Source organism: Pinus tabuliformis, chromosome X (assembly GCF_031772625.1).
Source record: "Pinus tabuliformis cultivar Carrire ecotype Pingquan chromosome X, CPIR1, whole genome shotgun sequence".
NCBI lineage: Eukaryota > Viridiplantae > Streptophyta > Pinopsida > Pinales > Pinaceae > Pinus > Pinus tabuliformis.
In genome coordinates this window covers 1582283223-1582355311 of record NC_142308.1, presented here as the reverse complement: position 1 = coordinate 1582355311, position 72089 = coordinate 1582283223, and the positions used below count along the sequence as shown (strand labels likewise).

At 38.4% G+C, this 72089-nt stretch overlaps 1 protein-coding gene across 1 annotated transcript; it reads right to left on the bottom strand.

The window, feature by feature from the left end:
* Positions 1-25684: 25684 nt before the first annotated feature.
* LOC149146064 (E3 ubiquitin-protein ligase UPL1-like) lies at positions 25685-45265 on the bottom strand. Its single transcript, XM_089446557.1, is given in 17 exon segments — positions 25685-26242; positions 26349-26455; positions 26688-26827; positions 26925-27150; positions 27272-27352; positions 27454-27600; positions 27798-28857; positions 29011-29363; positions 29462-29754; positions 29845-30046; positions 30283-30612; positions 30777-33044; positions 33046-38775; positions 40756-40962; positions 41071-41166; positions 44589-44739; positions 44894-45265. Coding segments are annotated over 16 exon segments (11376 nt in total). The 5' UTR covers positions 44622-44739; positions 44894-45265; the 3' UTR covers positions 25685-26139.
* Between the last annotated feature and the right edge of the window lie 26824 nt (positions 45266-72089).

Genomic DNA, 72089 nt, shown 5'->3' with positions numbered 1-72089 from the left:
CACATACCGGCAGTCATGAAACATCATTAATATGAGAATCGTCTCAATACTTATCAAATATTGAACAACAATACACTATAAGCATTCTTATCATGAATTAATTTCATTTACTTATATAAACAATGAATGCTAACTATGAATTAAGATTATTCAACATCCCTCTAGGATCTAGGCTATCTCACCAATACTATTAGTGTCATGTTTTCATCAAGATACCAATTACTTTTCGATAATCATTTCCACTTCTTTCAACTAGGAATTTGGTCATTTACAGTGTAGGTATACTCATTTTAAGTACATCACTACATTTTAAATGAGCCTCATCATCCTGAGCCCTAATCTCTTGTCATGTATTTTTCATTCCTCAATGAAATTTTAATGAAAGTCATTATTAAGATATTAACAGTTGTACAATCATTCTTTAAATCTTCAATATCAAGTTAAAAAACCCATGGTCACTATACATATTTTGCTTATCCAAATGGCACACATACACGAGGTCATACTTATTTAAGTCGTATGTTACGCTTAATCCACCTACATGAGGGCTTGCTATCCCCTAGTGATTTATCCATCACTTGCACAATTGTTATTTCATATTAAAAGATTTGTTCATCTCGTAAAGTTCCCACTTGATCTCTTTTATCATATATTCACCCATGTTCAAGTTGGAATAGGGATACTTCCACCTTAATTTTCACTCGTTAAATCTTTATTTTAGAATTTGAAATGCTTGGAACCACTACCACCATTATCATCCATGAATAATTTGGTATGCTCAATGTGTTTTGCAATAACTTCTTTCAATACTAACGACACACACTAGTAAGTTGTCCAACTACACCCTTTATTAGTTGATTCTCACTTCTTCTGCCAATTTATGCGTAATAATTCTTAAAGTCTCATTATAGAATTTCCAATAGTATTTATTCTCATTAGTTTACATAGTGCCTTTCTTTTTCCAAGAGTTAAAGAAGTGCTCAGAACTTCCTACCTTGACACTTCTAAATTTATAGGTCGTCACTTTGACCCTTACAAATCATGTTGATCAATCCACTCATCATATCTTTAAGAGAATTTTCTTCTCAGTTGAATCACCCCTCACTTCCTCATATTGAATATTCATAGATATAATTTATTTTTCCCCTAGTCTCTTACCTAATATTCCATGTCTACTAGCTTCAACAATGGAAACTTCTTCACTTTGTTCAGTTTTAGAAATATATTATCAAATTGGCTTCAATTTCTCACCTCGAGTCATTGTGGTTTATTTCTCTTCTCTATTATATGCACAAATTGTTGAAATTGAGAATGTTGTTACTACTTCCCAGTTAAGAATGTTGTTCCTATCCATCGTCATCCTATAGGAATGCATGGGTTAATTACCTCCTTAACCCAACACCATCACACTTTCTTTTTTTAGTTCCTTGAATTTTATCAATATCATGATCAATTAACTTCATCCATGGATTGGAAATATTTTCTTCTTATTAGGTATCATCTTCATTTAGACTTCATAGTGATCCTTATCATGTTTTTATATGAAATATTTTTGTAACTCTATGTCAATTTTCCACCATGTGACCCAAAATCTTTCTATTATGCTCTCAGATAGGCTAGTTCCTCTTGTTGATTACTTACACTCATTTGTGAAACTTTTGCTCACTCATTTTTTTAATGTTTATCTATTACTCTTTTATGTTCATCTCCTCATTCTACATTGATCATAGTTATGAAGCTACCTTTTGTTAGCTTCATTATAAAACTTACAAGTTCCTTCATTGCCTTTATTCCCTAGGGTAACTTTATCAAATCTACATTTCTAGTATTGGGAATCAACTTAGAAACTTTATTCCCTTTCTTAAAAAAATTCTCTTAATATTCCATCATCTCATTCTAATAATATATTTATTTTCCTTCCAACTTCATTGCCTACCATCTTACATTATTTTTCCTTCTAGTTTCAACTTCATTCGACGTGTATTTTTAATGAATTGTACCATTATTCTCTAAATTTGACCTCTTATAATTTCTTCACATCTTGCATTAATAAATAATGTTTTCAACAAGTTGAGCATATTATATGATTACATATTACTTCATATTTAATGGCCTTGTCTTAATGTCAATAGTTAGGATTTGATTACCATACTTTCATTTTTCAAGAGAATACATCCTTGGAGTAAAGCCAACCAATAAGTTATCCATTATTTCCAGCATTCACCATGAATCTAGAATTTCAATTGCTTCATCCTCTCTAACCCACTAATTCACATCATTATTATCGGGTTGTTATCAACTTATCTTCCAATGATTGTGTAAGTAATCAAATATGGTCTTCAATCATTGCATCAACTTTTGAATATTATTAAAAACAACTTCATCAAACAAAATGTCTTTCAAGCCATTGTCATAGTCATACACTAGGCTGAGGAGGAAAGTTATCAATAAGCCCTTGAAACATATTTGTCCCAACTTAAACAAATGTTATATTATTGGAGAACATACTCCATAAGACTAGGTTAATTTCAATATCCATTTTTTTATATGAATTTATTATATATATATGGTGCACCGACATAAACTACAATAATATCAAACAAAAAAATTCAACATATTAGCTATTACTCTTCCAAAAAATTGTAAAATATCAAAATAAATATTTATTTCATTATTTATCAATATTATTAATTCCTTATTCTCACAAAAATTTAAAATTTGCTTTATATTTTTTAAACTTATTTTAAGAACTCAACATAATATTTAAAACACACAACTTTACAAGTAAACTAAAATACTAGATTACAAAAATATATTTTTAAAACTATAACATGTAAATTTTAAATAAATAAAAAAGTTTTACTCATTTGTTTAGTTGAGTAAATAACTAAAAGTATACCTATTGAAGTGCCTATAATTGATGTTATTTGAAGCATCACAAAACAAATACTACAACCATGAAAGTAACTTTATCTATATGGATTACTTTTAAATCTTTTTATATGGATGAAATTGTGATTAAATTTCTTTCAATTTACTTTCACATTCAAATCTTATCATTGAAATTGTCATATATATAAATAAATAAACAATTATATATATATATATATATTATATATATTTTGTTGTGTGTCATATTACTCTACTTTATTTCTATTGAACTATTGTGAATTGAATATGAAACTCATTAGACAAATCAAGTTTAAAATATGCAATTAATTAGACAAATCATGTGATCAATAAGTAACAGACAACTATTCAACTAATTAACATAGCATTTTCGACAGACATGAGTAGAGATGACTTACCTATGGCGATGATATTCTTTACTTGTGAGATTTCAGAGATGAACACTATTTGAATCCTGCTTATTATTTTTATTATTATTATTATTATTATTAGGATTAGGGGATATTACGGAGAAACACAATGAATTAGGTGAGAATAAGAAACAAAGATAACAAATCAATGATGATGATTGTGCAATTTATCAAGATATTTAAGAATATGTTGAAAAAATCTAAGAAAGATGTTACTTTTCTTGACATGTAGGAAGTGAGACACTTTCTAAAATATATGGTTATGACCATTATAAAAAACATATTGATCTTATTTTGCATTCATCATTATAATGTCATATTATTTCTTAATGTCATATTTTGCATAATATACTTTAAAACTTATTAATAATGCTGCATAAAAATCCATGATTAACCTCTAAATCCTCTAGATCCAAATGAACCCCCTAACACTCTAACCCCATTCCCCTAAGCCCTTAACCCCTAAACCCTTAAACATTAATAACCCCTTATCCCTAAGCCCATTAAGTAATTAACCCCTAACTTGACCTAACCCCTTAATTGAACCTAATGAAAATAATCAAATAATATTTCTGGTCTACATCAAGATGACAATATAGTTCAAACACTTCCTAAAAGAACATTATAAAATACATTTACAATAGAAAGGTAATACAATTTACAATAAAAGTACATACAATCTGAAATACAATATACATATAAACATTTATAAAATCAATCTACAATACAAAGACATATAATAAATAACTTACAAATGGATAATATTCATGTTCACCTTTAGTGTGTCCATAGTCTCTACAATGCTTTTTAGCTGATTTTATTAGAATTCTCTTTGGCCTCAAGCCCTTGTAATTTCTATAAGGGCGATAACATTTTCGATCCTCACTGGAAGCCCTTAATGTCAATCCCTACATGTATCTTTGGTTTCCTTATGGAATGTTATGTGACATTTTTTGTCACCAAACTTTTAGTGATGATTTATTTTATAATCATATAATATTATATTAATATTAATATATTGTAGACATTAATATTAATATATATTAATAATATTATATCTTATTATAATATTAATGTTATATTTATTTTTCCCCGATGGGGGTGTCGAATACTTGTAACTCTACACCACGTGAGGTATGACAAGCAGCATATGGTATGAGCGAATGAGGGCAGGAATTAAGCCCTTCCATTACACTAGGTTAATTACTCTGCATTCAAATGTTTGAACCATCACCCCTTGCCTGTGTATGAAGGAATAGTACAGTCTTGGGGATTCATGGCCTCGGCGTTATGGTGGTTAAGAAGCAATGAGCATGCAGCAATTTGGGTGTTATTTAGCTCTTTGAGGGAAAGAAACTTGCATGTGTTTTCATTTCTTTGGGTCGTGTGGGTCTAGTGGTGATCATCTATTTATCGCTCCTCCTGCGGACTTAATAAGGTAACATCGCTTTCCCTTCTGTTATCGGTGAAACTTTTGTAGGTTTTAACCCTGTATAGAAATTATCTGCAAACAAATTCTTAAAAAATAAAAAATATACAATGGTGAGAAACACAAAATAAATACACGGATATTTTCCCCTGAATCCCAAAATCGAGACTACTAGATTGATTTTTCATTATATTCCTTTCAAGGTTACAATACATATATATACATGTCGAAGCATTCATAAACCCCAATCCATTAACCTTGGATTAGAACATAATTGTAGTTCCCTTGCCCGGATCTACAAAATACCATGGGCAAAAAACCATCATGCCCAAAACCATGTAAAAAACCCATGCACAAAACCATAGGTAGGTTCGCCAACCTAATATAGGGTCCAAAAAAAATGTTCCTGTGGCATTGCCCAGACCCCGTGCAAGGGGGCTACCACCCCCCTGGAAACCCACCGCTCATGTGACTAGTCATGGAAAGAATATAACACACGCCCAACATTATCCCACTTGTTTTCTTTCCCACACATGGGGTCACAGGAGATCTTAGTCATTGGTTCATCCCTACAACACCCATTGTTTATCTACACCAAGAAAACTTCTCAGTGCTCACAGAGTTTGTCAATGCATCTACATCATTCTTCAAAATGTCCACCTTTACTAGCAACACTTTTTTGTCCTCAACCATATCCCTCACAAAGTGATATTGAACATCAATGTGCTTTGTCTTTGAATGATAAGCAAGGTTCTTTGCCAAGAAAATTGCACTTTGGTTGTCACAGTCTATCCTTATAGATTTTTTGTACTAACCCAATACTTGAACACAATATATGAAATCAAACTGCTTCATTGCTTGCATGAGTGGTTGCCATGTATTCTGCTTTTGTAGTTGAAAGTGCCACTATAGATTATATCTTGCTCATCCAAATGACTCCACCTCCAAATAGGTTAAACATATACCCACTTGTAGATCTTATCTGATCTAGATCTCCAACCCAGTCTGCAGCAACAAAACCATGGATGTCCAAAACTCTATCCAATCCTGGTCTTCCTTGGTAGCACAAACCATAATCACTAGTGCCACGCAAATACGTGAAAACCTACTTCACTGTTGTCTAATGCTCCTTCTCTGGTTTTGACATAAACCTACTCAATACTCCCACTACATGTGCAATGTCTGGTCTGGTACAGACCATTGCATACATTAGGCTACCAACTGCATACTTTCGTATGGAACACGGGACATGTCCTCTTCCTCTTCTTATGTCTTGGGACACTATTCGGTAGATAAATTTACACCTATAAGAATAGGAACCTTCACGGGTTTATTATCCTGCATATTAAACCTTTGCAGTATTATCTCGACATACTTCCTCTGGTTTAACCAAATCTTCCTCTTTGCCCGATCTCATTTAATTTCCATGCCCAAAATATAGTTTACAGCACCAAGTTCCTTCATGTCGAATTTGGAGTACAATTGGGTCTTCAAATCCTGAATAATTTCTTTGTCATTTCCAATCAGCAACATATCATCCACATACAAGACTAGATAAATAACACCGGCACCAATTAATTTAAAATACACACAGTGATCTGCTTTTCTTCTGGTGAATCCAAGTCCCCGTATATGTATCAAATTTCTGCTACCACATCCTTGGTGACTATTTTAACTCATACAGAGACTTTTTTAACTTGCATACGAGTTATTTCTTTCCCTTTACCACAAAGCCTTCAGGTTGTTTCATGTAGATGTCTTCTTCCATATCCTCGTGAAGAAATATTGTCTTCACATCCATCTGTTCTATCTCAAAATCAAAAGCAGCAACAATAGATAAAAGTAATCTAATAAAAGCTACCTTAATAACAGGAGAAAAAATATCACCAAAATAAATTCCCGACACCTGGGAATAACCTTTTTCTACTAACCGGTCTTTGTATGTCTCCACCTTGCCTTTTGCATTCATCTTCTTCTTAAACACCCATTTTCTTCCAATGAGTTTCCTTCCAACTAGAAACTCCACCAGATCCCAAGCCTCATTTTTGTCCAAAGATTCCATTTCATCAACCATGGCTTCTTTCCAGAGTTTGCCATCTTCTGAATCTATTGCCTCCCTAACATCTCTGGGATTATAATCAGTAATAGATAAAGCAAAATTTGAACAGAAAGTAGATGGGCTATACCTTTATGGTTGCCTTTTTTTCTCGAATTAATCTTCCCACAACTGGAGTTTGTGGCTCTTCATCTTTCGATTCTTGTTATGTTGTAGAGTCTGATTCTTCCTCCTTTTGCTCAAACTCTATCTTCTTTGGTTCCTTTGGTAGGAATTCATGTTTAATAACATATTTCACCTCTCTAAACACCACATCTTGGTTGTATACAACCTTCCTTGTTTTTGGGTTCCAAATCTTATAACATTTTAAACTATCCTTATATCCAATAAAGATGTACCTTTCATATTTACTATCCAACTTGGTTATTTTCTCCTTTGGAACATATACATATGCATCACAGCCAAATACCCTCAGATGTGAAAGAGAGGGTTTCTTACCAGTCCATACCTCATGTGGAGTCTTAACCTCCAACATTGATGAAGGTGATTTATTACCCAAGTAACATGCAGTCTCCACCGCCTCTGCCCATAATTCTTGTCCTAACCCGACACCACTAAGCATGCTTCTTGCATTTTCCATCAACATCTTGTTCATTCTTTCTGCAAATCCATTTTGTTGAGGTGTGTATGGAGTAGCTTTTTTTCGTGCTATAACACATTTATTACAGAACTCTTCAAATTCCTTCTTGCAGAACTCTCCACCATTATCTGTCCTTAGCACCTTTATCTTCTTCTCTGTCTGATTTTCCATCAAAGACTTAAATTATTTAAACATGTCAAAGACTTCATATTTCTTTCTGAGGAAATATATCCATGTATTCTTTGAGAATCCATCTATAAATGATACACAGTACACATACTTACCCAGTGATGGAACCGACACGAGTCTAAACACATCATTGTGCACAAGCTCTAATATCCATTTCACCCTCTTAACACCAGAGGGGAAACTCACCCAATTTTGCTTCCCATATACACAATGTTCATAGAAATCAAAATCCAGAGAAATAATTGACATACCTTCTACCATACCATTACCATGTAGTATTCAAAGGCCCTTATCTCCAATATGTCTAAGCCTTTGATGCCATAGCATGGTCTTTTCTCCAGAGACCACTAGATTTTATGCTCCACTTTCAAGAACCACAGAACTATTGCACCCATCAATAACAGTGCTACCCAGAAGCTTGTACAAAGTTCCAATCCGAACTCCCTGCATCAATACCATTACTCCTCGAACCAACTTGCAAGTATCTTTCTCGAACACTATTTTTACACCGGCATCATCCATCTTTCTTATAGAAATCAGATTTATGGCCAATGAAGGAATATGCATAACAATCATAAGTGTTCTAATCCTTCCACCTTGCAACTTCAACTTAACTTTTCCACATCCAACAATTCTAGCCTTCCTATCATCCCCTAAGAAGACATCACCACCATCATACTTTTCATACTCATAGAACCACTCCCTCTGGGGAGTGAAGTGAAAGGATGCACCTGAATCAATCAACAATGCCTCATGACATGTGTACTTGAAGAAGAATATTAGTACACATCCCCACCTTTATATGAGGTGGTTTTTTCCTCTCCAGAAGGAGCAACATCAGGTCCCTTTCCTTTCTTAGGAGCTTTATATCTACAGTACTTTTTGTAGTGCCCTTCTTTTCCGCATTTCCAACATACTTTTACAGGTTTTCCTAGAGATTTATATCTCCCTCTAGATTTAGATCTCCCACTCAAGGACTTATTTTTGTTTATGTTTTAGGACCGTCCTCATACATATAAGGCATCTCCATTCTAACTCTCCATGTTTTTCCGTCTCATCTCCTCCGACAATAAGGATGAGACTATTTCATCTAACTTCAAGATAGTTGTATTGCTACTTATAGCAACAATGAGACTATCCCATGAATCTAGTAGAGAACATAGCAAAATGATGCACTTATCTTCATCTGAAACTTTTATATCAACAGATAACAACTGGCTTACCACAGTATTAAATGTGCTCATATGCTCTGTCACCGAGTCTCCATCCTTCATCCTTAGGCTATACAGCATTTTCCATAGGAACAATTTGTTCACTAGAGACTTAGATTAGAAAAAAGTCCCTAACTTGACCCACAAATCCTTCATCGTAGCTTCCCTTGATACATTCAACAATACTGAATCTGGTATACACAACCGTATTGTGCTCTTTCCCTTCTAATCCAACTTCTCCCAGCCTTCTGTTGACATTGTTGTTGGTTTAGTACCCATATCTACCGCGATCCACTGATCTTTATCCACCAGCAAATCTTCCATCTTGAGCTTCCACAACTCAAAACTCTAACCATTAAATTTATCGATCTCTATATCTCCACTACTCACCATATTCTCTCACCGCAAGAATCAATCCCACAGATCTCCCACTGAACATGGTCTACCACAAGCCCAAGCAAAACCCCTCAACAGCAAAGGCGTCCCCTTGCAGCCAAAACAGCTCTGATACCAAATGTAGGTTTTAACCCTGTACAAAATAACCTGCAAATGAATTCTTTAAAAACATAAAATATACAATGGGGAGAAACACAAAACAAATACATAGATATTTTCCCCTGGATCCCAAAACTGGGACTACCAGATTGATTTTTCATCAAATTTATTTCAATGTTAAAATATATATATATACATGTCGAAGCATTCATAAACCTCAATCCATTAACCTTGGATTAAAACATAACCGTAGTTCCCTTGATCATATCTACAATATACCATGGGCAGAAAACCATCATGTCCAAAACCATGTGCAAAACCCATGCACAAAACCATAGGTAGGTCCGCCCACCTATTATAGGGTCCCAAAAAAAAATCTCGGGGCGCTGCCCCTGAACCCCCCTACTACTCCCGACGCAACAAACAAGGGGGGCTATTGCCTCCCGCGTGTGCGGTTGGTCGTGGAAAGAATATAACACACACCCAACAACTTTCCTTTCCATTCCTTAGTTGGAGGGTGTGTTGGTTGAAGAAATGACTAGTTTTAGGTCTTGGAGTCTTGGGTCTAGGTGGATTCTTGTCTTGGCACTCTAGATGGTGGTACCTTGTTTCTTTGTGGAAGGTGTTTGTTGTTATTGTCAGTGGTGCCATGGTTTCCAGTGGTGGAGGTTTTTCTCGGGTCGAGGCTTTGGTGTTTGCTTTGTTTCGGCTTTCTGGGGTGGGCATTCCCTAGCTTTTCCTTCCTGGGGTTGTTGGACAAAGAATTCACTTCCGGGAAGCCCAGTGGCTATGTCATCGATTAGGTTTATGGGATTCTGAATGTCTTGTATCTCTTGTGCATCGTAGAGAGGTGTTCCTGTAGCCTTTCCAGGCGAAGAGTTGTCTAGAAGGGCTTGTCTGGATTAGTGATTGTATCGTCGTGAAATTGGTTCGAGGCTACCAACGGAGATGGGCTACCCTTCTTTCTCAAATTGTGGTTTGGAGTGTCAAGTTTATATTGGCATTCGGTTGGTTGGTGGAGTTTGTATTCTATAGTGGTGTGGTCTTTGGTCTGTTCAAGTGGTTCTCTGTGTTGAATTAGGACTGTATCGGGAGTCTGGGTCATGGCACGGCCATAAGTATGAAGTTGAGTCTGTGTTCCTCGCATGCTCTTGTCCAAGCGAAGATGAAAGTGTCCTGGATTAGGGAGGGGTCAATTGTGCATGATGGAGTCTGAGGTGGCAGTGCAAGAGTTGAAGTGGACAGCAGCAGCCAGGGTGCTATAATTGTGTGTCATTGCGAGCGGGGGTCATAGAGTCCATGGGGGAATTGATCTTCAGTTGATCCTGAGGATGGCAGGGGTAGCAGGACCCTGGCTCAAGGTGGTCGTGGAGAAAGAAGTAGGCGCAGGGGAGCAGGATGTGGTCGTGGTTCGAGTGCACGTGGGTGGAGCAGCAGAACGGGAAGTGCAGGGTCAAATGGATGAGCTTTAGTTGGGAAAACCAAGGGATCAACGGTACATCAGGTGACGCTCCAATATATCATGTACATGCTCGAATCTCATGATAAGGTCCGGAGGGAAGAACACAAGGAAGTGATGACCAAGATGGAGCAAATCCACTACTTTCAATGTCACTTTCGTGAACGAATTGTGGTTATTTGGCGTGGCCAAAATCTGATGACTGAGAAGACCGAAAAGTTGGAAGCTTCGCTTGCTCACTTTGAGAATTATGTTAACTGTCTTTACCGTCCTCCTCCTCCTCCAAGAATAGAGCCATATAATATTGCTTCAATCACTTCAGATGACTAATTATGATAACTCGTGTATTTTTAGTGCTTTTTGGTTTTTGGTATGTAAGGCCTATACAGTTGTGGATCTCTTTGTTGAGTATTTTTCTTTTTGCTTGTAGCATGGTAGTAGCATTGGCCAACAAACCTGGTCGGGGTGAGACCACATGCATTTTGACATCTTTGTATATGCCTTTTGAGTAATGGAAGAACTTTGACTTACAAAAAAAAATGTTATATTTATTTTAATTAGTTAAATTTATCAGCGTAAAGTTGTTAGTGAAAAAATCCACTAAGAGTGGAATTAAACGTTATGCAACGGTTATTTTCCATTTGTCAGAAATTGGAAAAAACGTTTTCATATTGGATATAGCGTTGGATATCCAACAGTAAAAAATTCCCTTCAAATATTTGACAACATGAGGGATTATTGGAAACCGTCGGAAAATCAACCTGATAGGGCAATCCGTCGAATATTACCATAATCAATCAACCACTTCTGATCATTGATTATGGTAACTGTGCCTTTTTAGTGCTTTATGTTTTTTGGTATGTAAGGCCTATATGGCTATGGATCTCTTCGGTGGGTATTTTGTTTTCTGTTTGTAGCATGGTAGTAGCTCAACAAACCTAGTCGAGGTGATACCACATGCAATTTGGCATCTTTGTATATGCCTTTTGAGTAATGGAAAAAATTTACAAAAAAATTTGTTATATTTATTTTAATCAATTAAATTTATCAATGTAAAGCAGTCTCATATCATACGTTGTCAGTGAAAAAAACCATTAATGGTGGAATTAAATGTTATGCAACAGTTATTTTCCATTTGTCATAAATTGGAAAACACATTTTCATATTGGATACAGCGTTAGATATCCAACAGTAAAAGAACTCCCTTCGAATATTCGACGACATGAGGGATTATAGGAAACCATCGGAAATCAACATGATAGGACAATCCGTCAACTATTACCATAATCAATCAATTACTTCTGATCACTGATTATGATAATTGTGTCTTTTTATTGCTTTCTATTTTTTGGTATGTAAGACATATGCGACTATAGATCTCTTCGTTGGGTATTTTTCTTTTTTTTGTAGCATGGTAGTAACATTGGTAAACAAACCTAGTCGAGGTGAGACCACATGCATTTTTACAACTTTGTATATGCCTTTTGAGTAATGGAAAAACTTTGCAAAAAAAATTGTTATAATTATTTTAATTAGTTAAATTTATCAATGTAACGCAGTCTCATATCATACGTTGTTAGTGAAAAAATCGATTAATGGCGGAATTGAACGTTATGCAATGATTATTTCCAATTTGCCGGAAATTGGACAACACATTTTCATATTGGATATAGCCTCGGATATTCGACGATAAAAGAATTTTCGTCGAATATTTGACAACAGGAGGGATTATAAGAAACCTATAGGTTTTAACCCCATACAGAAATTACCTGCATATGAATTCTAAAACCATAAAATAAACAATGGCGAGAGCATAACACATAAAACAAATATACACAGATATTTTCCCCTGGATCCCAAAATCGAGACTACTAGATTGATTTTTCATTGTGTTCCTTTCAATGTTCTAATATATATATATATATATATATATATATATATATATATATATATATGTCGAAGCATCCATAAACCCCAATCCATTAACACTAGATTAGAACATAATCGTAGTTCCCTTAACCAGATCTACAAAATACCATGGACCGAAAACCATCGCGCCCAAAACCATGTGTGAAATCCATGAACAAAACCATAGGTAGGTCCACCCGCCTAATATAGAGTCCAAAAAAAATTTCCCTGGGGCACTGCGCTGGACCCGTAGAGGGGGGCTACCACCCCCCATCTAACCCCCTGGTTAAACTACTGGGCTAGTCATGGAAAAAATATAACACAACCCAACAAAACCGTCGAATAATGAACGAGATAGGGCAATCTGTCAAATATTCGACCATTAAAGAACTCGCGTCAGATATTTGATGAGCATCAAGATTTTAGAAAAAAAAAAACCAAATTACATTTAACTTCTAACACTTTTTCCAATTTTATCCATTTCACTAAGTTGCATCATCAGAATTTCCGCCCAAATGTAGTAGTGTAGGAAAAATCCCCAACTTCCCCTTATAATTTTTCCCTCAATTGTCAGGATTTGTGTTGGTGCTCTCTTCTTTGGATTTAATAATATATTAAATTAAAATGAATATTTACATCAAAATGAACCTGCCAAAGTATCCATGATGGTCATACAACATTATCAGTGTTAATTACAAATTACAAAATTTCGGTATGTGAAAGGGGTGTTACCAACACTTTCAGTGACTAGACTGTGAACAAATATCTTATCACAAATACAAACATTTCACAAAAAAAAAAAAAATCTAGAAAATAGAGCCAACAACCTTAAGCTAATGGCAAGGAAGACCAATGGAAAATAGTAGGTTGAAAATTGGGGTCTGATGTTAACAATGGGTCAAAGTATCAAGCCATGGCAAGAAAGACTCCAACCTATTTAGTTGGAAAAATCAAGGCAAAGGTAAGGGTTCCTCCGTAAACCTTATAAGCACAAACCCTCATAGAGGTGGCTCCACAATTCACGACATCGCAAGATCTTGAGAATTTTTGTTCCTCAATGGATCTACCCTCAGTCCAAATTTTTGAAATATCTCATCCTAGAGCTGAAATTCGAAAGAAATATTCTCACAAAAAGTCAATGGTGTAGCTCCATGAAACAATAGAGACAGGAAAGGTCAATATCACAAGTAACAATGAAAAATCCCAAACCCCCATCTGTGTGGAAGAAGTAAAAATTTATAAATATGTTGAAGAAACATTCGTAGAACCCAATATCAAGAAATTAGAGACTATTGACCCTATTGAGGAAGAGTCGACTGGCAAGGGTTCATAAGAAATATTATCATGAAAATAAGGATATTATGTTGGTGTCTCAACAAACTGTTGATAAAATGATTAGTTCTAGGGTTAAAGGTCCCAAATTACCCAGGAATATCATACCTTCCAAAGGAGGTAGTTCCAAACTTTAAAATAAATAATCATTCTAGCCTCTTGGAATTTCATGGGTTTAGGTAGTGCCCCAAATGCTATAGCAGACAAAGACCTTATCAAATTAGAAAATTCTGCAATACTCCTACTCCAAGTCATAAAATCCTACAATACTCCTACTCCAAGTCATTAGAAGCAACCAAATTATGAAAATAGCATTGGAAATTGTGTGAAGAAAGCACTAAAGAATTGAGAGGTACATTAGGGATAGTATGCACCCTTTGGAACACATAGGTTGTAAATATGGAGTTCTCTTTCTAGACCCAAAATTGGATCTCTCATTAAGATTAGTAATATTGAATGCATCAAGATAGTATGTAGGTGATTTCAAAGTCATCTTTCATAACTCAAAAAAAGGTGGGGAATCACAATTAGAGACATATTTAGAGAAAATTTAGAGGATATGATTAATGAATGGGACTTATCGGACACCAAACCTATAAAAGGAAATTATACTTGGCCCAACAAGAGATTTGGCCCAAGTAATATAACTAGTAGAATTGACCACAAGCCCAATTCTTTTCATTTCTAAAACTTACCAAATTATGATCCTCTTCCTTTTCGATTCAACCCTCTTTGTTTCAATTCTTAAGAAGTGATTGATTGAGTTAAATCAAATTAGAATACTTGGATCCCTGGCACCTGCCCTTTGTACATTTAGAGCAAAAGTTGGAAGTTGAGTAAACTCGACGCTCTAGGATTGGGCCAAAAATTTCTTATCTCTTCATCCATTGAAAAACAAAATGTCAGATCAAGTTTGTGGACATGCAAAGGAAAATGGAAGAAGAGATAACTCAACTTATGTAGCAACAAGAGGCCACTTTGCAAAGGCAATTTCAACAAGCCATGAAGGAAGAGGAACAATGGCACCTTAATTCACGCAATCAATGGATTAAAGTATGGGATCAAAACACTAGCTTCTTCCACAAGCAAGATAGGGCTTGGTTCTTCAAGAACAATGTGAAAGAGGTTGTCCTAGAAGATTCTACCAAAATTTATGAATTTGAAGTGGTCAAAGAGGCAATAAGACATCATTTTTGTTCCTTATTCACTTGGAAATCATAATCAGATCACAAGAATGAGGTAGATTTGCTTGAGCCAATCCCAGCAATGGTTTCCAAAAAAGGAAATAGTGAACTGGCATGACCCATAGAAAAAAATGAAAACAAAAGTTCCATTCGGAGTTTGGCTGACAAAGCACTAAGGCCATATGGGTTTTCTATATCCTTATTTAGATTCTTGTGAGATATAATAAAATATGATTGAAAAAATTGCTTCAATATGCTCAAAGGTCCTACAAATAGGAGGAAGCATGAACTCATCTTTTCTGGCATTAGTACCAAAGGAATCAAATCATTGTTCCTTTGCTACATTTTGGACTATATCCCTATGTAATTCCTTGTATAAATTTATGGCCAAAATCTTTACTAATTGAATGAAGAACTTAGTTCCTAAACTTATATCAGCGAACCAAGGAGGGTTTATGCAAAACAAGAAAAAATATTGACAATATAGCTTTCATATAGGAAGCGGTCACAAAAGCTTTGAAGCAAAGGAAAACAAAATGCTAATTAAATTAGACATGGCTAATTCCTTCAATTGTGTAAGGTATCCTGGATAAATTTGGTTTCAAGACTAACTTGATTCATTGGATTGTATCATGTGATAATTGGTCTGGGAAATAACCATTAATTAATGGTCGAACCACCTCTTTCTTTCAATGTAGTAAGGGTTTGAGGCAAGGATGTCCTCTCTCCACTCCCTTGATTATAATCATGTTAGCTTGAATTAGAAAAAGTTGTTAGCAACCTTTTAGGATTTAAGAATGTTAATGCCATATAAAGTATTAACCACTCTCGGTTTGTTGATGATACACTTTTTCTAGGAGGTGCTTTTCTCATCATAGCTACAAGATTTAAGTGTATCTTGAACTTATTCTTGGACATTTCTAGAGAAATAATCAACCAACAAAAATGTATGATATTCGAATGGCATATAATTTAACACGGGTAATGCACACCATTTCCAAAATTTTCCAATTCTTGTTGGTTAATAATTGGAGTAACTTCCACTCTCTTTAGATTCCCACTTCACTTAAAGGTTCCACCTAATAGGCTTGGATCAACATTTTGGATAAAACTACAACCAAATTTGGGCAATGGGGATCTTAGTGGCTTAATCTTGCTTTCCAAGTTGTCCTTATTAAATTTGTTCACTTAGTGTTGCCTTTGTACGAATGCTTCGCTTTATTGGCTCCAACATTATGAGTCATGTTTCTATGAATATCAGGAAATTTTATGGTAAGGTGACAAAGCTAATTAGAAATGTAGGGGATCGAACCCTGAATCTATTGATCCCGTTGTTTATTCAGTGGACCCATAACCCCCAGCAGGGGCATAAGCAGTTGACAAAAAAAAATAAAATCTAAAATAAATAAACAAAAGAGTAATGATGCTCCAAGTTGATGGGTGGTGTCTAAAGACATTGTTACAACACTAAACATAGTGCATTGTGATCAAAACCTCACAATGCATGAAAATGAATCAATAATAGATTTGATACTTGATCCTTGATATATGACCCATAAGGTCATTTATTTATTGTGTCCAAATCTAACCAACAACCAAGCTAGCAATTTAAACCATTTTCATGAAATCCATGTTGTTTTGTCAACTAGTTGACAATTCTAGTCAACCCAACTCTTGTTGGCTAATCAACTACCTAAGTTGTCCTGATCATCCAATCGATTCCTTCGACCCCTCAATTGGTGGACTCACTAGTTGACCACTTGACTGACACTAGTTGGTTACTTGACCAACCCATCGACCACTCAGCCAATTGCTCCGCCAATCAGCCATTCTACTAATTGTATCTTGTTAAATGGCCCTTCAACTGACTATCTCCAAAAACTCCAAAGATTTGATGAACCATAATAACTTAAGGTTCCAATTGCCCTCGCCCCCTCCCCCCTCCATTAGCACAACATTCTAGAGGTTCAAGGGGTGAAATTATGTCAGCATGAGCAACAAAGGAAAGAATTAGTTAAACAAAATTCATTTTTGTAATAGGGGAAAAGGTTTCTATGTAGTTGATGCCTTCTAGCTATGAAAATTCTTGTGCAACCAAACAAGCCTTATGACACCCAACAACACCATCAAAAGTGAATTTGGTCTTGTACACCCATTGACACTTCACGAAATTTTTCCCTTGTGGTCAAGGAGCCAAGTCCCAGGGGTGATTCTTCAAAAGGGAATCCATCTCTGCCTAAATATGCTACCCATTTACTCTGTGCAATGTTTTTGTAAAGGCAAGACATGCTGAGAAAACCTGGGAAAAGAAGGATGATGACCTAGAGGAAAAGGTTAGACAACCTAAAGGAAACGTGTCAGCTGAAAGATTGACCAATTGGTCCATTAATAATTTCACACTTGGGACTAGTCCAACCAAGAACGTGGAATTGTCAAGGGACCGACTGGTCAACCTTTCAGCGGAAATGTTTCCTTCAAGTTGTCTAACCTTCTCCTTTGGGTCATCACACTTCTTCTAGAAGGTTTTCTCAACATGTCCCAAATTTCCACATTAGTGGTTTATCTTCTTTCAATGTTTCCTAGCCGATATTAACCCATCACTCTTCCCTTTAGCTTTTTGGTTCAGGTATTCCAGTTGATTCCTTTCTCCTTCTAATTCAACTTACCCCCTCCTTTGAGCAAGTGAGCCTGGTATTTAGTGCCAAGCTTCTCTTCATCAAGCAAACTATATTGGTCCTTGATCAAAAAATCGTAAGTGTCAAAATTGTAGTCATTAGCATCTTCCTTGCACAATCTCTAATTGGTGCAAAACTAGCAACAAAACACATCAAAAGGGGTTCTCAGATTCATCAAGGCTAGTTGAATGAGTTTTCCATCTTTATTTGGAAAATTCTTCCCATATTCACCCAACTTCAATTGTATCTCTTTAACACAAACCAAATTATCCTTAATCCTTTCAAAGAAATGGGGATCAAAAGAGAGTGACTCTCCCCCTAATTGAATGACTTGACTTTCATCAACTTTGTCAAACAACAACATCATCTTCTTCCAAATTTCATTAGGACAATCGATCCCACTCATATGGAAACAAATTTCCCAAGCAATATAGGTCAAAATGACCCCAACAACCTTATCTTTCTTTCTATCAATACCTTCTTCAAATCTAGAATAGCAATCTTCATATACTCCCATACAACTTTGCTCTTTAGTGGGGTTTCCATATCTAGTGCCCAAACAGCATAATTGTATTCATCTAAATTTTTAGGATCAATCTTGGAAGCCATCTTCAAATTTCTAATAGATCTAATCTTATTCAAAATCAATATTCAACCAACAAATCAACCAACCCATAATTAATCATTGTAAGACCTAACTTAGTGTGATTTGAAGATAATAGGGCTTTGTCAAAACCAATACCTCTAATGCCATTAGGGGATTGAACCCAATAACAAAGAACATAAAATAGAATTTAAAAAAATAAACAAATGAATAAAGATTATGTAAGATGATAGTGTTGATCAATGGTTGGCATTGATGTCAACCCAAGCAGCACCAGGGGCTACCCTGATCTTACAAGGGCATTTTGACTTGACAAATGATATTATTTTGCGCCAAATATCTTCTCGATGGATTATACTCGTCGAGATGTTTCTATTGATATATGGTACGCCTCCCAGTTCTTCATCATTTGAGAGTTATTTGCGTTTGCAGTTAGTAACCCCAGTGAGTGGGCTAAAACCCTATGGGGTTGTGGCATGGCACTCATAATTGGTTGTGGTCATTAAATAGTCAATAATTAATAATATTTTTTTGCTCCTAAAATCCCTCCAACGATCACTTGTTGAGGACCATCTCAACTCAGGACATCCACATAAATAATGACCCTCATATCCTCCTCTTGTAGGGATTGTGTGGCTTCGAACAGGTCATTGTGGAATTTTCGCTATAACTTTTCTTTTGGAATCTTCAGAGGCTGAAATTAGAACCCATTTGAGCCAAAATCTTGATTAACCTCGTGACCAAATCTCAAATCTTGGTTTGCTATAATTTTGGAGATATGATCCGAGGAATTTAGAGTTTTTGCATGCTCCTAAATTCCATGTCAAACAGGGGACGTTGGGAAAATCGTCATAATTTTCTCTCTGAGCGTTGGATTCAAATTTTGTAAATAGTCACAAAGAGGACGGACTGTAATTTGCTAAGTAGCATTTTCAAGGCCGAAGGTTGCGACAGTGACACGTGGTACTTCATACAAGTTCGCTTTATTGAACCAAGCTATAATCAAGTCATCGTGGGAGATTGGGCATAACTCTTTCTTGAATAATCCAATCTTGATCAGACTGTGGGGTTGTAAGGAGGACTCGAAGGGCTACCACAGGACAAAATTCAGACCCGGGAGATCCGAAATTACATAGATACAACAAATTCAATATCAAGCTTCTAGAAGGTGAAAAAAAGCATGTATTCAAGGATCACTGCAATAAGGACCAAACATCAACAGTGAATTAAGTGTTTACATTTGAATTTTGAGTATCATCTCTAACATGTTTTTGCAGGACAACATAAGCATATACAAGGTCTTGGTTATATCTCTATGTCTCTATATGTCACAGTTAGTTTTGATACCACATTTTGGATGTCCTATTCTTGATACTACACATTTGATGCTACACCTAGTCTGCTAAATCTATATGATGTTGTGTGTTCATGTTACTTATCTTGTCATAGTTGATAGAATGGTCTCTATTATGGTACTTAGAACTTAGTTCATCACAAGTCTAGGGTTTGTGATCGGTTTTTATTATATATATCTTTAGGTCATTTTTGGATATAGTCTTCCATAGAGTCCAGGCCTATATCAAGAGTGGGAATCTTTGTCTATCGCTGCAACAAATTAACAACAAAAGTGACAAGCGCACTTCAGGTATGCATTGTAATTTTAATTTGTATTTATTCATTATTATGCACTTACATCTGTTTTACAGGTAGAAGTAAGTTGAAGGGTATTTTGTTTTGTTAAGGGTATTTTGTTTTGTTTTGGGATTGGTTTCCCCAGGGAAATTTTGCATGCAGGTAAAAGAAGATTCAAGTACAACTTCAAGCAAGAATTCAAGAGCAGAAGTATCAAATCAAAGGAAGCATTGTAGCGAGACATCCCTTGAAGACATTGCATCCATCTGTATATTGTGAAGAAGTGTCAAGGCCAAGAGTCATCATTCTAAAGTTGTAAAAAAGTCATTTGTAAAAGTGTCATCATTGGGAGAGTCATTATTGTAAAAGAGTCAATTTGCCTAGAGCCGAAAAGGCATTATTGGGAAGTATAAGAGTCTCTATTGGGATGATGTCATGGTTGGGTTGCAGGGCATAGTGTGATTGGGTGTTCGATCAAAATTATTGTAAATCATATTATATCATGGGTCGTTGTCCCTGATACGGGAATCCACACTCTTGTCTCATTTCAGTCATTATAAGGTGGCAGGGAGGTGCTAGGCTGGTGCATGAAGTCGCCTACAAGTTGGAGCCTGTGAACATTTCAGGGTGGTAGGTTGGTCTAAGATGTTGGGACATCCATTCATTTGACTACTGAAGAAGCCCAGGCGTTGGGGTGTCATTCCAGTGGGAGCTAGAGAATATGGCTTTTCTAGAATTTTAGGAAGTTGTTGCTTTCATCGCAGTTGGCACTGAAGATTAAAGAATTTATTAGAAAAACGTTTGGTGGTTTTTGACCCAGAAGGGGGTTTTCCACCTAAAATTCTTGTATCTACTGTGTTCTTTTATTTACTGTTATTACTGCATAAACGTTAATAATAATTGAAGATTAACTAATGCTCTGAAAAGATTTAAAAGTGCTAATTGTTAAGCAACACTGATTCACGCTCCCTCCCCCTCCCCTGTCAATGTTTCCAATAATTAGGGGGTGTCTAAAACCATTGTTACAACACTTGTTAGCTGACCCTTCAATTGATTGGCTCCAAAAGCAACATAATTTTTATGAACTAGCATAACAAAGGATAGAGGTGGTCACAAATCGAAAAGATCCAATGATGATGAATGCGGCCCTAAGGGCAAAATTGCTTTGGAGAATGATCACTTGCTCAAGATCAAGATTTGTTGAAAGAGGATCTCCCGTCTTGAAACTTTTGAAAGTCGTTATACCACTAATTAAGGGAAAGCTTACATGGATCCCTAGAAATGGGAAAATTTTAAGGATATGAAGGATAGTATTAAAAAGATGAATATTTTACCCAATAGGACTTGGCCACCTTAAAGCATGGATAGAAAGCAAAAACCTTTAAATCTTTGATATTTCTAAATGGGAAGATTCTTCAAGGAGTGGGATTGGTTAGAGTTTACATCTCCTCGCCTCCCTCGCACCCACCACAACCAGAATCATCTCTTCTCTTGTTAACTCTTTTTCAAGCTCTTTCTAGTATCTCTTCTCTTGTTAACTCTTTTTCAAGCTCTTTCTAGTTGGACTCAAGTGTCTCTGAAAAGAATAGTAGGCACTAGGAGGAATCACTACGCTCTAATATTTGGGTATTCTCTTTAGTTGGAAGAGACCAATCTAGCCCAACAATCACCCCTATGGATGAAAATATGGTGCACTAACGACTTGTCACAAATCAATATCTTGTTGAACCCTGGCCCATGTAAAAATCCTCACAACCGGCAATCTAAGGAAAAAGGGAGTTGCAGGTCCAACGCAATGTGTACCTTTAATGAGGAAAAGCAGTTTTGTTGGATTAAACCCTCTAATTAGGTGTGTCCTCTTTCCTAGGAAGAAGAGGTTATGCATTAGGGGAAAAGATAACGAAAAAGCATTTGAGTATAAAATGTCCTTCACGAAACCCTACGTAAGTCTTGGTTTGTCAGCAATAAGAAAATCTTTTAAGGTTGAATAGAATAAGTTGTGCAAACCGCCTCACAGGCCAAAGCTCTCCTATCTAAATACATGTGACTCAAATTCAAAGAACAAGATCAAGCACTGAATAGCTTTCAGGAAGCCTAAATTATGCAATATCAACTTGGTCAAACCAATTTGCCTCTCTTCCCTTCTAAATACAAAATACCCCCTTGTTGGCAGATCAAAAAGAGCCATCCAAATTCTGCGAAAAGGTTATAGCAACACTAACCCTTTAATTTTTATCGTGCTCCTAAAAATAACCAAGGAGCAGCAACTACTCGGACCAATCTACATGGTCTTAATAGAAATTAGATTGTTCATTACACTTGCAGATTAAGGAACGTACTCAGCGATCTTGTTAAAGGTTACTCATTGTGGTGTGGGCTCTCCATTGCTAAAGAAAATGGCCTTAAGACCTTAGCCATGTTTTGGGATTCAATATTAATCATAAAGCAAAAATCATTCAATCAAAAGGTTAACTCATTGTCGTGTGGGCTCTCCATTGCTAAAAGAAAATGGCCTCAAGACATAGCTGTGTTTGGGGATTGAATATTTATCATAAAGCAAAAATAATTCAATCAAATAATGGAAATAAGCTCAAGGAGATCAGCTATGGAATTAAACAAGCTCTAATTCACTTTGAACCAGTTAATCTTTTCAGCATCAAGAGGGATTCACATCAAGAGCGATTTGAATGGCATTACAAATTACTGTGTAAATGCAAAATTTGATACAACCTTTCACATCAAGAGCAATTTGAATGGCATCACAAATTACTGTGCAAATGCAAAATTTGATACAACCTTAAATCTTGGAACTCTTGGTGGTCATTCATAGACATCAAATCACTCGTGCAGTTACCAGTGAATCACAGCTCAATAAGTCTTCAGGAGGACATCGAAGAGCAGGCAAGCCCCTCTCCCACATACTCACCAGGGCAAAAAATTAAGAAGTTAAGTTTGGGGGATATCAGGTCTAATTCCTGAAATTAAATATAGTACCATAACATCCCGATGGATCTGTTAGATTTTTGGAAGAGGCAAGATCAGTATTATGGTGAACAGCAGTTGCAGACAATGAAGGGGAGGGTTCAACTAGCAATGTTGTTTCACTTTCCTCTGATTGGTACACAAGTGACAGGAGAAGCCTGAATGGTCATGGCAAATGAAAATCACAGGGATTTAGCTCAGGTTCTTTGTAGACATCAAGAATTCAATCAAGCCAATTAGCAGAGATAGAACAAGCCGGCACAACATTGTCTCCAAAATTGTCTCCAAAATTGCAGAGATGGAACAAGCCAGCACAACATGAAATGCCAACTACATGAAATTCCTCCTTCAGGAGCATTGAATAGATTTGCTAGAAATTGAATAGTAGCAGACTCCACATTGAATATATCAAAATGTATGGATCCTCTCTCCTTTTGCCTTCCAGCAATCATGGTAGCCAAAGCTCAAATGTAGCAGGGATCATGAAATACCAACTACATGAAACTCCGTCGAAAGCGTTGAATAGATTTGCTAGAGATTGAATGGTAGCAGACTCCACATTGAATATATCAAAATGCATGGATCCTCTCTCCTTTGCCTCTAGCAATTATGGTAGCCAAAGCTCAAATCTAGACGGGATTATTGACGCTGAAACAGTGACGAATCAAGTTCCTATTTTAGGTGCAAGTCCACTCACTCCAGCAAGGGGCAACAACTGTGTTCATAATTAAATCAGTATGAATTTATTTGAAGTTATTTGAAGTTATTCGTATTCTGTATCAGTTTGTTAGAGAGGCTGTTCGCAGAAACACTATTTCTCGTCTCTGCAGGGAGACCTTTTGTCTTTAGATGTTAATTTTGAAATGTCCCGTCTTGTGGAAATTCATTGGGACTATAAACACTGTTAACTTCGATGTAGCAAATCTCTTATATAGAACAATTTTTTGTTCTGGTTAGTATATTGACAAATAGTTGATATTTTGTCACTTTTTTGAAGAGCTGATGTTAAAGTGGCCTAACATCTAGCTTATCCAAAATTCTTATTGTTTTCATTTGAAAAACCATGTGAAATGACCATTATGGGAAATGTGTATATATATATATATATTACCATTATAGTCCACTTCACCACATTGTACAAATGTACTTTTAAAAGTAAAGCAAATTACATCCTTGCAGATCATGTTCTCTAATAAGTATGACTTCATCAGAATGCTTGCGAGAAACTATAAAAGAGAAATTGGACAATTTTGTTATAATCTAAGATGTAAAAGTAAATGAGAGATTGTTCTGAAACTAAACGAGAAGCACGTCATTAGGCATCGAGAAGGCACATCTATACAATAAACTTCCTACGAAAACTTTTTTACCAATGGTGAATATAAAAATAATCCTGAAAAGTTGTAACTATCATAACAAGCATAAGTTATAGACCAGAAAGGGGATTCAAAAGAGAGGGTGTAAGAGAAAAAATAACCCTGAAGAATGTTGGATACTCTTTATTCTGTTGAAACCATATGGATAATCAAGGATTATGTATCCGCATAAAACAGATTATTCCTTATTGGAATAAAATACCAGATGAGATAAACACAAAGACACAAATGGTATAAAGATTAAACAACAATGTTGAGATAGAGATAACTGACTGGAAGATTAAGCATCCAAAAGGACTGGGCACACGGTTGATTTTGTTCACTTTTCTTTATTTTCAATGCCTTGGGCCGTCGAAAAACTATGAAATCAATCTCAACGATTTCCTCCTAAACAGAGGAGAAGCAGACAGATTTAGAAGAGGCACTAAGATATACTGTAGCCGACATCTTCACCCCATGGACCATGAAGATATCAATCAAAACTTACTCCGAGATTCTTGACAAAACCATATAAAATGAAACGCTCTTCAACCGAAACAAAGGCACAAAACCAACCTTTGAACAAATAATATCAAAATTTCCTTCCTCTCAGGCTTCAAAGCAAATTGTAAAGAAATATAATCATAGTATTATTAATAGAGGATACAGTTTCATGCAACCATCAAAAACAAAGATGAATCCCATAAAATGTAAAACGTTGGAAAACTGCAATTGTATTGACATCAGTAAGTAGGTCCAGTAGTTCTTGGCATCACAAATACAGTGATATAAGCTCAAGCGAAATCGGCACAAAATTAACCTAATTTTGGGTGCAGATTGCCCAGCCCACCGCGGATGCACATCGAATGGTGTATAATTACAATATTCTCACCTTTGACATATTTGGCATTACCATTCCCTTGATAAAGACACGTCTAGATGATTTGATCGAGTGTTGACTAGTTTATGAAAATAACAACTCTAGAATGAATAAATCAGGGACAAGCATTATGAGGATCATGCTGTGACATTTAGAGGAAGCAAAGGTGTATCCTCAGAAAGTAAGATTTGCCTATTGAATCCAATAACATATTTTCATGTGCAGGATAGATGGGGATTTTAACGCAACATTAATTAGTGTTAAAAAACTGGAGGTTTGAAACATGCGCATCAATCCTTTCTAAAAGCCATTCCACATAAATCAACCCCCAAGTGAACAACCTTCAATTGATGGTCACCTCCATTAAATTCCCAACAAATGATGATAAAATTGGTTTGCTTATAGTTACATATCCAGCAGTCTGACCAAACTTTCAGATTCTATCTTATTGTACACGTCCTAGACATAATCAGGGTGTGACCATATAACACCGAATAAGAGGCAAAATCAATAATACAGCTTGACCCCTTAATTCGCTTGTAGGGGCTATTCCCAATAATATCAATAATCACAGCAATTGCTTAAAGCATTACCAGAACAAGAAAATTGATTTCCACATACAAAATATAGATTTGTACAGATCAACAGTATAGACTTTCGTATTAGCCCTCAGAGATTGGCTTGAAACTATATGGCAGATTCCAAATCAATACAGAAGGATATTTGGCAGTGTCCTGCAGCTATATTTGCAAGAAACATTAGTGTGATAAAATTGTTGTTTCAAAAAATCAACCAAAGCCAAAGCCTTCGCTAGCTTCATGAATGGCCAACAACAATCGTTCCTTAAGCTGTTCCTTTGAAGAATAATCAGGAAGGTCTAACTGATTGAAACTGCACAAACAACAAAGAATGGAGCAGGATAAGACAGACAAGCAGAGAAATGATAATTAAAAGCTTGCCTACACAGTAACAATGAAATTCAAAGTGATGCACTCACCAGGTATGAGCTGATGGCAGACGCTCTGGAGCTCCATATGCTTTGTGAATTTGAAATCTTTGAGGACCAGATATACCTTGAAGAGCTTTAAACCCTTCTAATGGAACCTACAATAGATTAAAATAAAGTCAATTAGTGAAGCATTGATCCATCCAACAAGGAATAAAAATGCAGAAGAGAAACATGGTTCAAAAGCAACATAAACTTCTAAAAAAACGACATTATTTAATTACTCCTGTCAATGAGGCTGAAAACTACAAGACAAGAACAATAGCAGTGTGCCCAAATCAGCAAGTTCTCAAAAAAGTAGGCAGTGTGGGGTATATTCAAATAAGTTACCTTTGATGTTCCTGTGACAAACTGCAACAATCGTGCCATGTCTTCCTTGCTAAATCCTTGCACAACCTCCCAAAACCACTGTATTAAAGGAGATGCTGCAGTGTATCCTGTGTACTCTGTACTGGCCTTCAGATCATCAACTGCCATGCTTAAAATTATCAGCAAAACATCTACATAGAAGAGATTACAAGTTCAATAATACAACAAAAGAAAGAACTACTTGAGAAAACAACTTACGGTCAATTTCAGGTAGTCCACTAATCAAGAGTTCAAGTTCTTTGTCATTGAATATTGAGATAAGATGCCTTGGTATCAACTCATTGAATCCTTCCAGGAAAGCATTTATTTGAGGGCGAATTGCTGTGGTCAGTGTATGCTCTGCAACAAGATCCACATATTCGTGCTTGTTTTCTTCTGTGACACGGATATTTCTTCCGCCAGGGATAAGCTCATAGTCGGTTACCTGTGCAAATAATAGGATTTACATAATGCAACTGTTATCTACTATTGACACAACAAGGAGGACCAGAATGTCATATTGCTAGCATCAATAAAAATAAATCAAAAATGTACATATACACTACCTCAGTCTTCTCGTACAGGATGTGCTTTTCCTCATCTGCATCTCTACTGAAAGTGAGATCAAGGATGTCACTTACATCATTCTGCAGCCACCAAATGTAAGTTGAGAACATAATGGTCCACATAGAAGCAAGGAAATAGTTAAAGATCAATGCTGCATTTATTGTTTAATGTTATCAATCACCTCAAGCATCCATTTCAGATTCTTATAGTAATCTGGATCAACAGCCTCAATATCATGGTATGTAACTTTTGCTCCAAGTATGTGTTTGTAAAAAGATCGGGTAAAATAGACATCCAGTAGTTGACCATCAAATAATGCTTTAGCAACCTGCAAAAAAGAGAAATAATCAAGACAAATACAGATTTCAACAGTCAAATCCAAAATTTCCCAGAATTTGAGCAACAAGACAAACTAAAAATAGTACCATGCAGGATAACAGACAATTGCAATATCAAAAATAACTGAAGCAAACAAATAGTAAAATTATGAACTTCCAAGATCGAAAAAATCTATCAGAACATTACCACCCGCCCAACAAACTTGAAGTATGAGAGATGTTCTGTTTGAAGAACAGAATTTGGATTGGGCTGAAATGTTGACTGATTCCCGACAGTTGTGAATAGCAATGCTCCCTTGTCAAATATCACCCTGGACAATAGTTGGTACCATTCTCTTGTTAAACCACCAGCATCAATGCCCTCCTCTCCTTGAAATTGCACAGTCAAGCGCCCTTTAATGTCATCTACAGAACGCATCCGTAATTGATTGTAAGAATCTTCTAAGACATATGTTCGGCGAACACAAATACGGAGTGGATTATAGTTGTGCTGCTCATTCTGTTGTCTAATCCGAGAGCGGAAAAATGATCGCTTGTTGTCAAAGTCAATTAGACGAGGTGTCTTGTGCATAAGAGAAAGAGACTTCTCTAATAACCCCGGATTCTGCCGCACAAAAGCATTCAGAAGCCGTCGATGTTTTTCCGCAAACTTTACAAATGTCATACCTGCCTCTGCTCTTCTTTGTTGTGTAAGATCACTCACACTGGCATCATCAGGATCATGTTGCACAGCAGTGGGTCCTAGCTGCAACTTCTCACATAAAACAAAAAATGCCTCAATAAACGGCAAAACCCTTTGGGTACCAGGTGGAAGAGGTGGTGCCATGTTAGTCGCTGCTGCATTCCTACTTGATGCAGAAGAGAAATCAGAAATATTTCCCAATCGCAGTTCAATTTCACTTATACAACTACTCAATCCTTGCCATAATGGATCAAGTGCTGCATTTAGGTCCCCAACAATCAAAAGACTTCCATTTTCCTTGTCATCAGTGGCCCCAGCACCAGTATCTGATGTTAACGTACTCAATGCTTGTAGAACTCTCAAAATAGCTGCTCCTGCCATCGAACCAGTACTTACTCCTAATGATTCCATCTCACTGAGAGTGACAAGCTCATCAACTGCAGCGCCACTTAGGCTACGGGCAGAGTCTGCCAGTTCAGAAATGAAAAGCCTTCGATGAGCAGGTGCAATACTAGCTAACTTCTTCAGAACCTCTGCCACCTTTGTGTATACTGTATCTGACAACCTGCAATGATATTAAATTGGATTCAATTAAGGAGAAAACAATAAATTGTATGACTTATCTAAATCAAAACTTAACATTCTACAATATGCAAGAAGGCATTCTACAATATTTAAGAGGGCACTATAACTCAAGACAACTGTCATTATTACATACCCTTCCTTTGCTAGAAGTTTACACAGGTTTTGCAACTCTCTCTCAGGAAGTTGGAGAAGAATCTCAGATGCAACCATTTCCATCTTTGAACCTGAAGTTGAAGCTTCCATGCTTTCACTATTTTTACCTGCTACTGAGCTCCTGGGTACCTCAGAATCAACATTAACTTCAACAGAAGTAGGTTCAACTGCATGGTCCGGAGAAATGGCATTGGGTCCAGTCTCAGGTCGGGCTTCAACTCCAGCTTGAACACCTTCCCCTTGTGGCAAAACATCCTTTGGTTGACCAGAGGGAGCTTCTAATACACTTTTAACTTCAACATTGTTCATAATAACCTCAAGCAGCCCCATAACCTACACGCAATAAAAAACTGATTACCAAAATTTAAATTACAGACAAAACATGAAGGAATGTTCATAAAGAACATGATTATAAAGAATCTATAACATACCTGCTCCAAATGAGCACTGCTCCTTGAGAATAATGGTTGATTAAGGAGCTTTAAAAGTAACATAAGAGGTGTCTTCCCCTTTTCGCCCACACTCGATGCATGTACAGATGGAACTACTTCATCAACAACCTTTCCCTTGCCTTTCTCTTCGATTGATATTGTAGATGTTTGAGATGTTGACTCCAACATTGGAGACGACTCCATGTAGAAAAGAAGATCAGCAACGCAGAAATGATTTTTAGCGAGGTATGTCAAAATCTCAAGGACACGACGAGAAACAAGAGGTGGTACACCTGTATGTTAAACAACATCAACACTTCTTAAAGAAAATGTTCATAAAGAATTTGAAACCAGCTGAGTGGAAAATGATATAGGACCATTACCATCTGAGATTTGAGAACGTGCATAAACCACATTCCATTGGCACCCATAAAGTCTCTGAGATGGAGCATCATTTGTGTCTGCTGATAAGCCTTCTGCCTCTGGTCTCAGCATGTCTAACAGTAGATGAACTAATATTTCCCTTGTAGCACTATGTGCGCACAGGTTTAATAGAAGTCTTTGCAGCAACCCTTTGCCCAAAGGCTGGTGAATGAAAAGGGATCCGTCAGAACCTAATAAAATGTTTAAGGAACTACACATCTATCATCCATAAAAGTCTATACATGGCAGATAATTTTTCTGCATCAGGTGAACAATAACAATATAAACAGCATAACCACAAATAACATAGAAACACATGAAGCATTTGCTAATATAATTGATCCTAGGCAACAAGCAATTATTTGACTCTTAATATCATTAGTAAAGAATTTGCATACCTGAGCTAACCTCAGTAGCTTAAGCATAGCTTTCAGAGACCCTGTATCTACTAGAGGTTTGCCTTCAACTTCTTTCATCTTTATGGAATTACCAAGGGATGCAACTGGCCTGCGCCCCAATGTAAGGCCAACATTACTGCCTACGCCTCGGTCCATTGCAGTTTGACCTCCAGTTGACATATTGTGGCGTCTGCCACCTAGCCTATGGCCTCCTCCAAACAAGCTACGAGCCTGATACTCATTCATTGCTCTTTCTCTCAGCATTTGTGCTTCTGCCAGCAATGCTGGAGACAAAGCAGCAAGAACTGCTTCCGAGGAAGTCAGAAGAACCTGAATAAAATATCAATATTAAGACATGAAAACAGCAGTAAAATTTCAACAAACAAAGCAAAATGTAATTAAATGGCATGAAATTGTTACTCCAAGTATCAACCATCATCCATAAAGAATCAGATTGTAATCCAATATAATCAAGGATGGATATATATTGCAACCTCTTCACGCAGCTCAACAGGGAAAGTAGCAATAATTGAAGCACTATCCATATCAACAGGCTGGCCTTCAGCTTGCTGGGTTTGTACAACCCTTTGAGCACGTTGCTGAGCTAAAACTTCAGCTTGGATATCTGGAGGAAGTGCCGCAAGAAACTCTGGATCAATTTCTTCTGCAGGAGGGGGTGCATAATTTGCAGGTCGTGTAGATTGCACTTGCTGAGAAGCTAGAACTTCTGCACGAAGGTCCTCTGGAAGTGCTTCCAAAAATGTAGGATCAATAGTATTTGCTCTAGATTCTTCATTGCTTTGCTCAGCTAATTCATTGTTTGCAGCTTGGACAACCTCATCTTGAACCTGCAATTGCACAGATGCTTCATCTGGTGTAGGATTTTGGCCAGCATCTGTCTCCGCTACTTGACTAACAGAACATGCACCTCCAGGTTCATTATTAATGTTTCCCGAATTCAAGCCACCAGCTGCTGTATCCGAAACACCAAAAGTAGAAGCAACTGGTGCCTGTCGGCCAGCCTGCCTCTCATTTTCCTCGTGTCCATCTGCGCTTCCAGTTTCAACTTCCAGGCTGCGGAGGCTTTCACCCATAGTTGCACCACTTCCCTCACTATCTTGACTTTCAGATTCTATATCCCTATTTCTAGTTTCATTCCCCTCATCTCTCATCATTACATCAGGGTCTTCTATATTGGTTAACGTAGCAAATTCTGATTCTCTTTGTTCACCATGTTCCACATTAGCATTCTGCTCCAGCTGTGATGGTTCAACCTCGTTCATTTGTTGTTCTCCATTCTGTTGTACACTTACATTGTTCACTGTGAAACTGGTCTGAGCATCAGTGTCCATTACTCCTACCATATTTTGTTGCCCTCCATCACCATCATCTGCACTGGGAACAACACCTTGAGTTGAAGTGCACTCATCTACTCGAGTAAGGCTCCGCAATAGTGAAAGAAACTCCTCTTCAACTGCTTGAGCAATGGCTGCAGCTTGAGCACCTGCCTGTGGTTGACCATCATCAGTCCATCTGCCATTACCTGGACCACGCCTTCCAGTAAAAAATATAGGATCCATGGAGAAATCAAGCAGAGGCGGTGGCCCACCAACTCCTCGATCCCCAAAGAATGTACCCCCTGGGTGTTCTGGGGCCAACATCGGAGCATCAATGAAAAAATGGGCAACATCAAAGCCTCCTGTTATTGCTGCTGCATCTCTAGAAATGCTCCCAGTAGAAGGCCACACAGAACCATTTGCAGCTACTCCACCAGGCTGTGCAGGCCTGGTAAGAAGAGGGTGTTGAAAGGCACCTCCACGATCCACCGCAGAACGTTCCAGAAAAGGTCTATGGCCATTCGGACGACGTCTGTCAACCCCTACAGGCCGCCGAATGCCAAATATATCATCCATGTTAATTCCCTGAAAAGGCTCTGCTGAAAGATCCACCAAATTACCACCTCCTCCACCATGTCCCAAAACCTGTACAGGATTCAGTCCATCCAAGCCTTCTCTCCACCTTACTTCAATAACACGATTTTCAGGAAACTCGTCATCATCATCCTCCTCTACCATGTCGTCTCCATACTCATCACCAAGACCATTATCTTCATGATCGTCAACATCAGTATCAGCTAATGACATGTGGGCAGCACCATCTTCTCCTTCTATGTCATCCTCTTCATCCTCATCTTCATCTTCATCTTCCTCTTCACCCTCATCATCCATGTCCTCATCATCATCTTCATCACCCATCTCATCATCTGCCCTGTGTTCCACTCGGAAGGTTAATTCAGCTGCAGCTGAGTTATGTCGGTCAGTTGTGACTTCAACAGAGGCATGAATAAATTGTTCTTCACGTTCTGCTCCATTAGCAGCTTCTGCATTTTCATCCCTTTCTATCCTCATATCATGTTCCATATGCTCATTCAAATTCCCTACTTGATCTCTTGCTGGATCTGAAGTGCCTTCTGCAATCTGTACTTGCGTTCGGCCCAAGCCTGCTCCTTGCCAATCCCCACTCTGATTAACTTCATGCTGCTCAGCTTGAGTTTCCTCTCCACTAGAGACCAAGTTGGAGACATTATGATTTCTTTCCTCTGCTGCCAAAGACTTCTTTTTATCATTGTCTTCAGACTTAGAAACTTGTTCACTTGCACTAGCAGCTCTTGTTAAAGCCTCCAAAGCCTTGAGCACAAGATTTACAAGCTTTGGAGCTTCTGGGTGATCCAAGTCAATGACCTGGAGGGTGGTAGTCAGAGCTTTGAACCATCCCTGCATCAATCATTGTTTTTGCCATATCAGGAGAACAACCTGGCACCTGTGGATTACCTGATGATGCATTGTTTGATAGAATCGAATTTACCAAATCCACAAAAGCCACTACTTTCTTATTAGGCAATTGAACATGCTTTGAAGAATCCTTCACAGAATTTGAGGCCATATGGAGGGCTCTCACAATTTCAGAGATTACTCTTCTTCTGCCTTCACTAGAACGACCACATACTACAACCAGAAACCAAGAAGCTTTCTCTGATAGCTTCTCTCTCCACTCTTCACTATTGCTTTCAGATTTTTTGTCCACGGGATAGGGCAAAAGCCGATGCAATACATGATATAAAAGGCCACCATGTCCTGAGAACTCAGCTCCTTGGCAAGGCCCACGACCTTGACTACTCTCTGAATCCCGCCGAAGTACAACACTAACTGCATGTATATACATAAGAAGAATGTCACTCATCAACTTCAAAATAAAAGCAACTTTTGCCAACCCTGCAGAGCTTTCAGAAACTTTGTCACTTTCTAATTTTGCTAATTCATCAATCTTTGCTTTTCCTTTTTCCTTCGGAGCAGATTCATCAACCTCCATGGCTGTTGTTGAACCTGTGCATTCATCCTCCTGTGTTGGTGGTGGATAGTGTAATATTACCTCCAAAAGTTGATCTATAACTTGGGTAAAGCTATGAGGAATCTTCTTATGACCCTTGGCAGATTTACCTAGCCCGTCATGTGGCTTGCTTACATCAGGCACCCTACCAAAATCAACAGATGGAACACCTGCCTCAGCCTGCCCAGAACCTTTGACTTTATCTTTTTCTTTATCCTTTTCCTTCAATTTCTCCCTCTCTTTACCTTTCTCTTTATCCTCCTCCTTTGACAAAATGATATTTGTCCTACCCCCCAATGTCTGTAACTGACAAACAATAGCAGCAGCCTGCATAAAAATTGCTGGATCTCGAGAAATGACTGGAGCCATAGATGTCAAGAATGTTCGAGGAGAAACACGACCACCGTGACGACTTATCATGTTCATTAGAGTCTGCCGTATCTCTACCTCCATAGCTATCTGAAGAGTCTGAGGATCCTCAAGAAGATGCCGTATAATAGCAGCTGCCACACTATCAAAACCTGGGAAAAAACAACTTCTAGGAAGGCTCAAAAGGGAAGACAATCCACCTCTCTCAAGAAACTGCATTGCCATGGAATGTGACTTTGTAAGTCTAGCACACAACTGAAGAACTGCCTGAACTGTAACTGCTGGAAGGTGTAGTTGCAAATATTTGCAAGATATATTCATAACTCGATGTTGTTCATCTGTTGTCATGTATCCCAAAGGCTTTCCCAAAATCTTCATGAATGGACTATTGCCTTTACTGTTGTCATCCAAGGAAGACTTTTTACTGTTATCTACAGCACCTGCACCAGCTATAGTTGTATCTTCAGACTCAGAGACAAGTGAAGTTCCTCCCATAGCACCAGTGTTCTGGGTATCTGTAGTAAGCTGGAGTTTGCATTGCAGCATATGGTCAAGTATAAGCAATAACGCAGTCACCCATTTGGGAACTGAAACTTTTTCCCCTGTCAGGTTATCTGGCATAAAATTTGTCAATAAGTCCAAAGTGATACCAACAAGTCCATTCTCAGCTCCTATTTCTCTAGTACTGCTGTCTTCACTCAAAACTAATGCCAAAATATGAGAAATAGTTGATAATGGACTAGTGTCTTTTTCAGATCCATCGACCTTACAAAGCTTTAGTTGTTGAATAAGAAAGGAAACAACTCTCAGACGGTACTGCCCTTTGTTTTGGTTGCACAAAGTCACAATCAAATCAGTCATGGAAAAAGCAATCGCATCTGTACTTTGCAACAGATTCATACATGTAGTTAAGATATCCTCAACGGGAGGATTTTCTAGAGGTTTCTCTTCATAAGAAACCTCTCTTCCTTTTTCATTGGCATTGTCTTTGGGAACCTCAGAATTACCCAGTGACAAGGCAAGAGCTTGGGCAAGTTCATCATCTTCTTGTGCTGGCTCTTCGGGATGACTAAATAGCCACTCCATAGCCAGTTCAACACTATTTGTTTCAACACGCCTCAATGCTTCCTCTGCCCTGGACCTTGGAAATCCCATGTCAACCATCATAGAAATGGCAGCCTCATCAGGTGGATGACCTCTAAAACGTTGACCTGTGCTTCCAGGAATACCATTTCTGCTTCCTTTAACATCACCTATGGCAGTGTATACATGGGTAATAATGGAAACAACAGAGGTAATCAATGATGGACTGCAGCGACAAAACATTGGATTGCTCCAAATAGGTAGAACAGCATTGAGAACTTGGGCCTGCAGGGTGCGGACAAAAACCTCTGGATCCCTTGGAACAGTGACAGAGCCTCCAACAACTGGTTGCACTAACAGCTGTGATGCAGAGGGCACAGTTAACAGCAAAGAAGAATTCACAAGGTACTCCAAAAGCCTGCAATAGCTTCGTAATGTCTCTAACAACCAAGGTGCATGCTCTAGCTTGTCATTTTCAATACCTTTGTCATTTTCTGTTTCCATTCCTCGCTGTGACATAAATGGTACTGTCCACAGTAAATGACCTGTTGCTTCAAAAGTAGTCAAAAGACTTTTAATTGTACCATGAGCATAGAAACAATTCACCACTGCTGTATTGCACATTCGCTTACGGTTGTCATATATAACTGCTGTCATGTCATCCACAACTTTCCCCAAGTACCGACACTTTGATGAAAGTGATGACTCAAACTCGGATGAGCTACAGTTCTCATCCACATCAAGACTGTCATGGAAAATTTTGGCAAGAGAAACCACCACACTCTTGGCTGCTGCACTAAGCGATCCTGTATCATCACGACGTCGATTGGGCACTACCAAAACCTTCACAAGAGTCACATAGAACGATCGCATTGCAGACACAACCTTATTCATAGTCTCAAAGTCCAGGAGATCAGGTGACTTCCTTTTAATTTCCTGGGCTTGAGATGTTTCACCCGCACTTACAGAGCCTCCAATGTCAACCTCTGATGCATCTGCATGCCGCCCAAGCCGACCAAGACGCATTCTTGAAATCCCTTCGATACCATGGTCCCTTCTTCTATGGCGATGAAGTCCTGTTTGTATAACAGAAAGATATTCAGGTTCAATGGACCAATGAGAAGCAGGTCCATTCCTCATAGACACTGGGTTCACATACCGAACAACTGAAACTGTGTTAGTGTCACTGCCAGCTTCTGTACCTGCTGCATTTGGTGCCAAATTTCCAGTTGCAGGTCCTTGTTCAGCCTCTTTCTTCGCATCTACTTTTGAATCACTAACAAGAGATATCTGCCAAACTATTTCTTTGTACACCTTCCCTACATCCTTCAGTATATCTGCATCCCCAGAACCAATTTCAGGCATCATTGTTGTTGTGCTTTTCAGTAGATGTGTTGAAAAGGATAAAACACCATCTAGACTTGAAAGGCATCTCAAAATTCTCATGCGTTGTGCTACCTCAATATCTGCTAGCTTTGTTCCAGCCAACAAATCCATGAATTCAATTGCAGGTTTCATGTGTTCTCTCAGAGTAGTACAAACAACCCTTGTGAGAGGAGATGAGTGCTGCGGTGAAAAATTCTTAAATGCAACAGCAATATTCTGGCCACTTGCAAATGACAATGGTAAGAGGGGTAAATCAAACAGTTGCAGCACAGCCTCTATACCCTTTTTCTCAACAAACACCCCACATGTATCTGTATTATGCAGAATATTCTCTAAGAGACGTGTAGCATTGCTTATACAATCTGGGAGAAAGGATTCCATGTTTGAAGACAAATTTTCAGCAGAAGTATCAACCCCCAGCTCAGATGTTGCCCTCGATGATTCATCTCCATCCACTGAACTAACTGTTTTCTGTTCTAAATCAGTCTCCATGGGAACAGGCACAGAAGAGCTGGCAGAATCTTGCAACAGGGAAGACACTTCAGCACCAGATCCAAGTTTTGCAATAGTATTTAAGATTTCAATCAATACATCCACCCCAGGCCCCCTCAAAGAAGCAGCATGTCGCATCAGCTCATCCAAGGCAGATGATAAGGACCCAGGAGTGTCACCTGCCAAAGCCAGTAAGTAGGATTTTGATGTAAAAATTTTCACAAAACATCTTAGAGCACCACGATCATTAATAGCTTGAAGACCAAGGTTATTAAGGCACAAAGCATCCAAGCATTGTGGTATACAAGCTACTGCATCTGCAGAAGGGAGGACACCAACCATGATGGCATCCAAAAAAGCATTAGGCAGACCAGCAACATCTAGAACAGAATAGCAAGTTGGATCTTTGTGAATAAGATCACTCATGACTGTAGCTGCAAGTGAAAAGACCCCACCACCAAAGTCCTTTGATCTTCTGAATATAGTGCACAAGCAAAATGGCAAAGAACTCTCTTCAGATCCATACAGCCGTGCAGTATTTCCAGGAGCATATGTGCCAAGAGATATAGCCCGAAGCAAAGCCTTCATAAGAAGTCTTCTATGATAAGGAACCAATGTGTCAGGTTGAGCTATCTGTGTTGCCTCTGACCCAGCAGCATTGTTCTGAGGAGACTTTCCCTTGAAACTTGATTGTGATTCTCCACTTTGCTTCCTTACTCTCTCCTCAAAATGGCAGACTTCAAGCTTCAAGCGTGCTATGGTGCTATCCAAGCCTCCTAAATCCCTAAAGGAGGTTGCAGCAGGATTACTATAGTCCATAAAAGCCTCAAGAACATGCACAACAGCTGTTACCAAGTGTATGTGTTGTGGATCCAAATCTTTGAGAAGAGGGAGCAAAGTTGGCATTAAACCCACATCCCTTAAAGCAGTGCAGCCAGAAGAAGAAGAAACTAGAACTGTTACAAGAGAAAGCAGTGCTTCTAGGAAAGATATCGAACAATAGGATGATTCACTGGAAAGGGAACTTATTTCCTTCTGCATTAGACTAGGTAAGATGCCATGATGTCCTCCTGATGTGATGACATTTAAAACCGTTGACTGACAAGACCTATCCTGATAGAGGGCCCCCAATGCCAATATTGCCAAAATACGAATATCTTCAGGAACCACATCATCAAATCGTACTAATGTTACAAGTTCATTCACAAACTCAGGTTCATTGGTGAAAAAAGCAGATAAATCATTGGTGTCATTACTTGCTTGCACTAGCACTGTAAAAGCCAGAAGACGAATACAGATGTATTGCCGCCTAGTGTCTAGACGTGAAAAGGCTCTTGCAAAACGTAATCTTGTTAGTAAAGAAAATCTAAGGCCAACAGGCACCTTGTATTCATCTACTAGATGCTTCAAAAGCTGGAGATCACTTTCAGAATTCATACTCAAATCAGGTATATGAATAACTTGCAGCCCTGGGTCTCTTGACAGTTCCACTTCAGAATCTCCCTTCTGAACAGATTCATCAGCATAAAATTCAAAATGAAGGGCAGAACCTAGCTGATATGTAACCGGGTCAGTCCCATTTTCAGTAGAACAAGCTAACAGCCCCAGACCTTCTTCTTTACCACCCCATCCTTGAGACAAGGCAAACAGCTTCGCATTAAGAGAAGTATCTCTAATCGAGCATTTTCCCACTGGTTTCTTTACAAATGCAGCCAATGTCTGTAGACTAGCAATTACTACATCTGCATCTGAAGAAGCAAGCAAAGTTGAAAGATGCTGCCACATAAAAACAATATATAAGAAATCAACAGTAAAACATTAACAGGCATGCATCATTTGAAGTGCCACAAGTTGGAAAATACACAAAATGAAGGAATCAATTTCACCATGAGTACAGAACAAATCATCACCATAAAATGTGTGCATTACCATGAAAAGTATACAAAACAATAAAGAAAGACTAAAAATTACAGGATTCGTACCTAGAAGGTTTTTATAAAGCAAGAGAATTTACATACTTCTTGGGTTGAGGATCAAAACAGTAGCAAATGTTACATATCTTGAAATTACAGAAGCTAGAGAGAGAACAGATGTCGCCCATAACCTATCATCATCTTATTACTCAGTGGATTTTTATCACATTTGTCACTTTCAGAAACCTTCAAAGATTTGTATTGACCAACTACTTGGGAAAAGAGAGAAAGAGAGAGAACTTTGGGTAGTAAAAACAAGAAAGTAATGTGAAAAACCATAATGCATATAAAACCTCAGACCAGGAACATTGATCATTCATAGATGGTAAAAAGAGAAGGGCATCAAAGAAAGGGAAAAAAGGGCCTGATCACTTGGCATTTTGAGGAGCTTGAAGTACAATATCGTGCAGCTTCGCAGTCCAATTTCCTAAGGACCGACTTATGTGCCTGAAATTTTATAGACCATTAACTTACTAAGAAAAAATAATAACTGATAAAAATGACCAGCATTCCCCTCAATAATTTACAGGGTTTGAATTGTCCAACAATGTGGAATCAGAGACAGAATGAGACACATATTTTAGAAATTTTGGAGGGTTTGGAAACATGCAATAAATCAGTGAAGGCTCCAAAGGTTAATTTAATGATTGTGTGAATTTGAGGAAATGTCAGATCTACTTTCTCTAAATTAAAATTTCTGAAGCGTGTTGTTTATGGAGACTGGGTATCACAAGCCATTACAACTAACCCCTAGCATATTCATTGGTCCAGCAGCCTACAAGGACCCTACCCTACATGGTACATCAGGCTTCCAATGCCTGGTTTCTTCCAGTTCCTTTTCTTTTACTGTTTGCAATCCAAGGAAAGACAAACAGTGAGAGCCTCTAGACGAGACAAGAGGAACATACCTGCCTGTCATTACATACAAGCTTTTATGCTTCCTATATGACTGGGCTAATCTACAATGAAGGACATGCCAACCCACAACAATGACGAATGTCATTCCTTCACTTTACAAGAGAATAAGCCTCCACCATTCTTGATATGGCAACAGCACACAAATAAGATATTAAAATAGATGATAAATGGATGTTGAATAAGACATCACAAATGTATGTGATATTCGATATTGACAACAAACTTACTCTTTCAAAAGAACCTAGTAAGCACAAACAGAACAGAGAATTGCAGAGACAGCAAAATATCTTGGAATCCATTGCTGAAGAAAGTTGCAAATTATTGTTGTTGTTGAAATGTGCAAATTAGCATTAAAAACAAGATATTTGCTGATGAAAGTTGCAAATTATTGCAGTTGTTGAAAAGAGCAAATTAGCATTAAAAGCATGCAACATAGAAAATTACCAATTATCTAAAATCAGTAAACCAGCATAGATCCATCTTATATCTGGATCTATTAAGCAACAAGAGGGAACAGTGCAGCTTAGCATTAAAAACATGCAACATAGAAAATTACCAATTATCTAAAATCAGTAAACCAGCATAGATATTTGTGAACATTCTTGAAATTTAAGAACATATAAAAGGCAATGGCCCAATGTCTATGCATATAAATATACCATTCGTCATGACCAAATCTGTCACAATTCAAAATAAGGAAAATATCAAGGTAGAATAAAGAAGAAGCACCAGTAGATACAACTTTAGCTCAAACATCAGAAGCATGCACTTATAAATAGTTAAAATCAAGACAATAATTAAAAGCCAGTCTTGCAGCAACTAGATAGATTACAGAAAGCAGAATTAGTAGGAGATAGACCCATACTTCATATGAACAGTAGAAATGTTTGTTTGCACAGTTCTCCAAGATAATTCGTGAAACACGAAGAACCTGAAGAACAGCCTCTCTAGGAAATGCAGAATCAGCATCCAGGAAATCAACATCCAACGCCAATTCTTTTCGTTGCTTGACATACTTCTCAAAAAATGAATCAAACTGACTAAAAAGATCAACCCAGTGATTAAAATCACCCTGCAAACACAGCAGATATTATTAATAAAAGACACTCAACTCAACACTCTATCCCAGAACTTCATCATAAATCAATAACAAGACCAATGGCAATGCTAAAACACATACCTTCTCATACTCCCAGCTGAAAGTTTTAAGTGGGAGTTCTATACTTTCCAAAGGAACACTAAGAACAGCATTGATGAAGTTTCTCACTTTTGGAGGCTGAAAATTAACAAAGAGTAAAGTCAATATAATGATAGTGGGAAGGTTAAATGCAGAGTCCAAATAAATGCTTAATATAGAGAAAGTAAAGATCAGAGGTAACTATATTTTTTATGCTTTAAAACAAAGATGCAACAAACTTCAAAACCACAACTAATACCTAAACTAAAAACCAGTTCACACAAAGAGGACTTCCATACTAACAGATTCAGAAACTAAATTTTCCAACCCAAAGCAATAACCCAACTCAAAGCAATGTTGCAAACATCGGCAAGGGTCCAGAAAACCAAAAAATCATAAAATCAAGAAAATATCAGTAAAAATCAGCAAACATCAACAAGATTGAGATACCATCAAATATCGATAAAAATCGGCAAATCGGCTACCGCCAAAAAATCACAATTTTGCAATTTTTCATGATAAAATTGATATGTTCGCAACATTGATTCAAAGTGATAGAAAAATGCAGACAGTACACACCATATTAATAGGAAAAAGGATTCATCTGACAAAAACAAGCCCTTAACAATAATGCAAGTAGTTTGCAACAAATTTAATGATTCTCAAATTACATTAAAATTTTGATTGTTGCATCAAGGAATGCTAAATACTGTTTAGCATTCTCACTAAACTCTTGAAAAAAATTTCACTAATATACTACTTCATCTTTAACATGGGTAACTAGACTTCACAGAGCAATTCCTTGTTGATTGTTGCATCAAGGAATGCTAAATACTGTTTAGCATTCTCACTAAACTCTTGAAAAAAATTTCACTAATATACTACTTCATCTTTAACATGGGTAACTAGACTTCACAGAGCAATTCCTTGTTGGAATTCCAGTAAACAGTTATCAGAAAAACATTTACAGATTTTGGGCATCACCTCCCTATCTGCCCCAAAATATTCAATCTAAGTCACAAAATAATCTTCACTATGTGGAACTCATTCTTCCAATCTAACTGCACTCCAAAACATTCATAGAAATTTATTTACAAAAGCTTCTGAACTAGTTTTGAAATTTGACCCTGTTGAGGATTGAATTGCTTCCCCTTTACATATTCAAACTAACCAATCCTAACACTTGTAGCAGTTAAAATCCATTTCAGGGTCCCTTCTTTTACCACCTTGCCCTGCAAAACATCTAGAGCAATAGTTCCAAGATGAGGATAAATTTAAAAAATATAAGTTCAAAAATTGAAATATTAAAAATAGGGGAAGAGATGTTAACGTGTAAAATACAAAGGAATCCAATTCCTGGTATGAAGCACATAAAACCTGTTAGAAAGACAGCATAATTTTTTATCATGCCAAAGCCATGATTGGAGTCTATGTGCAAGGATGTTTGGTGAGTAGCAAAATTCATAGAAGGCACCTTCAGTAAATGGCAGCATAAAGCTGCCCCAAGGCATAAATAAAACAAAGAAAACCCTAATAGTGCTTCATCGAATGAAGACAAATTATACAGTCAATTTAGATAAGCTGCTTTGAGACTTTCAGGAAAAAAGAGTATTTTTGAGACCTTTCTGCCACCCACTGTCTTCTTTATGCTGAGCACGTGATTATTAAATTGTTTAAGTCACCTCTAACCCCCATTAATTTTATAATTATATTCCAATTTTAATTATAATAACTGCAACATATTTCTCAGTACTTTTTGAAATTTTGAAACCCATTGGCTTCCTTGAAAAAGTGTTCAGATGCTTACTTAAATCATCCTACCGCACAGACTTTGACTTGGCTCGTAAATATTATGTTTTAAAGTCTGCATGGCCATCTGAGTTCTGAAGTATTTGTTGGGAATAGGCGAAAGGTACCATCCTTCACTGGGATTATTAGGAAAAGGAAAAGCAACCATTCTGTGACAATTAGGTTAACACAATTCAGTTGCAAGTTTACCCATGGTGAATGGACTAAAATTCCATTCATTTACTATATAGACTTCTGAGCTGGGATGCTTGTTCTCACTTTGTAAACAAGTTCCCTGGGCACCAGGAATTTAGACAGCCATCATAGGGACCACAATCATGTTTGCATAAGAAAGATCTACAATATGATATAATCACACATCCCTGTATATCAAAACTTCTTGGTCAGCTTCAGCCATCCACCATACTGTCTTGTCATACTTCTAGCTTAGCATAGATCCTGGGAACATAAGGTGACACTCCTTGGCAAACAATCAAAACAACAACTTGAGTGGAGTGAGAGATATGATCCATATTTCTTTTGCCAATAATAAGCACTAATGGAAAAGTATAAGAAACATGGGAGTGAGAGAGAGAAACAAGTCAAGGTAGCAGGTACATTTGTTTAGAAAGCCAAAATCCTCACTCTCTACAACGCATAAGCTTCGTGCTTACCAGTAAAATATAAGGCCTGGGTATTTGATTCCTAGCTGCTACATATTTTGTGAGATAATGATGGGATCTATGTTCCCAGAAGCAAAAAAGGGAAAATGAAGCAGGAGACAACGATGGAACAATAAACAGGGTCCAGAGGGTTTTGAGATAAATAAAGTGTTCCCCTCCATAATGCAGACAATGCACATAATTTAATGCAGTGAACTGAAAAATCATTCAAGGCTCCAAAAAATCCACTATACGTAATGTATTAGTAGTAAATATCAATTTTCAATCACATCCTAAGGTTTACATGTTCATTTTTAGCTTCTGTTTCTCATTAAAAATATGTATATGGCTGATTCTTTTAAATACTTCCCTCGGCAGAGAAATATCCTCGAATCAGCATTTTCATCATTTTTTCCATTTCTTGACTGATCACTCCATGTAACAGTTTCTGGAAACTATGATTGAGAACGTGTGACCTAGCCCATGAAAAAATGAAACATCGCTGTCTCTCTTCAAAATTTCAGAACATTTTTGCTAACTTTAATGCCTGCTTTTGGTCTTCTAATCAAAATTAGAAGCTTCATTGCAATATGCTCCGGCGACATAGCTATCGTCGTTTGTCTAAGGCCTGGTTTAAGGCTTCCAAATTCCCTATCAGAATCCTCCATTTCTATTATATAAATAGCAAATCCACTCACAGACGGAAAGAGAAATAGCGTTGAGAACCAAATGAGAGCTACATAGAAGATTCCAACGAGAAGCCCAAATTGCAAATATCTAAATTTCTGATTTGAAATCACTTTCCACATCCTTCGAGGGTTCTTTTACAGTGCAAATAACTAAATTGCATGCTTTTAAAAATAGATTTATTTACTCTAGATTTCAATCAAATTTACAGACGACTTGAAAACAACCCTAACGTCACATCAGAGATTTAACATTCCATGCTGACCGGAAAGTCGGAAGAAATATGACTTTTTTAACAAATATACTTCAAACCCTATCAGAATTCATTTGACAAAACAACAAAGTTCAAATCAAGCACTTTCTATTATGGTTATTTTCACTGACCGCCTCCAAGCCCCTTCTCTTCTTCGTTTTCATGGTGAATTACTCGAGCTCAAACCCCTTCGCAGTCAAAAGCTCTAGCACATCTCAAGTAAGTCCAAAAATCCGCAGGGTTTGATCAAACGACAGAAGATCGCCGCTCAAGACTCCAGCACTGGCAACAAAAACAGCAATTTCATTATTCTTCGCAATTAAACTCATCTTGACCTAAAAAAATAAATAAAGATAATATTAAAACAAAATGTAATAGTGCCTAAGAATAACAGACGCCTCTAATTAAAATAGAAGAAATGCCCAAGCGGATTTACCAATTCTCGCCAAATCTTTGCCGATAAAATTAGTTTCAGACTGCAACAAATAATTGCCTTTCCGCCGATATAATTCACCGCCAAAAGCGCTATTTTCTCTGCCGGGCAGATCAAGCCAACACGCCTCGGCGGACAACTCTCTGTAATTGGAATAAGGTAAGAAAGGAAATATGGAAGAACAATTTTTAAACCAAAAGAAATGATACGATGAAAAAAACGTCAAGGCCGAGGGCTTTTAAAGGCCGAATTTGTACAGAGGGTCGTGAGTTCGAAGCTCCCCGAGGAGCAAGGGTTCGTAGCAGGGTTTGGATCGATTGAATGGCGAATCAATCAAATGACCCTTTAACACACCCCAAGTTAGAGACAGGGCCAATGGGCAGGAAACTCGAATAAATGGGAAATTAAAAGCCCAAATTGTGTAGGAGAGAGAAAATATTATTTAATTTCGTCGAGGAGAATAACATCTCCGACGGCCCCAATTGAAACTCTAGTGTGCTGTACCCCAATTGAAACTGAGTGATAGAACGAGGGGATTGTGTTGTTTTCGAAGGGTGCCTCCCATTTTTAGTTCCACCGACTTTGCTACGGGCGGTTGAAATGAAGGTACCCTTGCGTGCATTTTTTTTTTCCGATTAATGATTTTAGCAACGCTTTTTCTAATCATATGGAAAGTTCGGGGTATTTATTCCATTAAATCTTTCTAAGATTTGACCTTGGTTTCAAGTTTATGGTTCACATAAATTGATAAGTATGTTATTATGAAAATTGAATTTTAATGAGACACAACTCTAATGATAAAAAGATAACTTCCAAGATACCCATGAGTCATTTAGTTTTTTTTTAATAAATGATACCTTCCCACATGCCCATGTTAAGGGTGGATGATCGAGGCTTTTAGTTTTTGAAATTTATCATAAGGTATTATTTATGTTGGGGAATGATTGTTGGTGGTAAGAGTTTGTATGTTGAATTAGTTTAAGAATATTAGTGTAGGTGATATATAGTGAAGGTGTTGGAGTATTATTTTGTTCTGTATAATGAAATTTATATATATTTTTAAAGTTTAATATTGATTTTCAAATATTTTTGAGGTTGATGTAAGTCCGTTGCCAGTACCATGGCTATAATAGTCGAGTTTATACATCAACTTTTGTCCTAAGGGCCCTCTGGTCTTGTCTTGGCAGCCTTGTAATTCAGTCTTCACTGTGGTTTTTTACAGATCTCACATCATAATATGTATACTCAACAACTATACAACTGGTTGTAGCTTTATGGATTTGTTGTTCTTCGCAGACTATCCAACGTCGATGAGGGAGAGAGTTGGCAATCGATTGTCGTTATTCTCGTCAGAAGAGTCAAATTGTGTGAAAGAATAACAACTATAATAGTAACAATGACAGCTTCAGATGGAGGCAGGTGTCAACACCATAAATCTCCTTCCCCAGCTCATCCCAACGTGATTCCTACCTCACCCTCTTCTTCAAATGCATCAGTGAAGCCTAGAAGGAGAATGGTTCGTTCGTTGCTTTTAAAGTCATTCATTCATTATTTTTTTATTATGTTTCTCCAACCCCTGGTTGGCTATCATAGATCACTATTGCCCTCTTCAAAATCCCCCTCTCATCTTCCTATGTCAAACATTATTTCTTGAGTTTTTTAGTCTAGATATCAATGTTAACAACTCTTTTAGCCCGTCAAGGCATTTTTATGGGATGGACATCATGTTTGTTGACTTCCTTTGCAACTCGCTCTTCTAGGTGTGCTCAGTAGTATTTTTGCAATTGTTTCATACGAGGATGCTTATTTCCTGCTCCCAGAGACAGTGATTTTGTGAATCTAGTAGCCTTCTTGGAATTTCTTGTAGAAACCAATTAGAAAGAAGTAATGGCCATGGAAAATAACAAAAATATGTTGCTTGAAGAAGTTGCCACGGGCTTTAGGAGAAAAATGCATCTTTCTATCTCTTTTTCCCCCAAGTTATGTTAGTTCTGACTGATTTTTATTGTTAAGCTATATGTAGGTTTCCAACTCCATCTCGGAATGAGAAGTAGAAGTTGTTGAGGTACTTTTTGGGCTCACAAGGAAATTACATAACCACCATCATCATTCCTCTGTTGCAGGAGAAGAAATCTATGCCAATGCATTCAAGTCTGATGTGAAGGAGACTTCAAACGATGCATTAGCAGTAGCTCCTCCTGAGATTTCCTAAGTCTTGTCTCCAATGATGCATGCCCCCCCTTTGTCTTTTGTTGTTTTGTCTCCTCCTATTTCTGTTACACAGTATTTTTTCACACTTCCCATCCTGTATCCTGAAGCGTCAAAATGACGAAAGTTGTCACTGTATTCACCATGAAACATATATAGAAGCTTCCCTAAAGAATAGAAGAAAAGTTGTCCTCAAACAGTTCTTGAGAAAACTGGTCAAAGCCCTAGTTTTCAAGATCAACGCGTTTTGCACCACTGGTGACCCGTGCCGGTAACTTGTTGCACTCTTCTGACTTAGCACTGCCAGCATGGCTTTCTATAGGAAAACCCGCGTTGAACCTCTTCAGGCAATTTTTCTTAAAGTGGAGGAGAAGTTTTTCTTACTAGAAGCCTTGAGAACGGCGAGTTGGTTACAGGTGAAAAAGGATTAGAGCGAGATCTCCCATTCTTGGTCCTTGATCCTACTCTCATGGATCTTGCCCTTGAGTTGTGGAACCTGTCCCTCCTTTTATGGATCCTTAACTCCTTATCCTTCCCTATAAATGAGATCCTTGTTATCCACAACTGGCTGGTCATTGTTTGGTTGCATTCCTATGCTGAAACTATGCCTAAATGTTGCCCATCTTGCTAAGGAGAAGGAGTGCTTGAAGGTCTTGGCTAGGACTTGGAAACTCATCCAAAGGAGGCTTCCAACATCAAGGCTTAAGTGGTTGTATGCTTCCCTCATTTTCTATTAATAAATACATCATGTGTTTACTTTCCATAAGTGTGTAAATCATTACTCATTTAGTATGATACTCCTTGATTTGTCATATAGTTTATGTTAGAATGAATTATGTCATGTATGCCTTTGTCATTTTTGTTTGATCTTCCTTGCAGGTACTCATCCACAACGGCGTAAAGAGGATTGAACTTGGAAGCGAGAAGATTGAGGACGACATCAACGGGCATTTAGCATCAAAGTGAGGTAGGTCATCTATCTTACTTTGTATTTTCTGATATAAACTAGGAAAGTTTGCACATGTTTGTCTAGTTTGTTGCTAGATCCTCTTATAGGACTAGAGAGATTACTTATGTCTACAGAAGGGATTGTTTGCACAACAAAATGGCGACTCCACTGGGGAACCTATAGCCCTTTCAACCTCCTTTTTATGTTTGGTCTATTTGATCAGTTTGGCCAACCACTTAGTGATCTGTAATTTAGATTCAATATGGGTTTGCATTTTGAGTAGTCAGTCCTTTAGAGTGTTAAGTCTGGACTTCTCTTTGAAATTCTTTTTATTTTTCCAAGTCTTTCTTGTCCAATGCTTTTTATCCTGTAACAGTCGTGTTGAAAGCCCTGTCAGCATGGTTTTTTTTACTGATACAGTCGCGTTGATCCCTCAAACTTGAGAATTTTTAGGGTTTTTGTCGGAAAGGTCTAGTGTGTCTTGACCTCTGACGTATCCTCCTACTCTTTGTGCTTTAGATTTGTCAACATTTTGGTTGCTTTCTTGTTGATTTGCAAAATCCATCCCATTGCTTTGAAGTAGTGAAAGTGAAGTATGGTTGAGTCCTTTGGGTTTTAGGTCAGTTGGTTTTACTCCTCGTTGCTTGTGTGTGTGAAAGGAATATTGATTTTGCTATTTATTACGCATTATTAGTTCTTTTGGAAATCATAAAGAAACAACACTTGCATTTGTTTTAGCTTTTATCTCAAGATTTACTTTTTGAAATTGTGTTAGGTTAAATTGCATTGGAAAGTCATTTTTGGGATTATAATTGAGCGTAGATCGCATTGCTTGATTCTGAAGGTTGAAAGAAGTGCATTCTCAATCATTCAAAAAGAAAAGTGATAATATTCATGTAGGTGCATTTGAATTTAATTTCATTTTACTTTGGTGAGTGCAATGAAAAAGGAAAGTGGAACGATTCATGTAGTTGCATGTTAACGAATTGAATCTCATTCTACTTTTGTTAGGTGCATTGAAATAGTGAAGGTGAAATATCTAGTTAGGAGAATTTGTTTGTTGCATACTTCATTGTTGTATCAATGTGTGAACTTCGTCCCTATGTTAGATAGCTTTCATTGAATTAAAAAGAATCATTTTTTCATGCTAGTTGCATCATAGGTGTTCAGGTGACATCGATCTTTGAGTCTTTAAATCGAAACTTAATTGAAGATCAACTTAAAATTTACCTCAATTAACCTAAGGAGCATTTGTCATTGATGAAAAACATTTAGAGATCTAGGCTAGAGATGTGTTCCGACGTCGTTAAATGTAGGAGCTGTCGTTATTTGCCAGCGTTGTATCCAGGGGGTGAAATCTTGTTCCACGTACAGAAGTGTATAGGACCATTCTCCAGTAATTTTGGGTATATCAAAGGCGCCCAATGCATGATAAGTATAAAGGAACTCTCTCATCGAATGGTTACACATTAGACAACACTACTACGGACTGCACTCCCACGTACCATCGTGTATATATTTGGAACCCCCTATAGGTTGATATCCAACCACAAGTAACAGAGTCTAACACCCTGTATACCATGATACACCGAACACATCATTCAGGGAGATTGGTTGTCGTACATTAAGTCCTTGGTTCTGCCAAGGTCTATATAGTAGTTCATGGTTGCTTGGTAAACCCTCGTGCCTAATTTACCCATTTTTTATTTATTTCTTTTTTGTTAGTATAATCAATTGACCACGGAATCACAAATCACTCATGAAACGAAAACCTCCTTTTTTCCTCAACATTAATGGTTAATTGTAAAATTGGATTTAAGCCTAAAGCATTCACCAACACACGTTTCTGATTCATTTTCTGAAAAGACATTGTGGCAAAACCACCAAGAGTCCCAAACGAGACCCCAAATATCTATTGAGATACTAATGCACCCGATTCACCTAGGGTGTAGGTTCCAATACTGTTGAGCCTGAATCCCTTAAAAATTAAGGAGTTGAACTTGGTCTTGTCCTAAGAATCCAACCCCTTGCTTCCCGACCACCTCCAGAGTCGGTAGGCTCATCCGAGGACTCTCCTCCGGCTAGTCCTCATCCTATTTCGGATTTCTTTATTTTTCATCCTAATCCACTCTTTGAATCAGATTCTCTTGTGTATTTATCGCCTCCACACCCGTATAGTCCTTTTGATACTCCTAATGTACCTTTGAGTCCTCCTAGAACGATTTGGGTTCCCAACCGAGAGTTGTTCCCAATCATGGAAACAAAAGGTGATAATCCACCTGTAGGGTCGACCTCCCAAGGTATTCCAGCGGAAACTTTTGGAACTTATATCCTAGTATGGAGATTGATCCTTTGTTACTTCTTCCTCCTGAAGGCTTTCCTTATGTTTTCGCTACCTACATGATGGCGGGGCCAAGTACACCTCCTACTTATAGTACACCCTTGGTTCCATCAAGTTATAACTCTCTCGGTGATGCTTTTTCAGACAATCCTGGTGTAACTTCATTGTTTCACAATCCCATTTGGTCCTCTGTTATCACTCCTACTACCAACTCATTTGTTCCAAACATGTCGGTAACTGCACTTACCCCTACCCAACCTACAACGTCAGTAAGTGAAACACATGTTCCTCTTAATCTTTTTGCTCCTTCTATTGTAGCCACAGTAACTGCAGTCCCCAATGTGAGTGGATAGCCTACAAATTCATCTGCTCAAATGTCTGGGGAGAAACTTCCTCCGCCCTACACACCTCCTGCTTCTAGTGGAAACTATTCACCCCCTCCTCCCATATTGGGGGCAAGTCAACCTATTGGCGTTGTTTCTTACCCAGGTGGAACGCCAATTCCATTTGTATCATGTAACGTCATAAGGACCCCTTTACAAGGTCATCAAGTCCCTTTGACTCAACTTTCCTACCAGCAGTCTTATACTCCTACAAGCTCTCAATAGCTCCAAACTCCTTATCAGTGGGCACGTCCTCAAACGCAATATGGTCCTCAAATGTAATATACTTATGGGATTGGTAATCCTCCTTTGCAGCCACAAATTCATATTCAACCACAACAGGGACCCTACCTGCAACCACAACCCAGGTTTCCTACCCGCAACCACAGCTGCAAGTGTCTTACCCGCAATCGCAGGCGCAGGTTTCCTACCAATCCCAACAGGGACCTTACCAACAACCACGACAACATGTTCCTATTCAACCCCAGCAGGGACCTTACTCATAGTCGTAGCAGCATATTTGTTACCAATCCCAAGAGGGACCTTACCAACAATCATTGCCATAGTCGCAACAGATGCAATAGGGACCTTACCACCAGCAGTATGGTCAATTTTCTTCGCAAACTCCATATGTCCAATATGGTCACCAAACTCAGTATGGTCAACCTCTTTATGGTCAACCTCCATATATTCAACCTTTGTATGGTAAACCTCCATATGGTCAACCTCCTTATGGCCAACCTCCATATGTTCAATCTCCATATAGTCAACTGCCTTATGGACAAAACCCACCATAGTGGGGGCAGACCCAAACTCAGCAAGGTTGGAATACTCACTTTGGTACATACCAGAGACCTTATACCCCATACAATCCACAACTGCCAATTTTGGCAACGTTGGAATTGCGAGATGTGTCAAGGCTTACAAATGACCTGATACTTCACTCATCATATTGGCGTCTGGTACCAACTAAAATACTTAGTGATTGCCCCAAATTCGAAGGTAAATATGGAGAAGACCCCCAAGCGCATGTTATGACTTACCACCTTTGGTGTTCCTCTGACTCTTAGGTCGATGATTCTATTCGATTACCTCTTTTCCAGTGCTGTCACTAAATGGTACATCAAGCTCCCTCGTGGTGCTTTCCAAGATTTCAATACTTTGGCCTTGGATTTCCTCACCCATTTCCAATTGCTTGTCTGGTATGAGAGCGGAACCCATCTCTTAACGTCTTTGCAATATACGACTTCTACTCATATCTCTGATCATATCCATGAATGGAGGCGTAGGCGTCATCTCATCAAATTTGATATCTCGGATCAGCTTTTGACTGAATGGTTTACGAAATCATTCATCCCTCCTATTGCTAAAGACATAGCCATGGGTGGCTGTGTGACTGAGGAAAAAGCCATCGCCTGTGCCCAATATTTGGATTTGGTTTATTCATAATCTGGAACATTATATGAACTCTTGCCTGGTTCCCAAAGACCTTCGACTGGCCCTGCATCTTCCAAACCTGCAGATTCAACACCTATCGATGGCATCATTATATCTGTGGCTCAACGGTCTAGTAGTACTCGGGTTACTTCTTTGAAACCTAAATCTACTATGGTCGCTGCAACTTCCAATATTGTTGATAATGCTAAGAATCTTGCTAAAGCCTCATAGGTAAATGTTATCCTGTCTATCGCAACAGATAAATCCTTAAAGGCAAGAAGAAGGGTAAAGGAAAAGGTAAACAAGATACCCCTAAACAGGATTCTCTGAAATCGTCAACTGATGATTCGTCTAAGCGAAAGCCTAAGTGTCCTTCCCTTATCTATGATGAATATCATTACACTAAGGATTTCCCCCGACGTTCTGAAGTAATTCGTCTTCTGAAAGGCACCACAGGGACACCAGTTGTGCTGAAGGAACCTTTCCCATCTCAGTAGATGCAATTGGTAGACCAACCCCATGCTCAAACCTCTGTAAGCTCTAAAGTGTTCATGAGTGGCTCAAAACCAATTTTCGTAGCCACGAGGTTAAAAGATTATTTGCCTCCTGAGAAACTTGTGGTAGAGAAAGATACCACTGATGTACCCTCTTCCTCCACTTTACCCAGTTTTGGTCCTCTCCATATTGAGAAACCTAGCACTAATTCCATAATCTAACCACCCCCTAAAGGTGTTCTTCGAAAATCGTCCTATAATCCAAATGCGCGAGCTGCCCAACGCTACAATATTGTAAAAGACTTGGCTCAAGCACCCTCAGTGATGTCGGCCTTGGAAGTCCTTCAAATGTGTTCATCACAACGGAAGTCTTTGCTATCCGCTATTGGAGGAATTGATCCCACGGATTCCAATTTGATTACTTTTGATCTTGAAAAGCATGTTCCTCGCCTACCACCTCAACTTGCTTTTCTCATACAAGTTGTTGTTATGCGCAAGACTATCAACCAGACTGTTTTTTATGAAGGAGCTTTCACATGCATCATGTATGTATCGTGTTGGAAAGCCATTGGTTCCCCTCCTCTTAACCAGTCTCCGAACACTTTAGAAGCTTTCGATGGTAGAGGTTTTCAACCATATGGTATTCTCAACTCTTTACCAATTCCATTAGAAGGGAAAACGATCAATTTGGAAGTAGAATTTGTTGATGCAAATCTCAATTACAACCTTCTACTTGGTCGTAGCTAGACTCATGCAATGTTTTGTGTGGTTTCTTCCCTTTTCCGTGTGCTTCGTTTTCCCCACCAAGGGAAAATTGTCATAGTTGATCAATTGGCCTTCTTTTCCTCTGACTCTTCAATAGGTAATGTGCCTTATGTTGGGAAAACCAACATTCCTTATGAAAATGTCGACGCAGGTCTTTTCAAAGACTCTACCTTAATGGGAACTTTTTCCCTTCCTCCTCCCTCCAATGTTGCCTCAATTAACATGATCTCATCTAATAATGACCCATGGATCATCCCTAGTCCTGACCAGATCGATAATTTTGGCGACACCATGCCGCTTAGCCTAGTTTAGCAAGCTTATTAAACTGTCCTTTTGGCTTCCGTGGCTGCATCTGAAACTCATGATCGATTGAGATTTTCTCTAGACTCGTATCTACAAACTCCTTGGCTTGGTTCTTTTGATTTCGAAGATCCTTTGAATGAGACGTTCCTTACTAATGAAAGCATCGTTGAAGTCATGTCTCTTGAAGAAACCCCTTGGAATGATATTCATCATCGTTCCTCTTTTCTTCCTAGCCTTGGATCAATTCCTACTTGTCTAGGTACTTTACTTTCCCCTGAAACGACTACTTCATTTCAGACACCCATCTTGGTTCACGAGGTGTTGTCTGAAGGAAATTTGGGGAACATTTTAGCAACCATGCCCATCGACATCTTGGTCAAACCTGGGATTGTCGAAAACATTCACATAGGGGCTTCTTGTTCTCCTGATGAGATTAAGATCTATACAACCCTGTTCAAATAATTTTTTGATGTCTTCGCCTGGACTTACAAAGAGATGTCTGGCATCGATCCTAGTATTGTGGTGCATGAGATCCCCACCTATCCAAATGTGAAACTTGTTCGACAATGTCTTCGTTCGATACACCCAAGGAAGGCAACTGCCATTAAGGCTGATGTTGAAAAACTTCTCAAAGCTGGATTTATTTACCCTATACCACTAACTAAAAACTAGGGAACCATATGAGTCTGTGTTGACTATAGAGATATTAATTGAGCCTGTCCCAAGGATAATTACCCTACTCCCTTTATTGACTAGATTAAAGACGAATGTGTGGGGAGTGAAATTTTATCCTTTATAGATGGATTCTCTGGATATAATCAGATTAATATCCTTCTCGTTGATCAACACAAGACTGCCTTTATCTATCCTTGGGGGACTTTTTCCTACAAAAATATTCCTTTTGGCCTGAGAAACGTTGGTGCAACCTTCCAACAGGCCATGTCTTATGCTTTCTACGATGTAGAAAATATCATTCAACGATATCTTGACGATTTACCCACACACTCGCTTAAATGTCAAGACCATCTAGATCACCTTCGGGCGATTTTTCTTTGTTGCCGACACTACAATATCTGGTTGAATCCACATAAGCATGTATTTTGCACTGAATCTGGACGTCTCCTAGGCTTCGTAGTCTCCAAAGAAGGCATCTGAATTGATCCTCTTAACGTAGAGGCCATTGTCAATTTTCCACCTCCATCTTCCTTACATCAACTTCAGAGTTTGCAGGGAAAGGCAAACTTTCTTCGTCACTTCATCCCAAACTACATTGATCTTGCCAAGGGTTTTACTCACCTTCTAAAGAAAGGAGTTCCATTCATTTGGGATGGCATTGCTTAAAAGTCCTTTGATGCTTTAAAGGTCGCACTCATTAGTGCACCTTTGTTTCATCCTCTGAATTACCATCGCGATTATCTCCTGTACTCGGCTATCGCTGATAATACCATTAGTATGGTGTTGGTTCACGATGATGACGACTGAAATGAGCATGTTATATACTACTTGAGTCATAACCTATTTGATGTTGAAACTTGGTATGCTCATGTAGAGAAGTTGGCATTGGCAGCAGTTCATGTTGTCTAACTTTTTCAACACTATATTCTTTTACCCAAAACTGTAGTGATATCTGATTGCAACCCCATGACTTATATTCTATATCGTTAGTTGCTTGGGGGAAAATACTCCAAATGGATTGTTCTTTCAGGAGTTTGACTTAGAGTTCACTAAAACTAAGTCAAAGAAATCACTTGTTTTTGTTGAATTAATTTGTGACCTTCCCTCTGCAAACACCATTGTTGTATCTAATGAGCTAATTCCTGATGAAGCTCTCTTCCTTATTAGCACCCACGATCTTTTGTATGGAGATATCATCATATATCTCCAAACTTAGACCTTTAGATCAGATTTATCTCGTTCTGAGTGACACCAAATATGGTACTAGTCCCAACCCTATCACATTATTAGGGATACCTTATACCACCTTGGTGTGGATTCAGTCCTTTGACGGTGTTTGACACATGAGGAAGTTGAGAAAGCTTTAAATCACTGCCAAGCTGGAGCCTGTGGCAGTCATATGTTAGGATATGCCACTGCTCAAAATATCCTTTGCGTCAGTTATTTTTGGCCCTCTATTTTCAGAGCTTGCATTCTTGCAGTCCAAAAATGTCATGCTTGTCAGATCTACAACTGGAAACAATTGCTCCTTTACATAAAAAACCACTACCATCAGTTGATCCATGACCTAGTGGAATGCATTTGATCGGATGAGACACCTAATATGCATGCAAAAAGAGAAATTTGATCATTGATGGAGGGATGAAGATACCAACACTAACAGGAGCTACACTAATATTATAAGGACCTAACAAGGTCAAAATATAATTAGGGCTTACCTAACAATAATAATGTAATGGAACAACAATAACAATAGTGTGCTTATATGGGGCACAACAATAATAATATGGGGGATACAATAATATTATGGGGACCTAACATGCCCCTCTCCTTCAAAAAAGTATTTTCCTCAACACTCGAGTAGTTATGGATTCTTTTGAATAAAATACTCATCCGCTCATGTGGAGTCTTCAATAGGTAAGTTCTTCCACTTAATGAGATACTCTTAAATTGATTTGTTCCATAGCTGCCATATTCTTGTTTTTGTGATTGCTTCAGGATCTAATGTGATTTTTATTTCCTCGTCAAATTATGGAAATATAGTTTGAATTGGGAGTTTGCCACCTATAACCTTTTTTAAGCATGAAACATGTAAAACTGGGTGTACTATTGTACATGTAGGCAAATCTAATTTGTATGCCATAGTACCAATATTTTACAGCACCTTTTAAGGGCCATAATACTTGGGTGATAATTTATTATCCTTATTAGCTTGCTTGAGGGACATTTGTTTGTATCGTTGTAGTCGTAAAAATACCCAATCGCCCACTTCAAAACTTCTTTCACTACGATGTTGATATGCCTGTTGTTTCATTTGATTTTGCGCCAGATTCAAGTTATCCTTTAATAGTTGGAGAACTTGTTGTTGATGCTCGATGCGATCTTCCACTACTTGAACCTTAGAATTGTCTCTTAAAGAAGATTTGATGGACAATAAATGATATCCGTAAAGTTCCATAAGTGAGGTCATAATTTTTTTATTTTTTATTTTGATTTTATTTATTATTATTATTTTTTTTTTCACTACGATGTTGATCTGCCTATTGTTTCATTTGATTTTGCACCAGATTCAAGTTATCCTTTAATAGTTGGAGAACTTGTTGTTGATGCTCAATGTGATCTTCCACTACTTGAACCGTAGAATTATCTCGTAAAGAAGATTTGATGGAAGATAAATGATATTCGTAAAGTTCCATAAGTGAGGTCACTTTTTTTTCTTCTTCCGTGAAAATGGAATCTCTCTATCACATGCAATAATCTTGGGATCTCTATCACGTATAATAATCTCCGGGTTTCCATGTAGTTTTGAACTATTTCCACAAATGCAGTAATGAACGTAATGGTTTTGAAAGGACGATATAGTACACAAAAGTGTGCATATTAGTAAGTCTATCAACTACCACCATGATGAAACTCTTTCCTTCAGACTTGGGTAATAATTTATTATCCTTATTAGCTTGCTTGAGGGACATTTGTTTGTATCGTTGTAGTCGTAAAAATACCCAATCACCCACTTCAAAACTTCTTTCACTACGATGTTGATCTACCTGTCGTTTCATTTGATTTTGCGCCAGATTCAAGTTATCCTTTAATAGTTGGAGAACTTGTTGTTGATGCTCGATGCGATCTTCCACTACTTGAGCCTTAGAATTGTCTCTTAAAGAAGATTTGACGGATGATAAATGATATCCGTAAAATTCCATAAGTGACGTCATATTTATTTATTTATTTTTCAGTATGATGTTGATCTGCCTGTTGTTTCATTTGATTTTGCACCAGATTCAAGTTATCCTTTAATAGTTGGAGAACTTGTTGTTGATGCTCGATGCGATCTTCCAATACTTGAACCTTAGAATTGTCTCTTAAAGAATATTTTATGGATGATAAATGATATATGTAAAGTTCCATAAGTGAGGTCATTTTTTTGTCTTCTTCCGTGAAAATGGGATCTCTCTATCACATACAATAATCTTGGGATCTCTATCACATATAATAATCTTCGACTTGGGTAAACCTGTGATGAAATCCGTTAAGACCTCTTCCCAATGTTGACTTGGAATGGCTAATGGTTGTACAAGACCCAAGGTCTTAATTTTCTCCCATTTATTTTGTTGGAAAACCAAATATTCTAACACAAACTTGTTGGCATTGATGTGTGTCGCAATGTTGCAGATGTTTTGGTTGGTTGGCATTGATCTCAACTTGGTTGATTAGGTTGCGGGTGTGTTGGATATGCATGTGTGTGGGTGGCTACAGGTGGCTTGTGTATGGTTGAGGTGTAGATGGTCCTTGGCATGCCTACTAGCCTGGAATAACTTGGAGATGTGATGGATGGTCCTTAAAATGTCCACAAGTTGGTACTAACTTGGAGATGATGATGATCTCCTTGATCACGTTGCTACATACAAATGTTAGTCACTGCTACAAGAGTTAGAGTTGAGGAGCCTTGTTGATTAGGTCTCCATGGTCTCCATGTCCCGAATTAGGTCTCTCATGTTGATGATGTTATACTTTGGGCTTGGAGAGGATACACACATGTTTGTGGATGTTTGAGATGGTTTTGTAGGTCTTGGAGGACATGTTACAGATACCAAAGCTGCATATTGTTGGCAAAGATGTTGTGGAGAAGTTTGATGGCTCAAATGTTTAGTTTGGTTGTTGGTTAACATCCTAGTCAACCTATTATCAAAACTTGGGGAACCATGGCGAGGAGAGCAGCTGAGGATTGCATGCAGCCCTAGCTGTTGTTGCAGCTCCCAGCGCGAAGCAGCATTCGCTACGCCTCAGTGACCCTTGCTGCTTAGGTCAGAATGGCAGAGAGAGGAAGATGAGATCACAGCTACAGTTTTCGGCAGGCAGATACTGCCCCAGATCGTATTGGCCCTCAGCGACCTCCTACTGCTGGGGTTTGAGCAATATGGATCCACCGGAAGTGGAAGATCATCATAACACAGATCACCAGCAAGAATCAGAAGTAACAGAAAAACATTTTGCTTCCCTCATCTCCACAATGGATCCAACAAAGAACAAACCGTCAGTTTCAAAGTTTGTTAAAAAAATGGAAGAAATACCAGAAATATCTCTCCCTCCAGCACTCCCAAGAAAAGCAACACTCTCCATGGCAGCACGAGGGTTAGTAGGGTAGTTTACTGGGTTGTGGTCATCACCCAAGGCTGTGCAAAAGTGGGTAGAAAGAAACTGGGCTGTAGCAATATCTGGGAATATCTCAATCAGATTCTGTGGTAGAGATTACTACACCTTCCACTTTGAAACCAAAGAGGACTGTTATAGACATATTTCGGCACTACAACCCCAAATTCATATGTCCATAAACTAAGGGCTCCTTAAGTCCCTAAAAGTGTTGTTTCATACCCTAAAGGATCATGGTCAATTGATTAAATCATTTCCCAGAAGTTCCACCTGAAAAACTACTCAGAATTGACCAAAACTGGACCATACAGACTGCTCCATGGACAAAGTGCGATACATATTGGCTGCCAAACTAACCAGGTGCGATGCATACTAAAATGGCCTTCTGTGGGGTGTGATGAGCAAGAATAGACAAATGGCAGAGACAGTTTGCTAAGTGGATGATCATGGAATCTTCCAGAAACTTCTCCTGTGACACTTGCCTCTCTGAATTCACCTAGGGATGAGTAAGAGATCAATGAAATGTCCAAGTGGAACCAAGAACTATCAATGGAATGACACTAATCAAAAACCCAGAGCTGACTGACACCCTTGCAAGACATCTATAAATGGATCCCTCATCTGAGAGTTCTGGAGGCTGGAACTTTGTATTTTGTAAGGAAGTGTTGTTGGTTTGTAGGTGAGAAGAGACATTGCATTGTTAGGTGATTTGCTTATTCATGAGGTGAAGAGGGCTTCTACACTGGGAGGATGACGGTAGATCAGACAGCTGGGTTGTAATCCTCTCTTTCACTACTATTAATAAAGTTCTTTGGGTTTTCCTCCATATAATCATGTGGTTATGAATCTTATTGTTTATGAATGCAATTGTATGGTCAATGTGTTTTTGATTCCGCATTGTTTATGATGTTTTAGATGGAGATGCTTTGATGGTTTTCTATTACTTGACTCTACAAGTTGTACTCTTTGAAGTGGGACAAGTAGGAGAAGAGTGGCAAATTCTATCAAGGAAAGGAGAAATCAAGCTAGGATCAAAGCGGAAGATCTAGGTTGGTCCTCTTTTCTTCCCTCTAATCTATCACACTTAAAGGAACTCTCGAAAGGCTTTCATTGTTTGTTTCTAAGATAGCTACCCATCTTAGTGGGACTAACAGTTCGAATCGACACTAGTTTTCCCTGAAACAAAATGGTGACTCTGCTGGGGAATGAATAGTTTGTTTTGTTTATTTATTGTTTGCTTTATAAACTACAGACGGAGCCTGAAGTTAGCCAGCTAGCCTTCGAAACGCCTTTGCTATGCAATTGCGAAGTAGATGAATGTTGCTTCAGTCAATCTCTGGGTTGGTTTATGAACTGAACATCTGACTTACAAAGCATTCTAAGTGCCATTTTGATAGCTCAGAACCTCATAAGATCTTACCCCTGTGCTTTGTTTTTACTGTCCATCATTACTCAGCCTAAATCACTGAACTTAGCTGCAAATTTTGAGCAAAAACCAAGCTCAGTCTCGCTCCCTGGTCCATCGCACTATTTGTAATTGTGCAACCTAGATGCATCGCACCTCCCGTGTTTTGTAGGTGAGATGCATCCCTGTTTCCATGTGTTGCAGGTGCGATGATTAAGTGATACTGCTTTCTTCTATGAAAGTTGGTTTTTTCGTCCTTGTTTTCAGCTTTATCCAGTACTTTTGTTGTTCATGATCAATATCTTCTTGCTGAAACCTTCTTCCTTCACATATTTCAGTGTCCATAAAATAGGAATTGTAAATGTTTTTGTGTATTTGTGAATCATTTACAATGTTCCTTTGTCAAAAGTAGCTTACGAACTGTCGTTTTTGATGCAAGTGTTGTAATTGTCATTTTGAATCAAAAGAAGAGTGTTGTAAAGTCTTCCTCTTTTAGATAGTTGATTGTATTTTTTCCATTGTACTTGATTTTGAGTTATTAGTACTTGAAGTGTCGTTTTGCAGTTTTCAATTCGAAATCGAAAAGTGTCGTCTTAGTCTTCCTTTCGTTTTGAAAAGAAATTGTTAGAAATGTCGCTTTGAAAGAAAATAGTTCAGATCTGTACTTAGCTTTCCTTTTTGGCATTCACACATTAAGGAAGCAGAAAACAAATACATGCATGTGCATTTGCATTTTCACTGCATGCGAAATTTGATGTAGGAAAGTGCATTTAGTGTGTGCTCTATGCTCTCTGCTTAAAGTAAAAGCATTATCTTCTTTCCTTTGTAGCTAAGATTTTCATTGCTAAAAGAACATAAATGACTTTTTATCATTTTAGATCACATATTTAGGAATTTTACATCTACATCATGCGGTGAACCTTGAAAGACAAACTTCTAAGCAAGATCAACTCTAAAATAAATCTCAATGAGCATAAAAACGCTTTGGAACCTAATGCAACACATCTAGAAGTCTAGGCTGGAGACGTATTTCGGCGTCGTAAAACCTGGTAACTATCATTTTCATCGAAGGTTGGGTGATTCCTCCTCTTTGATACGACAAGTGCCAGTATGGACTTGTGCTCCCCGTACTGTCGAGTATATATTGGGAGATCACAATAGGTTGATATCCTTTATCCTTAAGAAGCCATGTCTTCCGCGCTATCGATCGCAATGCACTAAACACAGAATTCGGAAATATTGACTTCCGCACATAAGTCATTGGTAATTTCTCTATCATTTATCACCAAGGTGTATTTTGCAGTTTTGCGATCGGTTTGGTAATCCCTCTGTCTAGATTTCCAGAGTAGTCACTTTTGTTCCTTTTCAACTCCTTAAAAGAAAAGGTCCATCTGAGCACTTGTCACTTCATTTAAATCGAAGGCGACTAGAGTCACCTTTAGCTTTTTCTCGATTCTTAAAAATTGAAAAAGCAAGTTGTGTCAAAGTGTCTTAAAATTCATTTAAATCGGAATAACTTTTCCCCTTTAATTTTTGAGTTGATCAAGTAATCCGTAATCGTGGAAGAAAGTCAATCAAAACCCTGTCGTTTGTGGAGACTAGCGAGTCAACTGTCTTTGACCCCGGAAACGAAACCATCTCGAGCAAAACAGTCTCGTTTAACTAAGTCCAATTCACCTGATTTATTTGAAACCTGTGTTTCAACATCGTCAGAGACTACAGTTAATCCAATTATCTCTAGTACATCTTCCTTTATAGAAAAATTTCCGCAGTTACAAGAGGACATTAGAACTAATCCTAGTGTAACGATAGACACCTCTATTCCTGACACAGCTCCACCTAGGACTGATCCATAAATTGAAGTTCACTTACCTGAACATCTGGAAGTTGAGTTCCAGAATTCAAAAGGTGTCACCCCTCCAGTATCTGATACTGCAGAAGCTACACTTTCTTCGGCTCCAGAAATATTTTATGGACCTGACGGTCTACCTCTTCCACCTGGACTGATTGCAATAGAAGAGATAGTAGAGGATCTTCCACCCAGTGTTAGTGCATTTTGGAACTGGGATCCACCTACATCCTTCTATTACAGAAGTTAGTCCTTGTAATCATCCTTCATCGCAAGTTCCTGTCGAATCGCTAGGAAATATTTTGGATAGACTAAATATGTCTGAGCAACCATCAACATCTAGGACTGTGTCAACTGACACAGCTACGGCGGAGCTTCCTACTATCGTTCCTACAATGTTTGCTGGTATACCATCTGTCCCGACTAGTTATCAACAACAAGTAGGAGTCCACTCAGAGACTGTTTCGACGACATGGTATGTTCCTATTCCTTCATCAGGGATATCATCTGGTATTTCTTATGTTGAAACTCAACAATTTGATCCAATGTGCCTTCAAAGGCCAATCTACCCTTTAATTATTGGATTTCCACCGTATGGGGGGCAGTATGCTTTTTCATTGTTCCCTCCTGGAGAACAACCATATGGGATTTTACAACAAATTTCAGGTCAAACTGGAATTACATCCAGCGGTTGGGTACCAATACTACCTCAACTACCAAGGGTTGTATATTCAATGCAACCAGTCCAACCTGTGTCGAAAATTCCCACTACACCTGCTATTGTGACTGTATCGCAAATACAAGCGCTGCCTGTTGTGTGTCAACCTCAAGTCTCTCAGGTTGAAATTCAACAACCTCTCATCTCTGCGATTCAATCACAACCTCAGGTTAGTGCCTCCTTACCTGGAACGACTCAGGCTCAAACAGGTACTATCACTCTGCATCTTGGTCAATCATCCAGTATTGGACAACAGAAAATGGTCCAACAACCATGGTTGGTGCAATATCAACAACCGCAATTCCAACAATCATACCAAGGACCTGAGAAATGAGGCTTTGTAAGTAACAGGCAACCACATTTCCAAAATGGTTATCAACCACCATACTATAATGGTTATGCCCAACAACCTTATCAAAGTTACCAGCATCAAATACATTATGCTGGTATGCAAAGACCTACTACTCAGGCGATTCCATCTTATCCTGGGTATGCTTCGCCTAACCTGAATCAACAGTTGCCTTTTGTAGCAACTCTAGAATTACCAGATCTAAACTGGCTGACGAATGATCCAATTGCTTACGCCCCTTGGTGGCCAGCGATTCCTCATAAACTTCCCTTTGATATTCCTAAATTCAATGGAAATCTAGGTGAAGATCCATCGAATCATGTGATGACATTCCATTTGTGGTGTTCATCCAACACCCTAAATGATGATTTGATTAGGCTTCGCCTTTTTCAGCGAACGTTAACTGGTCCAGTGGCAAAATGGTATATTGAATTGCCTAGAGCTTCGTTTGATAACTTCAACACCCTTGCCACTACCTTTTTAACCCATTTTCAGTTACCCATAAGGTACGAAACAGGGACAGAACTCCTCACCAACTTTAAACAGACAACAGTCACTCACATATCTGATCATATTCATGAGTGGCGGCGTTGTCGAGGAATGGTAAAGACGTATGTTCCTGATTAGTGTTTAGCTGAATGGTTTATAAAGTCATTATTACCCTTTATTACAGAGGATGTGACTAAGGGAGGAGTTGTCACTGAAGAGCAAGCCATTGCTCGTGCACAATATTTAGACTTGATCTATACTCAGTCTGGCACGCTCTATGACAAAATTCCTGACGCTCCTAGACCAGAATTTTTCGTTCCTCCCCCTCCTAAATCAAACAAAGACTCTCATGCTGACGATGGCGTGATAGGTACAACAAGCACGAAAATCGCAAAGGCTACATCTAAGAAAGCCCGTACGGTTTCTAGTCAAAAAGCAGATGAAGAACCTCTCACCTCGGAGGTTAATGTCGTGTCAACTGACAAAGGCAAAAATCCTAAGCAACCAAGGGGCAAGAAGAAAGGGACAAATAAAAAGAAGAAACAGGAGCATTCAACTCCTAAGAAATCTTCTGGAAACCCTATTGGAAAGAAGAAACCTAATCAACCATGTTTCATATGTGATGAGGACCATTACACAAAAGATTGTCCACATCGCGCTGAAGTCACGAAGTTTTTCAAAAAGACTTCAAATACCTCAGCGTATTGACTGGTCCGTTTCCAAATCCACAAACTAATATGGTTGCTAGTGATCATGCTTCCCCATCCCGAGTGCTTATGTTATCCATCTCAAAATAGAAAAATGATGCTTTGATATCTACAAGGAATAAAGATTATGGAAATCCACAATCGTCGAACGACAAGGCTACAGATCAACCCAGCAATTCGACAACAACTTCGCCAGAAGTTGTTCCACCAATCATTCCTGAATTAACAATAAAATCGCCTAAGGGAGTAGTACATAAATCGACATTTAATCCTCGTGCTCGAGCAGCACAGAATTATAATATAGTGGAGGATCTAGCCCAATCACCTTCTGCCATGTCGACACTTGAAGTACTGCAGAATTTCCCCTCCCAAAAAGAGGCTTTGTTATTAGAGATAGGTGGGATTGATCCAGTGGATTCCAATCTAGTGGCCTTTAATCATAAAGGATACGAACTTTAGTTACTAGCGCAACTCGCTTTCCTCATACAGGTAAAAGCCCTCAACAAAATTGTTCATCGAACAATCATTGATGAAGGAGCACTACCTGTATTATGTCAATGAGTTGTTGGAAAACTTTAGGCTCTCCACCCTTGTCACGATCATCAACGATATTAAAAGCGTTTGATGGAAGAACATACATGTCATATGGGATATTAAGTAACTTGCAAATCGAACTGGGGGGCAAGACAATAGAAATTGAAGTCGAGGTCATTGATGGAAACCTTGACTACAACATTCTACTAGGCAGGCCCTGAATTTATGCTATGGCTGCTGTTGTGTCAACATATTTTAGAAAGATTGCATTACCCTTTCAAGGTGGAATTACAATCATTGACCAACTAACCTTCCTCCCCAGTAGTTCTAAAGTTACCGGAAGCATTCCATTGATCCATGGAAGCTCTCAGTCACTTCAAAATATCGAAGTAGGTCTCCTAAAAGACCCTTCCTTAATGGGTACTTTTTCCCTTCCGCCTCCGAGTAATCTGGCAGAAGTGGCCACAGTGGAAACCTATCACATGATATCTTCTACATCGTCAAAGATTAAGAAGAATTCTGAACATTTTGTTAGCATAGATCATCGCCAAGTGTTGCCCCCAAGCCCTATAGAATTTTTGTAGCAATATTCTAGGCATGGGTGGCAAACCCAAACCAATGCTCGGCAAGTGTTTGGATAGATAGGTCTCTAGAGTATGGTACCTCTTCTGATCCTTGGTCTCATGTACATTCTACAGACGAAGGAATCATTCAATCAATGATGATAGGAGAGGCACCATGGGAAGATCACCACCATCGTTCCTGACCTCAAGATAACAACGAGGATTATTCTAATGACCTTAATCATCCTTCAGTTTTTGATTTTCTATCGAATACTGTAAATACGGTGGATTTAGAGTGAAATCTGTCCAATATTGAAGAAATTATTGCCATTAATATCTCGACCAAACCGAATGTTGTAGAGAATATACATGTTGGCAAATCTTGTTCTCCTTCAGAACTGGAAATATATTGTGCTCTCTTTCGTGAATTCAGAGATGTCTTTGCTTGGTCATATGAAGAAATGCCAGGCATTGACTCAAGCATCGTTGAACATGAAATCAAGATGTATCCAGATGTCAAACCAGTACAACAATGGCTTCGACCGGTTCACCCGAAGAAAGTTGTTGCCATTAAGGCATAAGTTGAAAAACTTTTACATGTTGGTTTCATTTGCCCTGTTCCTCTCACTGATTGGGTATCGAATATTGTTCCTGTGATGAAAAAGCAAGGAACGATTAGAGTGTGCGTTAATTACAAGGATGTAAATCAAGCTTGTCCAAAGGACAATTACCCTACACCCTTCATCGACCAGATAATTGATGAATGTGCTGGATGTGAAGTCTTTTCATTTATGGATGAGTTTTCTGGATACATTCAAATCAATATCCGCCCACAGGAGTAGTCGAAGACTGCATTTATATGTCCATGGGGCACATTCACGTACAGCAAACTACCTTTCAGTTTGAAGAACGCAGGGGCAACATTTCAGAGGGCAATGAACTATGCCTTCCATGACATCAAACACATCGTTCAACCGTATCTTGACGATTTACCGACTCATTCACAAAAGCGGACTGATCATCCACAACATTTGAGAGCTATATTTCTATGTTGCTGACACTACAAGATACGACTCAATCCACACAAGTGTGTGTTTTATGTTGGTTCTGGTTGGTTACTTGGTTTCGTAGTTTCTAAGTACGGAATTCGACTTAACCCATGTAAGGTTCAGGCAATCATCGACATGCCTCCACCTTCAAATTTGCTTCAGATTCAAAAACTCCAAGGGAAGGCAAACTTTCTAAGGAGGTTCATTCCAAATTACGTCGAAATTGCTAAAGGTTATACGCGTCTTTTGAAAAAAGAAGTGCTCTTCAACTGGAATCAGGTTGCACAAGCTTCCTTTGATGCGTTGAAAATTTCCCTAGTAAAAGCATCATTAATGTATGCTCCTGAATATCAAAAAGACTTTAACCTGTATCTCGCTACCACAGATACAACCATTGTGATGGTTTTAATACAAGAAGACAATGGAATAGAACATCCTGTGTATTATTTAAGCCGCAACTTAAATGATACAAAAAGCAAGTATTCCTATGTTGAAAAGTTGGCTTTGGCAGTTGTTCAAGCAGTACGGAGATTTCGACACTATATACTCTTTTGCAAAACTACCATCTTATCAGATTGCAACCCTATGACCTACATCCTGTCGCGTCAATTGCTAGGGAGCAAGTATTCAAAATGGATAGCCATTTTGCAAGAGTTTGATTTGGAATCCACCAAATCCAAATCAAAGAAATCTCTAGTCTTCGCAGAGTTACTTTACGACCTCTAATCGTCGTCCAACGATTTAACATCTAAAGCATCGATCATGGATGAAACATTATTTCTGATATCATTAAGCGACCTGTGGTATGGAGATATACTAACCTATCTCCAAACCCAAACCCTTAGGCCTAACACCTCTCGCTCCGAACAACGACGTACTCAATACCAAGCAAAAGACTACATGATTGTCGGTGATACACTTTACCATCGTGGTGTCGATACAGTTCTATGAAGGTGCCTCACGCATGAGGAGGCCAAAAAAGTCCTGAATGACTGTCATTCAGGCACATGTGGGGGGAATCTATCTGGTTATGCTACTGCACATAAAATCTTACGAGCTGGTTACTTCTGGCCTACTATCTTCAAATATTGCATAATAACAGTTAGAAGTTTCCATGTTTGTCAAATTTTTTATCGCAAAACCAGATTACCACCTGCACCACTGCATCCAGTAGTTGCTGTTAGGCCATTTGCCAAATGGGGCATAGATTTCATGACATGTAACCCCACCTCCGCTGGGGGGCATGGGTATATCATAGTCATCGTCGACTATTTTACAAAATGGGCTGAGGCGATACCTACATTAAACAACAACGGCGAAATGGCTGCTCTTTTCTTTTTCAGTCATGTAGTCTCTAGGTTCGGTGTTCCACAGGCTATAGTCACAGATCATGGATCACATTTTTACAATCACATGATGGTTGAATTGACTGCCAAATTAGGACTATCCCACGATAGTTCTACTCCATATTATCTGCAGGCTAACAGACAGGTTGAAGCGATCAACAAAGTCCTTAAGCACATGCTGCAGAGAATGATTGGAGTCCACAAACGAGATTGGAATTTAATCTTGTACTCAGCTCTGTGGGCATATAGGACCTCGGTGAGAAATGCGACCGGATTTACACCTTTTCAGTTGGTGTATGGCCTGGAAGCTGTCTTACCAATTCAGTGTGAGATTTCATCTCTAAAGCTCGCAATCGATCTACTTCCCGAAACTTCAGAGGAAGAGGCTCATTTCTTGGAACTAATCCACTTGGATGAAACCCGTCGTGACGTCGCGCTGGCTAACGAAGCACATAAGAAACGTGTCAAAGCACAATTTGACAAAAATTTCAAGCCTCGTGTCTTCTCAGAAGGTGACCTGGTCTTACTCTACGATCAAGACTCTGATAAATTGGGAGAGGGTAAGTTCCAATCATTATGGATGGACCCCTACATTGTTAAATGGTATTAGCAAAAGGAGCCTACGAGCTGGTAGATTATGATGGAATTCCACTGTCGCAACCCCGAAACAGGTTGTATCCTAAGTGATACTATGCTTGATCAAGTGTAGTAATCTCTTTATAGATATGCTTTTGTTTCATTTTTGTTTTCATCAAGAGTTGTAATTTTGGTTAAGTAATCCACTTTGCATTTATTGCAAATGTCGGACTTCTTGGAAACATTCGTTGGGTACGCCGACGGAGCTAGTCATAGAATACGGAACCTATCTTCTGCAGCATGGGCCATCTTTGATCCAAGCGGCGAGTTAGTGAGTTTCAGAGGGGTATGTATTGGTCAATCAACGAACAACATCACTGAGTACAACGCGTTAATAGAGCTTCTTTCTGATGCTATTTCACATGGCATACGCCGACTTGTTGTCAGGTTAGATTCACAACTCGTCATTCTACAGCTTACTGGCATCTATTCAGTTCGGAACCCAGCTATCTATCATATGTTCCTAAGGGTCAAGATTTTCGAAAGGTAGTTTGATTCTATTCAATATCAACACATTTCCATAAACTTAAACACATTAACTGATTCATTAGTGAATTATGTGTTAGATAGACATTTGCAGCATCTGTAAAGAAAACCATTTCATATCAACATTTACAACTGGATCACATAACTTAACCAAAATAAACTCCGAAAATCAAAAATATATAATTGTTTATGGTTTCACATAATGTTTTGTGTACAAGGTAAAATCAGTCATGCGACCAAGAAACTCAAAATTAAATGCAGAAAAGCATCCTATACTAATGATGTTGGTGATAACATGTCACCGCCTGTGCGATCATACGCAAGAGCCTAGTCCATCGACTCGGAATGCCAGTAGTATGGCGTTGTAGCCTCAAAGGTAACTCGTCGGTCCTCACATCCTGAATACCAAGGGTAAGACCCTCGATCTGATCCTATAATATTGCCAGGGTCTCTGCTATGTCCAGATCGCGAAGGACAACCCTCCCTACAGCCTCTCCTGCTGGAACGCTAGTTGTCGCCCTTGCGCATGCTGCTGGTCGCACTGGCCCAACATCTGCACAAATACATGAGTTCAATTAGTCTTAATAGTCAAATCATCTTTACCTATCACACCCCACTGCTCGCTAGCCGGCAACGCCAAATCTGGGTTACCTCGGAAGTCCATCCTGACATATGGATACTCTGAGAAGACCATCTCCTGATGGTTGAACCACTCAAAGAAGGCATCAGAGAAAGTAATCTATGGCTGACTAGCAAGTCTGGCCATGATATCAACCCATCTCTGCATCTTGGGTTCCCTCAGTGCTGGCAATCCTAGTGAAATATGCTACGGCTGCATCAGTGGGATCCTCTCTAAGGCAAAAGCAGTCAAAATGGAACCGTAGCCAAAGTTCTTGGATCTTCCGTTCTTTACCTTAGAGAGTTGTTCTTTTATCACCAGAAGTATTGCCTCACACCAGTTGAATACCTTTGGTTCCAGGCATTCTAAAGCATACTGCACATAAGATCTGTTTGCCAAATGAAGAGCCGCGCTAGATCAATGACATCCCGGATATTGATCTTTCCATCTCTACTAGGCTGAGATCCATCTCTATAAAGCTGATGGATATAATCTCTCACCGATTCGCCCCCACGGGTGAATCCCGATAGTGAAAGAGAGGCATCGTGCCTCGATAACCTTGTCAAAAAGTAGATATCCTCGACTGTCAATGGAATAGATTTACCTCTAACCTGGAATACCTAGTTGATCGGATCCCATGCATCGAGAAAATACTGCAACAAAGTGATTTGTTGCCTCATGCTAGATATACAGAAGAATTTGAGCGAACCACAGTTTCATAATGCAGTAACAATACCCTGATCATGTAAGGCAATCATGTCTTCTTCTTCATGCTCGTGTTCACACCATGTAACGACCATCTTGATCCAGCAAATATTTGAGTCACCGACAAAAGATGAATTAGGATCCAAATTTGAGCAAAAACAGGCAAAAATTTCATGAAAAGTTATTGTGCAAAGTTTCCCTTTTGCACCCATCGCACCCTGCCTTTGGACTAGGTGAGATGCATACTGACTGTCTAATGTACAACTCATTATGCATCGCACCTTTTGATATAGGGCAGGTACAATGATGGGAGAACGATTTCTTCAAACCCTAGGGGCTCAGAAGGAAGGGAAAACTTGCTCAAAATCAGAAAAAGATGGAATGAAAATGAAGAGCTCAGGGTTAGCTCCTACCTGGTCCTAACAACGTGGAGAATAGTCCACCAGATCTCCCAAAATCAGCTGATGAAGTTTGAGGGGGAAAACCACTCCAGAGCTCCAAAATCCCAAATTTGAAATGAAATGGTAAAAATGAGAGGTAAAACTACTTTTTATGTTACTATTCACGTACTTCAAGTAAAATGTTAGTTTTTAATTCATTTTTCAGGCATATATATGTATATTTCTAATCAATTTGATGGAGAAATTGAGTAGGTTGAATGACCAAGAAAAGAATCTAGCGTGTTAAATGGTAAACTGAATGTCTTTGACTAATATCAAGAGCAATGTTCCCGCAAGGTTCAAGCTCGTTAAACAAATCAACCTACACTGAGCATAGTTTCTCTTGATTCAAGCTCATTAAAAAACGAAACCACCTTTGGTAAATAACCTTTGTGATCGCCATGCTATCAGCCCTTTTGAACCTTGATTGTGTTCCTACCGTCACCTCCATTCATTTAGCTAACCATACGCTTCCACTTGATTGTTTACCCTTTTGAGGAACAGCTACGACGAGTGATTCTGATTGCCACCCTCTTCACACTGCTATGTTTTGAGAAGTTCCAAACTTACCTGGAATCAGTTGCTACCCTAAAATACCGCCTGTTCCTCAAAAACGAGTCCCTTTTAAACTCTTTTTAGACTTGTTAAACATAAAAATATTGTCGAGCCATTAGCCTTTCCAGCTCGTTAAAGTAAAGGGTATGCCATCCCTCTCATTTATTTTAATCTTTTTGGACCTGAGGGATTATTAAACAAAAAGATCGAGTGCTTGTCTTTGTCGGCTCGTTAAAGCTATCGAAAAGTCATCCCTTTCATATTATTTTATACTTTTTTCAGACTTAAGGGATTATGCCACGAAAAAGGACTATTGGAGTCTCCTTTTCGTCCCTTTTCAAACTCTCTAAACATGAAAAGGACCAAGTTATCTTTGTCGTTAAACTTGTTAAAACAATAGAAACAAACTTGTCCTCCCAGACAAGAATGAGTCTGACTGACGCTAGGCTCGCTAAACACAAAGCAATAGGTTTGCCCGAAGTGCAAATTATAGACCAAGCATATGTTATCCTCCTCAAGCTTGAAAAAAATAAAGAGGTACTGG